This window comes from Pteronotus mesoamericanus, unplaced genomic scaffold (assembly GCF_021234165.1).
Source record: "Pteronotus mesoamericanus isolate MK-2021 breed Mesoamerican mustached bat unplaced genomic scaffold, CSHL_Meso_final scaffold_137, whole genome shotgun sequence".
Classification (NCBI taxonomy): Eukaryota; Metazoa; Chordata; class Mammalia; order Chiroptera; family Mormoopidae; genus Pteronotus; species Pteronotus mesoamericanus.
The window spans coordinates 202,697-274,460 of record NW_026555306.1 but is presented as its reverse complement, the minus strand read 5'-3'; the positions used below and the strand labels follow the sequence as shown (position 1 = coordinate 274,460).

Genomic DNA, 71,764 nt, shown 5'->3' with positions numbered 1-71,764 from the left:
CCAGCACCCATTGTTTGTTGATTTATTTATGATGGGCGTTCTGACTGCTGTGAAGTGATATCTCCTCATGGTTTTAATTTGCATTTCTCTGAAAGTATCATGAGCATCTTTTCATATATCTCTGGGCCCTGTCTATGTCCTCCTTGGAGAAGTGCCTGTTCAGGTCCTTTACCCATTTTTTAAATTAGATTGTTTGTCTTCCTGGAGTGGAGTCATGTGATATTTTGGAGATCAAACCACTGTCTGAGGTATCATTGACAAATATATTTTCCCATATTGTTGGTTCCATTTTCATTTTGCTGATGTGTTCTTTAGCTATGCAAAATGTTATTATTTTGATGAAGTCTCATTTGTTTATTCTTTCCTCTGTGTCCCTTGCTCTAGGGGACATATCGGTGAAAATATTGCTGCATGAGATATCTGAGAGTTTCCTGCGTATGTTCTCCTCCAGGACTTTTATTGTGTTGTGACTAATATTTAAGTCTTTTATCCTTCTTGAGTTTATTTTTGTGTATGGTGTAAGTTAATCAAATTTCAGTTTTTTTGCATGTAGCTGTCCAGCTCTCCCAATGCCATTTGCTGAAGAGGTTATTTTTACTCTATTTTATGGTTCTGCCCCCTTCGTCAAATATTAATTGACCATAGAGACATGGGTTTATTTCTGGGCTCTATATTCTGTTCCATTGATCTGTGTTTCTGTTCTTATGACAGTACCAGACTGTTATGATTGCAGTGGCCTTGTAATAAAGTTTGATGGTATTGTGGTCCCTCCTACTTTGTTCTTCTTTCTCAAAATTGCTGCAGCTACTTGGTTCCATATAAATTTTTTGGTTTCATATAAATTTTTTGAATGTTTGTTCTATGTCTGTGAAATACATCATTGGTATTTTAATAGGGATTTCATTGAATCTATAAATTGCTTTGGGTAGTATGGACATTTTGATTATGTTAATTGTTTCAATCCATGAATGCGGTATATGCTTCCATTTATTTGGGTCTCCCTCAGTGTCATTCTTCACTGTGGTGTAGTTTTCTGTGTAAAGGTCTTTTACCTCCTTGGTTAAGTTTATTCCTAGGTAATTTATTTTTCTTGTTGCTATAGCAAAGTGGTATTATTTTCCTGATTTCTGCTTTTGATATTTCATTGTTGGTGTACAAAAATGCCTTCGATTTCTGAATATTGACTTTGTATCCTGCTGTTTTCCCAAATTCATTTATTAGGTCAAGTAGTTTTTTTTGGTGTAATCTACAGAGTTTTCTATGTACACGATCATGTCATCTGCAAACAATGATAGTTTTACTTCCTCCTTTACAATTTGGATGCCTTTAATTCTTTTTCTTGTCTGATCACTGTGGCTAGGACTTCCAATACTATGTTGAATAGAACTGGTGAAAGAGGACATCCTTGTCTTGTTCCTGGTCTTAGTGGGAAAGCTTTTAGTTTTTGCCCATTGAGTATGAGGTTGGCTGGAGGTTTTTCATATATGGCCTTTATTATGTTGAGGAATGCCCCATTTATTCCCATTTTGTTGAGTGTTTTTATCATAAATGGGTGCTGTACTTTATCAAATGCTTTTTCTTCATCTATTGATATAATCATGTGATTTTTGTCTTTCCTTTTTTTATGTGATTTATTATGTTTATTGATATGCAAATATCAAGCCATTCCTGCATCTCTGGGATAAATCCCACTTGATCATGGTGGATAATCTTTTTAATGTATTTCTGGATGCTGTTTACCAATATTTTGTTGAGGATTTTAGCTTCTATGTTCATAACTGATATTGGCCTGTAGTTTTCTTTCATGGTTGAGTCTTTACCTGCTTTTGGGATTAGGATGATGCTGGCCTCATACAAAGAGTTTGGGAGTCTTCCCTCTTCTTGGATCTTTTGGAATAGTCTGAGAAGGACAGGGGGTCAGCTCTTCCTTAATGTTTTTTAAAATTCTCCTGTGAAATCATCTGGTTCAGGGCTTTTGTGTGCCAGGAATTTTTTAATTACTGCTTTAATTTCACTAGCTGTTATTGATCTGTTCAGGCATCTCCTACTTCTCGATTAAGTTTTGGAAGATTATATTTTTCTAGAAATTTGTCCATTTCACCCAGGTTTTCAAATTTCTTGGCATATAATTGTTCACAATCCCTTCTATTCTTGTGGTATCAGTTGTTATTTCTCCTCTTTCATTTCTGATATTATTTCTTTCTTTCCTCTCCATTTTTTTCTTGATAAGTTTGGTTAAAAGCTTACCAATTTTGTTTATCTTTTCAAAGAACCAGCTCCTGGGCTTATTAATCCTTTGAGCTGTTCTGTTTGACTCTATGTCATTCAATTCTTCTCTGATCTTGATTATTTCCTTTCTTCTCCTTGCTCTGGGCTTTGTTTGTTGTTATTTCTCCAGTTCTTGAAGCTGCAGTGTTAGGTCATTTATTTGAAATGTTTCTATTTTTTTGAGGTAGGCCTGTGTTGCTATGAACTTCCCTCTCAGGACTGCCTTTGCTGTGTCCCACAGGTTTTGGACTGTTTTGTGTTCGTTTTCATTTGTTTCCATAAAGTTTTTGATTTCTTCTTTGATCTCATTATTGAGCAATTCATTGTTTAATAGCATGCTAATCAGTCTTCATGTGTTTGACTGTTTTGAGTTATTTCCTTCATGTTGATTCCTAGTTTCAATCCCTTGTGGTCTGAGAAAATGCTTGATATGTTTTAAATTTTCTTGAATTTGTTGTATCTTGTTTTGTGGCCTATCTTTGAAAATGAATTTTCAAAATTCTTTTGTAAAGAATTTGTATTATGCATCTCTGGGATGAAAGGTTATATATATATAACTCAGTTCAGTCCATTTAATCTAATGTATCATTCAATTCCACAATACCCTTATAGATGTTTTATTTGAAAGATCTATCCATTGTTTAGAGTGTGCTGTTAAAATCCTCTACTGTAAGTATTTTGTTGTCTATATCTTTCTTGAAGTCCTTCATGACATTTTTATATATTTGAGTGCTCATATGTTGAGTGAATATATGTGTACCATATTTATGCCTTCTTGATGGATGTTCCCCTTGAGTATTATGAAGTATCCTTCTCTATTTCCTTTTAGGGCCTTTTTTTAGAAGTCTATTTTGTCTGACATAAGTATGACTACACCAGATTTTGTTTCCTGTCTGATTGCTTGGAATATTTTTTTTCCATTCTCTTACTTTCAGTCCCTGGAGGTTCTTTGTTCTGAGGTGGGTCTCTTGGAAGCAGCATATGTGCAGGTCATGTTTTCTTATCCATTCTGCTACCCTATGTCTTTTAACTGGAGCATTTAATCAATTTACATTTAAAGTCAAATAAATGTCATATACAAACCATACGCATGTAAATACACATGTATTTTAAAATGTTGCTCTGACATAAAAACATGTGAACTCTTTTCATTTGGGGCAAGATATTATAGATGGTCCTGGTGGGTATTATATTAAGAAAAGAAGTCTCACAAAGAGAATTGCTGTATTATATTATTGTATGTGGAAATTAAAAAGCTAGACAAATTAACAAGCAAAAATAAAATTAGAATCATAGATACAGAAAAAAAACTGGTAGTTTCCAGAAAGTTATGATGGAAGGGTGGTAAATATACATGAAAGTGATTAAAATGTGTAAACTTCCACTTATAAAATAAATGTCTTTGGAATGTAACAAACAGCATAGAAAATGTAGTCAATAATATTTTTGTAATTTTTTATGGTGACAGAGGCTACCTAAACCTGTCATGGAAATCACCTTGTCATTTACATAAATATGTGTCACTCTATTGTCCACCGGAAACTAATAAGACTATTTTATGTCAATTATACTTGAAGTAGAAAAAAAAACTTAAAACTACAGTAAGATTCCCTCTCACACCCACTAAAATAGCCGTTAAAAGGACCCCTAACATAATATCTCCTGTTGGTGGTGACATGGTGGGCAGGTCAGAGTGCTCACGCACTGCTGATGGGAGTGGCAAAATGATGCAGTACAATGACGGTTGCACAGCAATGTCAATGTCCTTAATACTACGGAACTATACTTTTAAATGGTCAAAATGTTACCGAACAAAAGGACTCGTTGCGGGGGGTGCCCAGATGCTATTACCGAAACAACGACACCCCGCTTCCCCAGGATCCCTCGGTTGCGGGTCCTTTGCCCATTGCCCTTGGAATTACGGCTCTGAATGGCAGAGTTTGGTGCAAAGGAAAAGGAACTATTTATTCAGAAGTTATACAGGTTTGATGAATGGCTAAATGTCACCCTTAAACCTCAAAATCCCTTCAAAACAACCACCAGCACACACACCGTCCTGCCTTCCCCGCTTTGCCCAGTCAGGCCAGTCAGGGTACTGTCCTTCAGAAGAAAAAAAGAACAGAAGTCCGGGGCTCGGCTAGGCAGGCCTCTCGCGGGTCTCAGCACCGTCCACTGCGTCGCCGCGATCTCCAGCTCTTCATCCATAACCATGTGGCACCTTCTCCTGGCCCACTAGCAAGGGTCCTTTCTCCCCTCTTTCTTCCCACGAGGTCTTCTCACTGTTCCCCAGAGTCTGGGTCCCTTTGTCTCTCCTGCAGACCCCTGTCTCTCTTCTTTCTCTCTCAGTTACATTCTGTATTAAGTCTTTTAAACCTTCCTGATTAGCTTTGGTGATATGCAAAATACCCCTCTTTGTAAATGAGGAACAAAGCTATCCTGTTATTGACATGCAAAAGGACTCTCAATGGCCCTGCTCAAGGCTCCAGCTCACCCTGGGGTGGGGAGAATATATTTTTCTTGGACACCCCAATCTCTGGACCCCATTACAAAATACCCTTGGGGGGGGGCCCTGGTTGTACCCCATTACAAAAATAGTAAATTTATGTTATGTGTATTTTACTATCATAATTTTTTTTTAAAATTATGTCTTGAAGGTTTTGCCTTATGTAAAAAAATTTACCAACAGAGTCATTTTGGGGACATGAAAGGATATTTAATAAACATCTCAGAACCAACTAAATACTAGTTGGAGAGAAACCCTAGAACCACGGAGAGATGAAAAAAATAACTTCAGCACAATGAGAAAGTAGGGAGTTAGGAGGAGGCCCAGGAGGCCTGGCCAGGCTCCCATAGGTAGCAGTTGAAGATCTGGGGTGATATTCAGAGGTCAGAGTTTCCCCTGAGAGTTTTTGGGTCTAAACCCCAAGCTGGGATATTCAGGCTACAGTACCTGAGTGGGAAAGAATCTCAGAAAATGAAAGAGTAGAAATAGATGTAAGTTTCTCTCTTCCAGGGTGAGAAGGCAGGAGATGCAGAGAGCCACTTAAAGGGACAACACACAAAATTTCACTTGAAGCCACTTACCTTGGGCCCCCACAGGAGGAGGGCAGAGTGGACTAGAAAGACTTGGAGAGTCCGGGGCTGGTGGCTCTGGGGAGAGAACTGAAGGAACAGCTACCAGGATCCCTGTGCTGAGTCGTTCCCCAGACTGCAGAAGCCATCTTCCTCAGGCAAAGCCCTCCTGTACGGTACAGGTGGCATCAGCTGGAGAGGAAGCATGAGCCCCACCCACAGGAACCACTCTGCTCCCCTCCCCCGCCTCACCTTGGTGCTTAAGCCTGGCTGCTGCTTACAGCTTGACTGGATTAACAACTGGCCAGTTTAAGGGCTGATTAGTTCAACACCTACAGCAAAAATACAAAGCAGTAGCCAAAATGGAAACACAAAGAAACAGACCCCAGATGAAAAAACAAGAGAATTCTTGAGAAGAACTAGCTGAAATGGAGGCAAGCAATTTTTCAGATAGTATGTTTAGAGTTATGATTATAAGGATACTCAACAGCATGAATAAAAGACACAGAAATCATAAATAAGGACCAGTCAGAATTAAGAATGTAATATCTGAGATAAATAATACACTGGAAGGAATAAACAGTAGGTTAGACGAAGCAGAGGATAGAATCACTGTTTCAGAAGACAAGGTAGAAAAAACACCCAGGCAGAGCAGCAAAAAGAAGAATTTTTTAAAAAGAAGAGTGCTTAAGAAACATTTTGGACAACATCTGCATCATGGGGCTACCAGAAGGAGAAGATAATAAACACAGTATTGACAGCATATTTGAAGAAGTAATAACCAAAAACGTCCCTTATCTAATGAAGGAAAAAGTCACACAAGTCCAGGAATCTCAGAAAGCCTCAAAGAAGTTGGACCCAAAAAGGGATGCACCAAGACACATCATAGTTAAAATGACAAGGCTGAAAGACAAGGAGGGGATCCTAAAAGGCACAAGAGAAAAGCTGGGAGTTACCTGCAGGGGAGCACCCATTAGCTGGCATCCGATTGCTCAGTGGAAACATTTCAGACCAGTAGGAAGTGGCATGAAGTATTAAAGGTGAGCAAAAGCAAGGACCTACCACCAAGGCTACTTTACCCAGTAAGGTGATCATTTAAAATCAAAGGAGAGCCCTGAGGAGAAATAAGAAGATTCCTAGATGAGTAAATGCTGAAGGAGTTTGTTAACGTCCAACCAGTACTACAACAAAAGTTAGGGGCCTTGCTTTGAGAAGAGGAAAATATGAAAGGAAACAAAACCAGAGGAAAAGGATCTGGCAATAAAATGACACTACATAGTATCCATCAATAAGCACCTGAATTGTGAATGGCTTAAATGTTCCAACCAAATGACATAAAGTAGCTGATTGGATAAGAAAACAAGGCCCCTATATACAATGCCTCCAAGATACTCATCTCATATCAAAAGGCGTACTCAGTCTAATACAAAGGGTTTTACATTACTAATTTAATGTACACGGTGTAAATAGAAATGCAAAATGTTGTTTCTTCAGTACCCCAAGACTTCTTATCCTGAGGCTACAAATGGCAGTCAGTATCCACAAAAGATGCACTGAGTGGAGGCGGAGGAGCAGCCTGGCGGTGGTTACTGCGGTACCTGTTGGAACAGGTTAGAAGCAGGATGTCTTTGGAACCTACTGTGTGGTTAGGCTATTGATAAATATTGTATCAAATATGTATATGATTGGAAGACTTTCCATCCAAAAACATAGATGTTTTTCCATTTACCTTTATTTTACTTTATTTTTTCCAGAAAATTTGGTGGTTTTTTAGTGTGTACATCTTTTGCATACTTGGTTAATTTTTATCCTAATTATTTTATTCTTTATGATGCTATTGTAAATGAAACTGATTAAATCCATTTTGGGTTTGTTCACTGTTGTTACTGAGTAGAAATGACTGTAGATAATGTCTTTTGCTACATGACTGAATTTATTAGTTCAAACAGTTTGTGTGTGTGTGTGTGGAGAGCAGAATTTCTAGTGTTTTTTACATATAAGATTAAGCTATCTGTTGGAGAGAATTTTTCTTCTTTTTTTCCAATTTGAATATTTAAGGAGGAGCTCTGTCCTAGGGAGTCCGCCAGCATCACAGATAAAATGAAAATGCCCAATGCAAGATCTGCTCGGGGAGGAAAGGCTGTCTAGTATCTCAGAGGAGAAGACCCGCAAGCACCTTTCTCCATGGGCTTCTATTGAGTTTAGCTCTCATAGGGATACGCAACAGGCAGGTAAAGCTCATCAATCAATGTTAATCAGTAATGATTAAGGAAGAAGATACGGTTCAAGGATAACTCTAAAAGGATTATAAGAGTCTTTGTGATCCAGAGTCTGGCAGACAAGAGTAACACCCATTCAGCCCTAAAACCTGGGAGAATAAACTCATCCTATGCTCAGACCCCAAACACCAGTACTCATTAACTTGAGGACATTCTTAGCAAAGCAAGTTGCATAGGATTTAATGCATTCTTTTTCCAGGCCTAATTGCCCCTGGTAACCTCCTGATCCAGTTTAGAGCTGTACCTGCCTCTAGCATTATTTCTAGCCTTAGTCAGATGGTGGAGGTGGGGGGAAGGTCAGAGCAGCCAAGAAACGAGATTTCTTTCACATAGAATGAGGACAGCGCCAAGGGGTGAGGGTCTTTTGCCCCTTCTCTGTGTCCCCCAAGTCCCTCCCTATGCCCCTATGTGATGGTGTCTGTGTTAAGTTGCCCCTGGCATCAATGGATCTTACCTGTCATTGACTAACCAGCCATCCTCCGAGGCCAAGCAGGGTGACATGAGGGAGGCATGGGCTGCACCCCTGCCAGGGGGACATGTTTTGTCTCCTCAGTGGCCCGTTTTCCCAAGGCCTCCTTGCTCAGCTGCAGTCTTGGTGCCCTCTCGCCTGTTGACAGGGCTACAGTATCTGGAACCAGGCAGGATGGTTTCCAACAGAATATCATTTATGTTATCTTCTTGCCTAATTGTTCCATCTAGGGCTTCCTGAACTATTTGAATCAGTGTGGAAAAATTACTTTCACCTTATTCACAATTTTATTAACATTACCTATGGATTTTCATGTATGGCCTTTGCTGGCTTGAGTGGTTTTCTTCTATTCATACAGTCCCTGTCTTTGGTGAACCATGAAAACTCTCTAGAGTTATTTCAGCATGTTATTCAACTTGCAGGCCAGAAAGTGAAGTCCTGTTCAAAAACATTAAAATGTTTAGATAAAATGTCTTCATATACAAGGTCATGAGGACTACGTTGGACTATTGTTATTGAATAAAAAAGTATTTACCACCATGTAAATGCCTCCCACTGACTGTAAAATTTGCTTGGCCCTGTAGTTGGACAGACGATAGAAGCCTGACTTCCCCAACATGCACAAACATTTACATGAGGAGTGGGGCCTGACTTTTTTGAAGTCAGATAAGTTCTAGGACAAGATCAAAGAAGGGTCATGAGAGAGGAACATTTCACCTGATGCTGAGGTTCTGGGACTCCTGGGCCGTGTGTGTCCTGCCTCTAGCCTCTTCCAACTGTGACTGTCCAACTTTCTAGCCTGCAAACCACACACACAGAGCATGAGGACACCATGGTGCTGGCTGCTATACAAGTGGTTTTACCAACACAAGAGCCTGTAGCTCCTTAAGAGGATGACACTGTCCAGTGGCTACAGAATTTTCAGCATAGACCTTGTCAGAAGAAAAGAAGTGGAAATTCTCAGTATGATGTCACCAACCCCATAGTTTCTTTGAAAGTGAGCCCCTCGGGATGGCAATGGAGCTTCCATAACTTTCCTGGGCACCCACTCTCAGACCTCTCTGATCCTTAGGTTTAGGTGATGGTTTGTTTATTTTTGGAGGGTGGCTGTTTCCTTATGTTGGTATGTTTGAGTAAATAATTGGTCATTTTTTATTATTTCTAGCTCCTCTCTCTTTCAAAGATTCTGGAGGATTGGAATATATGGATAAAAGAAGATACATACTAAACCTCATAACCTCAGCAGAGGCCTCATGGTGACCCTTATGAACCCAGAGACCTAAGGTAACCACACAGGATGGCATGAAATTAAAACTTAATAACAAAAAGTGAATCAGGACAAGTAGCCATGATTTACTTTGTGTTCTTTTATTACAAAATGTCAATCTACATTATGTCTGGTGTTTTGTGCATCTACGATAATATCACTTTAAGATGTCAGAATTATATCTTCCTTTCTGGAACCAGAGCAGAGACAAAAAAAGAAAATTCATTGCATTGTTATTGTTGTCATATTAGTTAACTGCTATTATCCTAGGCCCATCAATGTAAAAACTTAACTCCATTTGTTCTAATTTTATCCAATCCCAGATTTCACCTCTTTTGCTTTCTCCCAACTCTATAACACATCACCAATACATAGTTGTAACCCCTATGTTTTTCCCCTTTGATTGTGCAAGGTACAAAACTGCGATTTCCTGGAGCTTTTTTCCAATTTGTTGATATACCGTTTACAGTTTCAAATTAACTCCTAAAATGTCTCTACATGTTTAAGCGTATCCTACTTTGACATTACTTGGAGCAGTGTGGCAAGATTGCAGAGAAGCCCGTCCGGGTCCACTTCCCCGGGTACCAGCAGGGGCCCCTTGTTCCTCACCAACTCCTGGAAGTGTATCCGGTGAGCTTGTGTGAGTTTTCCTCAGAATTCTGAGCCTCCTTGGTTTAAGGTAAAAGGCTGGAATTTCTTGGGGCTATTTTTAAGTCCTCCATGTGAACCTAAATGTTAAGAGTTCAGGGAAACCAGGTTAGCAATGACTTGAACACTCCAACAAATACCAAAAACAATGGCCATTTTTTTTATTTAGTCTTTATTCTATTTTTCCATCACCAATTAGTCCCCTTATACTCCCCACCCCTCAGCAGTCACCACACTGTTGTCCAGGCCTGTGAGTCCTTCTCCCTTTTTGCTCAATCCCTCCACCCTCATCCCCCCACTCACTGTCATCTGTTTTCTACCTGTGAGTTTGTTTCTGTTTTGCTTGTTATTTCTGTTTGTTCTTTGGATTCCACATATAGGTGAGATCCTATGGTATCTGTCTTTCTCTTAAGGGACATTTTCTTATGAAACTTACTGTCCTTCTCCCCTGTGGAACTCCAGGTGATAATTAAAATTTACAGCCTGGTGTTCTTACAGTCTAGTCCCCAAATAAACCTTGAGGTTGCAGCTCCCAAGTGTACAACTAGCAAAACTCAAGCTAATATTAAATAATGAATAAGGAACAATAGGTGGGGCATAGTAAATAAGACCCTAACTCATGGTCAGATGATTAAAACTGGATTGGTGTAGAGTTTGACTTCAAACTGTATGTAAATGTAATACAAGATGCAAAATACAGAAATGTGAAAGAGCAAAACTTAGCCCATGATAGATGATAGGTTAGAAATGATCCAAAGTGGTTTCCTAATAATGGCCTGTGGGACCTGACTGCCTCACATCTACCTAATGTTATGAACCCAACATCATCCTAATTACATAGCCAGATTAAGACACTACAAAGAGAATTATAGGCCAATATCCATAATAAACACTGACTGGGTGTTCGCAGCAGGAGATGACCTGACTGCCCAGACACTGCTGGGGCCCCAGGTTGCGTCAAAGCAGCCCTGGCTCAGAATCCATGAGGACGTGCCAGCAAGAAAGGGCGCATTCCCACAGAGCCCCGACCATCGACAGCGTAGTCATTCCACACCATTCGCACTGCACCTTCAGGAAACAGATCACAGAGATTATAAAAAATATTCTATCGTAAAACTCAGCTACCTGGTAAACATGCAGGTCTCTGTTACGTCAGCCACCCACAGGCCTGCACGGGATGAGCCTCTTTCAAGCCCACTTTTAACCTGTACCCCAAGGCGGATGTCACTGACCTCATTCTTTGTCTTATTTGTTCTTTCTACAAATTCCACATGCTTGTCCTTAAAGAGCCTGCATCCAGATCCTGGGAAATGGAAAATAAATCTCTTCTCTGGTTCTAGTTCCTTTCCTGCTCCCCGTGGCCTCCGGTGTACTAGACTGAGGCCCTTGGGGGCCTGGCCAGAGGTGGATTGTGTGTAAGCAGAGGTGAGCACAGAGCGAAGTCATGGAGGAATGGAGTCTGCTCAGGGTCAGATGAGAAACTGTGAAGCCTGGGCTGTGTGAGGGTGTTAAGCGTTGTATATTTCAAGGGGGCTTAGTTTATTTTGGAGGCTCAGAAGGAATCCAAATAATATGAGTACGGTCTGACCTAGTCCATGAGGGGTCACTGGAGCTTGTTGGGTGAAGTGGGGCTATCATTCTTCCACAGTAGGATGGGCATGATGGTAAGACACAGTATTGGAAAAAAGGATAATGTTTTGAAGATTCACATTAGTTTCCTGACATTGGAACAAGTAGTAGCACCAGATGTAGAAGCTGGCAGGGGTCATGAGACAGGATATATGGGACAGAAACATAGAAGAGGAGAAAACATATTTAAGATTGTTACTTTCCACAAGTTAGGGTATGGGGTAATGGGGAGCAATCTCTCAATGGCTACAATGTTTCATAAGAGTGAGTACAATATTTTAGTACCAGGTAGATGTGGTGGCTACACAATATTGTGATTACGCTATATGCCGCTGAATTGTTCCCTTTTTTATTATGTAAACCTAACCTCATAAAATAATTACGCTGAATTTAAACATGAGATTAAAAAGAGAACATGGTATGTGATTTAATTTATACAAAACTTCAGAAAATTCAAATAAGTCTACTGAGAAAAAATGAGTAATTGCCTGAAAACTCTGAAAGTTCAGTGGGGAGTAAAGGAAGGCGTCAAAGGCATGGGAAAAGTTTTGGGTGAAATGGATACACGTGGTATTTGCATGAATGCCAACACTCATCGGATTGTAAACTTTACACATATGTGGTTTATTGTCTGTCACTTATATATCAGCCAAGCTGTAATCTATGCTTAATGTCATGACCTGCTTGTGCGGCCAGGAGCAGAGTGTACTGTTATCTATTACTGCTGTTTCCAGGTGGGCAGACCTGGAAAGGGCACCCACAGGAGCGCAATGATGGGAATCCTGGCAAGTTTTTAGCGCTGACTGTGTGCTGTGTACTTGAGGCATATGAGCTCATGTAAACACCAAAGTGAGTCAGTAAAATTTTACTTCACTCAACGTTCCTACCTCTGCCCTTTGCACACGCCGTGTCCTCTGCCTAGACCTCCCGTTCCTGCCCCCGCATGAGCTCCCGGTTTCCTGGGCCCATTCCTTATTAGATGCTTCTCTTCAAAAAAGTTTTAACTGGTCCTACATCTAGGCCGCAATTCCAGTTATGTGAGGTCATAATCCTCCATAACGTACCCTTTAACTATTATCATATTTGTAATTTTTTACTCATTTACCAAAGAACACCAGTCTATCTCCCTCACACTCTCCTAATCACTGGAAATGAAACAGACATGAGCTGAGTCCTCACTGACCTGACATGCCAGTGGGAGAATCACACGATGATCCAAACATCAGGGACAACAATAATGTACGATATCATGTTAGAATAAAGTAAGGCCTACTTGGGGTGATTTTCTTTGTTCAATTCAAATATGTTGGCTCGGCACAGAGGATGTGAACGTGTTGGAGCAGAAAGGTGAGAAGATGACAGTAAATGAAGTCAGAAATCAAGAAGCCATTAGCCAGACCCTTGGCTTTACTCTGAGTGAAGTGAGGGGCCACTGGAGGGTTGAAAGAAAAAAAAAAAGAGATGTGAGTAATCTGGGTTTATTGAAGGAAACCAATTCTTTGCCACCCTAAAAATTTGGTTTTAGAATATTTGTTTTAAGCTATTTATTAGGAAATAAAATGCAGGAAAAAATTTGTGGCCCTCCCTACATTCCTACCAAGAGATTCAGACAGGAAATATGCTTCAGGAGAAATCACTTTAAGCTAATTTGATTAAATAAAAGCGCTTTTATTTAGTATATGTATCTTCCAACAGAAAGACACCTGTTGGGTAGATAACCACTGTTTCCCACTGATTCTGAGTTACACAGAAAAAATTCTCTTGTAGCATAGAATCTGCTCTTCTCAATTACCTGTAAGCACTCATTCTAACTTCTGAAGTATAAGATCCTATTTTCTCTTTTTTCCTAAAATTTTTATATACCAAATGTTTCCTTAGAGTCATAGCAATTTTTATGCTTATATGAATTATCTATGATCATATATTTAAAACTTTATTTCCTTCTGCTAATCTGCCCCTGTGTTTTCATGATTAGACAAGCCAAAAAATATTTAGGATGTGAGAGGGACAGCATTATTATATTTTAGTCTCTATATTAGCCAGGATTTGTGAGGCTGCTGGGTTACAAGCAGGGAGTTCAGTGAGAAGACAAGTACATCATCAAGGTGACGGGTGAGAATGGTTGGACCAGCATGGGAGAAAGTGTCACTTTATCGATTTGTTCTGAGCACCTAGAGTCAAAGAGTTTTTGAAGAATTTAATGTGGGGACGTAAGAAAAAGAGAGGAGTTGTGAAAATACGAAGGGATTCAGAAGAATCCTGGAGAATCACATTGAGGTCAACAAGTTGGCTGGGATTAAAAATCTAAAGGCTTCCTGAGGGCCTTTTAAATATTAGTTGTCAAGTAAATATTTGGATATCAGCAATCATGTCCAGTTCGTCTCTTTCATCCACTACTGTATACCCAGTACAACAGACAGTGTCTGGTAAGTTTACAGTATGAGTTCATTACACATTTACAGAAGCTACAAATGTACAAGTAAGGAGCAATCAAAATGCCTCCTGGACACCCATACACAACATTTCTTTGACTAAGAAAATGCAGCAACACCACAAAGTTACCATAACTGTACCACCCTCATAAACCCATTTGTTATGTAAGTCACAGCAGGACCTTTCTTGAGCATGCATGCTGTAGGGAATTTTGAAACTAAATTAAGTTAAACATAAAAGTACTTGAATGATATTGAAACTGAGCAGGCACCCCTCTGGGATAATTTCTGGTCCAAGTTTCTGAACAATAGAAGTGGGACTGGAGTCTTTCCGGTGGCAACAAGCTCAGGAAATACTAATTAAAATTAGGGGCATGTAAAAACACAACTGATATTATTAAGTATAAATACTGACAACATAAATGCTAAACTGAGACATAAGCCAGGGTCACAGGACTCCTAATTCTTCCTGAACAGCTGTGGATAATATCATAACACATGTGTTGAGTTATTTTCCATGAATTAAGATGCCCCCGATTGGGAATCTGTGAATGCTGAATCTCAGAACATTTTTATTAGCAGGTTCAAATGTATCTCTTAAATTTTGTGTAAGAAGTCAAAAGTTGATAAACTTAGGTTGACAATACAATACCAGTATTTTATCTTGTTTGGTAATAGTTTAGGTACATAATGACTTTAGTTAATGCCTAGATGTTGTAGGATTGAGCTTTCAGTTAGATTTGTCAAGGCAGCTGGAGGTTAGTGGCTGGGCTGTGAATGGAAGCAGAGTTGCCACCCCAGAGTTGCCTTTTAGGATATTGATTCTGGTCTTGGTATAGGGAACCAGAAGGCTCAAAAGACCCTTAGAACTTCCCTCTTAACTGCTTAGAATGTATTTAGTCATAGGACCAGCCCAAGGAGGGACATTCACATGGAAATGCCAAGCAAACATTTATTTACCATTCATTTGCTATGGAATCTTCCAAGCTATGGCGTGTGTGTGTGTGTGTGTGTGTGTGTGTGTGTGTTCTGAAACCTCAAACCACAATGATTTTTGTTCCTTATCTTCAGGATAGCATGTAAGTCTTAACTGCCCAATACTTCTTTGGGTCTCTATGTTTTTCACTTCAGAATATTCATGAGTATAATAGACTCTGTACATTGTCTCCTGTTATTCTGCCTCTGTTAATTGGACTAATAGCTTAGCTAGAGGAATTGAAAAGATGAGAGAAAAATACCTATCTTTTGCTCCCACAGCTGACTGTCATGATTTCTAGTTGAAGAATGAATGGAAACCTGACTGGTGTGGCTCAGTTGGTTGACATTGTCACACAGAACAAAAACTGTCCCTGGTTTGATCAGAGGTCATGGCTCATGCCTGTGTTGCAGCTTTAGTCCCCTGTCAGGGTCCATTTCTCTAGCTATTCAATGGTTTTACAAGCACAGATTCTTTGTATTAAAGACACATCTGTACAAATGGTCATGGCAGGTTTACTTGTAACAGCCCAAAATTGGAAACAACACAAATGTCCATAAAGGGTAAATAGATAATCAAAATTAATGCATCCCTGGAATAATGAGATATAACTAGAGTATTAAAAGAAAGAACTATATCAAAATAATCATGTTGAGTCCAGAAACCAACCTTGGCCTGAAATTACATACTTTATGATTTAAAAAATTTGGAAAAGCCTGAAAATGTATATGAATTTATAATAAAGAAAAACTGATAAGAGTTTCCTTAACACTAAAAAAGGAGACAGAGAGAAAAGAATAAAGAGATCACAAGAGGGCATGAAAAGACTTTAACAGTAAGGGACATGATCTTTAATTTCTTTGTAACAAATTCTCTGGTGCATACATCTGGAAAAAAATTCATAAATTGTATGCTTTCAATATGTTAAGCTTATTATATTAAACTATAGTTCACTAAATATATTTAAATTGTTTATGTATATGAAATGTTGCCTAAAATATGGTTGAATAGAAAGTATAAAATTTTTAAAAACCTAACTGTAACATGACATTTTCTAGCCCATTTTCTGCTTGTCCACCAGGGATGGCAGAATTACTCTGCAGGCTGGGGCCTTTCCGGGCACAATTATCCCCACCTGAGCAGCATCCGCGGCCCAGCAGGGCCCAACCTCACCACTATCATTACACAGTCTTGCTAACTCTTCAAGCCCCCCACAGTGGACTCTGTCTACTCCTTCAACCAGCCAAGCGTCAGCACCCCAAAGGCCAGTCCTCTGTAGGCAGCTTTTTCTTTAACACTCTCTGTTCCTCAAGGGGAAAAGGGCCACCAGCTCTTCAGGTCTCAGCCAAGAGTCCTTTGTCAGAAGTGCTCTCTGTGATCTTGACACCAGCTGAGACTCACTCAAGTATGTGCTGTGTATGCACCAGAAGTTCTACTTCATGGGCGTTGGCTGGATTATAATGAACTCCTTAGAGCCGTGATTTACCTGAAAAGGGTCTCTCTTACAAGGCAAACTGAATAAGCACAAGGCCTACACATGTCTTACTCTTCTTGGAGTTTCCAGGGCTCAGCCAAGAGCCTGACACATCACAGATGGTCTGTGAACGATTATTAAATTGTTAGGGGAAACCACATCATGGAAGCCTGTCACTCTGTGTGACACCTGCAGTCAAATTATATTCCTTATAGACACAAAGTCATTGGTGATAGGAGGCCTTTACCTGCTTGGGGACATCCTAGGGTCAAGTTTTTACTTCTCACACAGTTGAAAGGAAAGGAAGAATCCTCCTTAACAGTGTGGGTTGGACCACAACTTATTTCTCCCAAAATCACAGCCCTCCAGAGACCTTTCCTGTGAGTTATGTCTCACCTGCCCCAGGCCTGTGTTCTTCTTATTCTCACAGGTGCCTGACCTGATAAAATCTCTGGATCTTCAACCCCTAGTAACACTGCTACCAGGGAAGTGAAAAGAACAACCTGACCTTATAGGAATGAGGGATGACGTTTCATTCTCAGAATTCCTGGTCTTTTGGACATCTGCCTTTTGTTTCTAAGCACATTTGTCTATGTCATGATGTCCTGGGGAACAAAGGAAATTTCTTGAGCAGAATGGGAGAGGAGGACCCGGAATCTCTGGTGGCTTCCATCTCAGAGGGGCTCAGGGTTCTATGACAACCTCTCTTCCGCTAACAAAAGAATACACAGGGCTACTGGTTGAGTATTCATGAGTATTCATGGTGCAGCTGCTTTACCTCCTGGGCCCTGGGCACAGACAAGGACACAAAAATGACTTACATGCAACACCCCAATGTAGTGATGGAGGACACACAGGACATTTTGGGTTCAACCCTCCAGGCCAGCAACCTCTCCCAAAAACCTCAGGAAAACTTCACCAGGCCATTCCTTTAGACACTTGAAAGCAGAGAGCTCTGTCTGAGACAGTATATCCACCAACTGGGACAGTTCTCCTGATGCTTGATTCATAGTACTCTGAACAATGCCTGCCTTTTCACTGGGCTCGTCCTGCACTGTTTAGCATCCCTGTGCAGCACCTGACATTGGCTGCAGATCCGACTGTGTCTTCTAGAGGGCAACATGGAAACTCACAGGAAATAGACACATGAACCTGGCTTTGGCTAAGGAGATGGAGAAGGACCATGGAGACATGGGTTTATTTCTGGGCTCTCTATTCTGTTCCATTGATCTATGTGTCTGTTCTTATGCTAGTACTAGACTGTTTTGATTACAGTGTCCTTGTAATACAATTTGACATCAGGTATTGTGATACCTCCTACTTTGTTATTCTTTCTCAAAATTGCTGCAGCTATTTGGGGTTATTTGTGGTTCCATATAAATTTTTGAAGTGTTCTATATCTGTGAAATATGTCATTAATATTTTAAAGGGATTGCATTGAATCAATAAATTGCTTTGGGTAGTACAGACATTTTGATGATGTATATTCTTCCAATCTATGAACATGGAATATGCTTCCATTTATTTATGTCTTCCTTAATTTCTTTCTTCAGTGTTGCATAGTTTTCTAAGTACTGGTGCTTATCTTCTTGGTTAAAATTATTCTTAGGAAAATAAGACCAGCAACACTGCAAGGAAAAGAAATCAACAGAGACTAGAGGAAAGGAGGGGGCAGGGACAAGGAAGGGAAGGGGAAAGTCAAGGAACATGTAGCAAGGACTCATGGACAAAACCAAAGGGGAAGAGCTGAGGGCAGAAAGGAGGGAGGGGGCAGGGGAAAGTGGTGGGGGGTTGGCAGAGACAAATGTATTTGAAAAAATAAATTAAAATAAAATTTAAAAAAATTATTCCTAGGTACTTTATTTTTCTTGTTGCTATAATTCCATACTGTTTTCCACAGTTGGTTGCACCAGTCTACATTCCCACCAAAAATGTACTAGGATTCCCTTTACACCACAACCTTTCCAGCACTTGTCGTTCATTGATATGGTTATGAGGACCATTCTGACTGGTGTGAAGTGGTATCTCATTATGGTTTTAATTTGCATTTTTCTGATGGCTAGTGATACTAAGCATCCTTTCCTATGTCTTTGTGCCTTCTGTATGTCCTCCTTGGAGAAGTGTCTGTTCAGATCCTTTGACCATTTTTTAATTGAATTAATTGTCTTCCTGGCATGGAGTTGTTTCCTCAAAAAGTTAAAGTTGGAACTTATTTTTGACCTATCAATACCGCTGCTGGGATTATACCCAAAGAATCCTGAAACACCAGTTCAAAAGAGCCTCTGCACCCCAATGTTCACAGCGGCACAGTTTACAATAGACTGGTGCTGGAACCAACGTAAGTGCCCACCAGTAAATGAGTAGAGCAAAAAACTGTGGTGCATTTATACAATGGACTACTACACAGCAAAAAGAAGGAGCTCCTACCCTTCATGACAGCATGGATGGAACTGGAGAGTGTTGTGTTAAGTGAAATAAGCCCAGCGGTGAAAGAAAAATACATATGACCTCACCTATAAGTGGAACCTAATCAACAGAACAAACAAGCAAGCAAAATATAACCAGAGACATTGAAATAAAGAACAAAATGACAGTAACCAGAGGGGAGGGGTGAGAGGATATTGGGGGAAGAGGGGAAGGGTGATCAAGGAACATGTATAAAGGACCCATGGACTAAGCCAAAGGGATGTTGGATCGATGGTGGGAAGTGGGAGTAGGTGGGGCTGGGGAAATTAGTAGCGGGAAAATGGAGACAACTGTACTTGAACAACAATTAAAAGGAAGAAGAAGAAGAAGATGGATAAGGAGCCTGACTTTCATCCCCTATTTCAACAGGTCTTTCTTGGGGCCCTGCCTCATGACTGCTTGTCCAACCTGCTACTTTAGAGACTCTAAGCAAAAACAGATTGTGCAATAACCTAACAAGCTCAGTGGGCCACAGGGCAGGACTGAAAGCCCCACAGGACACTCTGAGGAGAAATTTCTAACTGGGCAAGTGATAGCAGGTTGTCACATCCCAGGCCTCTATTTTCCTTAGCAAGGGTCGGTCTTTAACTTTAGTAAGCCCTGATCTTTTTCTTTTTTTTTTTCCCATCTTGGCTAGCATTACTTTGACATATCAGAGTGATTTTCTTTGCAGGACCATTCAGAAGCAGAGTCTGGGACTAGTGTATGAGACCACAGAACACTTTATATTATCTGGTCCCCTACATAGCTTCTCTGTGTCCATAAATGTTAATTATACTGTACCCACCAATGTAAAAAATATGTGTCTCCATTTTGCATTTTTTTCTAATTCTAGATATTTCCCTGGTATATTTTCTCCCATCTCCTAAATGATTTTATGCAACTTATTTCAACTTCTGATTTGATTATAATGTATAAAATATGCTGCAAAACTACCTTTCTTCACAGAATTCGAGGAGGAAGGTCATTATGGTCATTGTGGCTCAGATAATCTCATTAAATTGCTCTCCAGGTGTGGACTTTTTCTACTCTGACAGGGTCTAGCAGAACCTCCTCCCTCAGGGTTTTCTTTACCCCTCTGTGCCCCATGCTTGGCCTCATCCATGGGCAAGGCAAGGTACCCACAAGAAAGCCACCCAGACAGAACTCAGATGTTGTCCCAACAGCCAGAGAGCACAAGGACATGTCTAACAAATGGACATGGAGAGGAATGATCTGCCTTAAACTGTCCCCTGAGAATCAGGAAGCCCCCAGGTACCTCACCTTTCACCGCAGTCCTTTCTTCCTGGACATGCAGGACACCTCCCATTTCATACCCAAAATCTATACCTCCTATTGTGGCTCCTTGTTTTCAGTCTTTGCCCCTGTAAGTAAAATCCTGTCTGGTGACAGCCTGCGATAGAAGAAGGGTCCCCACTGCAGTTTTCACAAGGCTTTATCTTTTTCACGGCCATAGTCGTGGCTGTGACCTTCCTGCTGGGAGCAAATAGACCCTTCTCAGAGCATTTGACAACATGGAGAGGACCCAGTGCCAAGCTCAGTTTCTGTGTCATAAACAGAAATATTCCAGATATTTTTAGGATGCCCAAGGCTCCCTGTGCGGTGCTGACAGAGTGAGGATGAAGACGCAGCAGAGGCCAACGCTGGCGCGAGGGGGCCATCCTCTCAACGACACAGGCGCCCCCCTCAGCCGTGCGATTGCACGTGAGCTCCCCAGGCCAGTGGGACCAGCCTCTCCTGAGAGCTTGTCAGATGCAGAGTCTGTGACCCACTGCACCCCAGTCGGAATCCGCAGTTTAAAGGGATCTGAAGGCTCCCCCCGTGCAGGAGAGCTGGAGAAGTGGTTCTACCCTCACATGAGGGGATCTCATTTTGAATGGGTGCCCACATTAGCTGGACAGCTGCTGAGGCTGCATTTTTAAGTTGTCACCTGGGTATTACAATGTTTACAATGTTTCGCAGATAATCAGATGCACAGCAGAGGTGATATATCCTTGTGACAGGTTTCTCTGAGTGAGCTCAAGAACTCCTGCTCGGAAGGGGGAGAAGTCAAACGGGAAAGAGAGAGGCTGTGGGAAAGGCTACAGGGCATCTGACAGGAAGCTGTGGGGAAATCCAGAAGCCCCAGGCTTGTACGTTCGCTAACACAGCATGAGAGTTTATATGCTTGTGTGCTTCTGCACGGCGTTGTGGTTTTGAGACACCTCAGGAGTTCTCAAGGAAGCAGAATGCAGGGAGCAGCACTGGTTAGAAGGGCCTATGTCATGTGTCCTGGGGAACAAAGGGAAAAAAATGAGGGCAGGGAGTGGCAGGGTCCTGTGTGCAAACCCTGCCCCCAGCTCACGTGACAAGAATCGTAATCTTGCTCCAGAATAAAGCTCAGCGCACAGGTAGGACACACAGCAGGTTGCACCAGTCTGGACGCAGGTGCCTGAGAGCCTCACAGATCCTCAAGCTTTTCTCAGAGAGGGAGCCACAGGGCAGGCAGCAGCCACCATGGGATCCCTTTCAGTCTCTCCCCGCAGAGGACTTGCTCACTGGCAAGGGCTCCTGCTGGTTGGTAAGTAGGAGACAATTCCTTGGGATAGACTAAGGATCTGCCACAGAGATCAGCTGGGATCTGCTGAGGAGATCAGTGCTCTAGAAAAGAGGAAAGGATTCTGTTTGTACTTGAGGGTGAAGGACAACAGAGCAGAGTAGGAGGGGAAGGGAGTTCAGCAAGAGGAAAATCTCATAATCCAGAAAAAGTGGGAGGCAGAAAACTCTAAGTTGTGGTTCATTTCCTGCTATTCATGATTGAGTACTGAATTATGAAAACTGATAATAATATTGATTTATATCAGGAAATACCAGAAAATCTTTAACCAGTGGAGCTAGACATTGTCTTCACCACAAGCCTAAGAGATGGGCAAATACACCCCATGATTTACCAGACCTTTGGAAAACTCATTCATTCAGCCCCATGTATTTTCAGGCTGCTGCCCTCACTGGAGGTACAAGGTCAGACAAGCCCTGCTCTCATCCACCCCGTGTTCTATGGAGGAGAGAGAGACAAGGAAAGGTCTAGATGTGATGTCAGGTGCCCACAAGTGACATGAAAAAAAAAACAAAAAAAAACAGAGGAGGAGCAGATCAGAAAGTGAAGTCACAGGATTGTTAGAGAAGGTGGTCAGCAAAGTTGTCTTTCAATAGAGCTCCTGAGTGTCAGAAGGGGTCTGAACACAGTGAGGGGGTAAGACAAACATGTGGAGAAGAGCATTTGAAACAGAAAAAGTAACAGCTTCAGAGGTGCTGAAGCAAATGTGGCCATGCTGTCGATGTTGACCTTGGGAGACACACACTCTCAGGCAGACGAAGGCTGAGTGGAGGCCTGCTTAGGATTCATGGCCTCATGTTTCCAACCCGATGCATAGACACTAATATTGATCAATTTCTTTTTCTTATTTCCTAGGCTCACTCTTAAACTTCTGGTGCCTGCCCACCACAGTCCAACCAGCTATTTGGACAAAAAATGCTGTGGAAGGGGAGGATGTGCATCTACGTATCCGTAATATGCCTCCCGAGGCTAAACGCGTCATGTGGTACAGAGGGGAAGGTGTGAACAAAGATCGTATAATTGCATTTCTTGTAACAACTTCAAAATACCATTTGAGAGGTCCTGCATACGGACCAGTGACAATTAACTATGATGGATCCCTGCTGTTGAAGAATGTCACCATAAAAGACACAGGAATGTACTCCGTAACAGTCCAGCAAGATTCCAAAACACTAACAGGATTTGCACAGCTTAATGTATTCCGTGAGTGATTGTTCCCTGACCTCTGGGTGTTGGGTGACAGGAATTCTACTTTGCACACAGAACTGATTAACCTCAACTCTGCCTCCATTTCTATCTGCAATTTATTTCAGGCTGGATTTTGGCATTCAATGCAGGATACACAGACTGTAGACAAACTTCCTAAGATCTCAGTTCCCTTCCCGAATTCCGGCCCTGCAGACAGTAACTGCAGACAGAAAGGTTATTCTGATGCGGGTAACTCAGCAGAGGGAGATGAGTCTCAGGCCAGTTCCCTGAGCACCTTCTTATGAACTCAGTCCGAGCATGGTCTGAAGGCCCCCTTAAATTCCTACAGAGCTCAGCTCAGAAATCCCTCCCAAAAACCCTGTGCCAGGGATCATGACTCCAGGGACCCTCATGAGGCTGTGCCCAGTTGGGTGTTGCTTCCTCAGAAAGGCTGAGTGTGTAATGGTTTAACGGATGCCCAAGTCACAAGGCTCCCGGATCAGTCACCAGTCAGGGCTCAGGCCCAAGAATCACTTCCTGGCAGAACAGATTTCGGTATCACCTGAGTCTGACTTTAGAGAGCACAAATGGACAATGTCCTTCGATATAGCCAACTGTCCTGGGGGACTTAGGTTCAAAAAAAAGTCCACATCCCCAGAAAGAAACAGAAAACAATGATGACTTGTTTTCTCTGCAGGTCCTCATTCACCAAGAATGAGCATATGGGATTCTCTCTTGGACTTGATCAGTAAGGGATGCCTCTTATTTGAGCAGCTCTTCTTTCCCAAGATTTAGGTCAGATACTGTATGTATTTTACAGTTGCTACACTGACAAACTGGCAGCCAAATATGCATTGAGAAGAAACTTAGAAGCAGGAAGATACTGTCACTAAATTAGTCACACAGTCCATGAGCAGATGATCAGAGTCACTTGAGTTCTGTCTGTAGCCATAGACTTAAATTCTCTACCTTCGGGGCCCTATGAGGGGGTCTTTGGATTCCTCAACCAACAAGTTGGTTCAGATCCTTAGATGTCCTCAGCTCATAGGACTACATTTTGTTCTCTGGAGTGAACAAAATGGAGAAATAATCTATGTTACTCTAGAACCAAATTACCTGCAGTAGTAATCAGAGTCACTGCATAGAACGCCCAGACATCTCCCTCAGGTGGCCTTTCCACTCCTCCCTGCACTGGCCTTCACATCACTTATTTATTCGTTTCCTATTATGGTGCAGTCACACCCAGCAGATATAGAGGAAAGGACTTTGCCTTCTCACTCCCCACTCTACCCCTGAAATCAGCTCAGGAATCAACATGTAACAAACACTCAGTTCCTTTTGATGAATTAGGAAGAAATAAATGGTAGTTGAATGAATGAATGATCCAAAATTCATTTCAAAATTCAGAGTCCTTTGAATTCTTGCCATGAGGGACAGGTTTTCTGTGCCCCCAGGAACAAAGACCATCATCTCAGATCCTTTTCTTTTCTCTAATAAAATAATCTTTCTTGCAATTGGTCTTAGGCTCTGGGTGTTAATAACAATTTTCACATACAGGAGAATTTTAAGTTTTTCCAAATTTCTATCTCTTCACCACCTTACACTAATTGCCCACAAGAGCCAGAATTTCAGCAAGACCATGCTCCTGATGTGCTATAAGACCCTCTTTTTGCAATTGCACACATCCTCACCTGCTCTCAGTGGAGATAGAATGACTAATGATCAAGGGCAGAGCACAGGATTCTGCTGCCATAATCAGCTTCTGCCTGTCCTTTTTCCTCTTTCCTACATCATTTCTTGAACTATGGTCTATCATTTATTGGCTCATTGGCTCATTTCAGTCACATTCACCTGGAAAGACCTGACCCAACTCTTGGCCCAGAGACCTGAATAGGCAACTTACTGCTGGCTTGCTTCTGGTCCTCAAACCCCAGTCTCCACAATGTCCTAGGAAATAGTGCCTCGTAGAAACCCAACTCAGCAGGTAAATAGAATTCTACATAGCTGGAAAGGAAAGCTCCTGGTCAGCCAGGCAATCAGGTGGTCAGTGAAGAACTAGGAGAAGTACAGTGGTGTCTCTGACTCACAGTCTTATGTCTCCCCATAACCAAACATTGATACTTAATTGACACCAGAGAAAGTCTGTTACCCCCCCCTAGACATTTAGCTGGAGGCTATGCATTTTCTAAGAGTTCAGACTACCAAATATTTTCTGGGATAACTTCCAGTACTTTGTTGAATATGTGGAAAAACAGTATCCATTTCTTGTTCATGATATTAGTAAAAACTTTTAGTATCTCCATGGAATATTGCATTAGCTCTGGGCTTTTATGTATGGCCTTTATTACAGTGTATAGTTTTTTTCTATCCCTACAACCAATATCTTGTGTTAAAACCATAACCACTTCCTTCCAGATATTAATTTCAACATGATATTGAATCATTAGACAAAGAAATAAAATCTTGTTCAGACTTAGAAGTGTTTTAGACAGAAATCCTCCAAGTCTGCAGTCATGAAGATTTCATTGAGTCATCTTTACTGTATAATAAATTATTTAACAAAATCTAAATGCTTTTCTACATACTGTAAACTCCCTTGGCTCTAGAGATGGACAAAGGTAGTAAGCCTACCTTTCCTAACATATATAAAAGTTTACATAAGTAGTGGGATGTTTTCTGAAGTCAAAAAAGTTCTAGAAAAAGATCAATAAAAGCTCATGCTAGAAAAAGTCGACCTGATGATGAGGTTATAGGACACATGGGCTGGGAAGGGGGTTTGTGTGCTGCACCTTACTCTGATGACCTTTACATAGGTCACTGAGAGCTGTGAGAGGCTGAGGTCCCTGGGTAAGCAGCATGGCTCCTTGTCTCAAGTTCATTCTCAATGAATCCCATTCTCTGTTTCTCCACAGGTCATGTGAAAGTGCCTGCCCTCCGAGCTACTAACACCACAGTCACAGAGAATAAGGATGCTGTGGTCTTTACCTGCTACTCAAATGCTATGTACATCCAGTGGTTGTTCAATGGCAAACAATTGCAGTTCACAGAGAGAATGAAGCTGACCCTGGACCATCGAAGACTCAAAATAGACCCCGTCAAGAGGGAAGATGCTGGGATTTACCAGTGTAAGGCCTCCAATCCCATCAGTGCTACTGAAAGTACTTACGTAAAGCTGGATGTGAAAACTGAGTAACTCTCCTTTCCCCATCTATGTTGTTAAACTCTAAATAAAGGATGATTTTTTGCATCATTATAGCTTTGTTCAGAAGATGAATAGCTTTTAAGACTTGCATTGAGTCAATAAATAGTCAAAAATCTGAGCTGACTTGTCATTATTCTTGACTTAAAGTCACATTTCAGACCAACCTCCACCTCAGGTTGGTCTCATGTGTACCATGGCCACAGTGTCGCTGACATTGTGTCTCTCTGAGGATGAGCAGTGGTCATATGATAACCAATGGGATCAGGTAGGGATCTTAGGGAGTCTAAGCTCTGTCCTTTCTCCATGCAAACATATGGAGGCACCTGGACACTGTTGTAGACAATGAGAGTGGACAAGAGGGCACCCGTGTGAGCAGCAACATTGATTTTTATCTTTCTCTTTGATGTCTTTCAAAAGATTTCTAAAGGTTCTGGAGCATTCTTGCTTATACATTAATAAAATTATTTATATCAGTTTAGTACATTTCTGTTCTTTTTCTTAAAAAGATATAATTGGAAGCTTTGGCAATAATACCAAGACTTTAGCACAAATGTTCTAGTTCAGAACCTTGCACATGGAGTTAGAAAAGACCTCACACTTTATAGAGCTAAGTTTGATCTCTTTGGTCTTTTGGTACCTCTCGGAGAAGAGGATACCACCCAAATCTAGATAAATGGAGGTAAGTGTGAGGATGAGGCTTCCTAACCTCAAGTGGCTGTTAAAATTTCTATCATATGTTTCATAGAAAAACCTTCATCAAAGCAAACTGGTGAATGTCAGCTCCTCTGCAATTAGGTAACTAATCAGGCTAAATCTGGTGACACCGGCCATGCTGTAGGATCAAGAACACACTTCTTTTTCCTAGTGATTATTTTTGATGAAAGAGAAGTTGATTGTAGAGAAAAACATCATATCTGAAAGGAAAACTCCAGAAGCACCATCTTCTGGGAGATCAGATCCTGGTTCTGTGCAGGGAGTTTCATTTATTTTTCACCTCTATAAATTGCAGGAACTTACGTAGATGCAAAATGGGTCTTGGCTGAAAGAGATTCAGTTGTGTTTCCCTCCACTATGCACAAATCAGGTTTGTTATGACCTAAAGGTCTTAATGTTCCCTCAGAATCACTAACCTTTAGACAGGTTCTTCCTGATGGCAGACCTTTGATCTCCATATTTTAGGGCATTTTCTTTAGAAATGCAATTGCAATTTGTAATGGCAGATTCTTTTTTTATTTTTTCCCCTTTTGAAATACACGAATATCCTTAAAATTCTCTTGCCAGTGTTATGATTCAGAGAGTATCTGTCTCAAGGGCCTGTGCCCATCCCTTAAAATTTAATCCTCCTGGATCTCTGTGTCTCAGTCTCTGTGGGAGGAAGAAGCTGAACTTGGGTGAGGACCTTTAAAACCCTGAGGTCAAAAGACTTCCTGGGAAGATTTTATAAAAAGTTTTACTTTCCTTCTCTGTAAAGGCAATTTGCAAACAGAGATGTCTTTGATTCTTTCTCCTGCTCTTAAAAGTTTCCACAGCCTTCTGTTTCAGAGGCATTGGGTTCTGGCTCATTATGCTAATGCATGGTTTTTAATAAAGTGTTTCTTGCCTCTTAAATTTGTTTCATGCATGTTTCACTCTGATATCACCTGCTTATTATCACCTAATCCTGTCTTCTTGCTCACAGCATCCATCCTTACCATATTGTAAAATCTTCCAAATATTTTTAATCCAGGCTGAAATTTTTCAAGTACACATTTGCAGTTGTCCTGCCTCCATCCTGAATTGGTGTCCACAGCATAACATGACCTCACTTCCCAGACTGTTCTTGGAACAAGGTTGATTCAAAATGGCCTTTGTCTTAGAATCTAAGAAAAAGCTCTGGTATAAAAATCTGCACCTCTACAGCAGCCTAACCATCAACAGTGTTCTCATTCTACGTTCATTTTCACTGACCTTCAAGGAACAAGTTTACAGAGATTGTAAAAGTATTCTGTCATGAAACTCTGAAACTCTGTAAACATGCAGGCCTCTGTCACATCAGCCCCCCAGAGGCTTGGACTGGAAGACTCTGTTTTGTGCCTCCTGTGACATGGAACTCAGGGAGCTCTCAGTGTCCTGGAAACCAGATGTACTAGGAAAGAAAAGTTATGAAACATGACTTACAGGATAAGAATCAAGGGAAAGAAGGAGATGAGTATCCTTTTGTGGTCTAGTAATCTGAAGAGCAATGAAGGTTTGTAAGATTGGGGACACCATGAATAAACACAATTTAGTCAGGAAGGGAGTTCAAGCGCAGGGCAGTCAGACTAACAAAGGGGTTGGGATGGAGCTTGGGAAAGGTGGGTGATGCAGGGCCGGCTTGAGGGTGAGGACCAGACTGAACACCAGAGGTGTCCAGTCTCTCTTCTGACACAGTGGAAACATGTGCAGCAGACTCTCAAACTGTGGTCTGAGGGCCACAGTTTCCACATAGCCTGGAGAGCTGTGAATACTTAAAACTCACCCCATACCATATGACGTGCCTCAGCTGAGTCAACAAGTTAGTGATATTTTAGTGGATTTATGTGACAGTAAGGCTGACTAGGAGCCTGGCGTGTGACAAAAACTGTCCAGTGGTTGGGAGGGATAACTGAGGGCCAGAATGAACTTGGAGTGGAGATTTTACTCCTTTGTTGACTAGTAACAGTGAATTTCTGTGATTCCATGGCAAACACTATGGGACAGCTCACAGTGCTGAAGCAGTAGGTACCAAAGGACAGGACCACATGTTCCTGTCAAATCCAGATCTATCACTTCCATCTGCGATGAATGCTGCTTTACCCACGTGACCTTATGTTGGTAAGTGCAATAAAACCCAAATCATAATGAAGAGTTCTGACTACCTTGTCCCATTACAGCCCGTATTGAGACAATTTTACTCCTCTGGGAATTTAAAGCCAGGTAGGAGCTATTGCAATATTACTATAGAACGCATGGCCTTGCCCCAAAGCCTACAGGTCTGCATGCGATTCTCTTCATAGTTCTCACCAGAACTTCACAAAGCACCTTTTATTCTTCTAACATTGATTAGATGAAGGTACAAACGCAACAACTTGTCCTTTACTCTGAAGGGTACATCTAGCATGTCCCAGACTATTGGAGGCATAAAAGGCTTTTAGATGTGGCAGATTCCTGAGTGGTCACAAATGCAGATGTTCCTACAGCTGATGATTTACTTAAACTTCTCATGATTACAGCTGACCTTTCCTGGGTGTCACCAGTATCACTAATATCATTGTCTTAAAGTATCAACATTAGCAGGCACCCATTTCCACCCCTCAAAGCACATGTGTCTTACTAAGACATTTAGAAAACTTGTCTATTTGGTCATTTTTGGTGAGAAAGCCTACAGTTCAAACCATTATGGATGACATTAGTAGTAAGTCTGTAGGGTTTTTATGACTTGAGTTTGGCATGAAATTGACTTGGAGGATGAACACATTCATTTGCCCTGCTGGGGAGAGTCAGCTTCATGGGTTCACGATCTGTACAGTCACTAAGAAGAGCCAGTGGTAGGTTTAGTACCCTGCCTTCCCCACCCTGAAACGCTTAATGACTTATCAATAAAAATCCCTGCATTCACCTGGCACTTTTTCTGGTTTGGCTCTTAGGAGTGAGTGACCTCGGGTTGGAAAACATAGTTTGACCTTATTGGGAGTTGCCATGTGTAATGTGATCACCAGAGGGCAGCACCAATGCAAAGTAACCAGGAGGGGCAATGAAGAGATTGGGGAAGTTTTGGGCTTTATGCTATTTGTGTTATTACAAGTGACAAATGAGCAGACCTTCCTCACCCTCACCTCTACAACTCACAGGAGGAAGGTTCTGCATCACTGATGTACTTCAGAGATTCAAATTTAAAGAAAACTCTGTTAGTTGGCTCAAATGTGAATAGAATTAAACGGGCACAATAAAGTCTACACTAAATATGTTTCTTTAGAAAAATACTGGAAAGACAAGATGGGCAGTGTGGGTATGTGCATATCTGTGTATGCAAGTGGGTGGTAGAATAAAAAGCAGCTGAATCCTCATCTTTCAAAAAGAAAGGCTTTATATTGTCTAATGCATAATAGTGAGAATTTAATAAGTAGCCTCAAAGAGTGTAATTTAGAGACGACTTCAGTTCTATACAGGAAGCTGTCAATGTTTGAGAAAGACGCTTTCTGCTTGGCCCAAAAAAGCCATAGCCTCCCGTGATCACTCTGAACAGCACACACAGATACAGGGGTTATCGTTGTAAGATCCAGTGTTGTCACAAAGACAAGGAAGAACATTTAACACGAGGAGTTGGGAACTGGCTTTGATCACAGTGTGAATATCGAACACAAAATAATAATTTAATGATTCACGTTAAGTGGGAGCAAAAATCTACTAAAGTTTGGAGATGTTCACATAAAAAAAAAATGCCCTGTCTGGGTCATACACACTAATTAAGATTGGTTTGAGAAAAACCAAAACTTCTAGGATCTTGGACTGAATAACATATAATGGGCATTGACATGTTCTATTTGTTTTGTGTGTGTTTGTTTATTTGTTTTTTATATCAGGATCACACAATTATTACAGTTGCAATTATTCTCATTAGAAACACAAAAATACTTCAATCATGTATGTACACATCAATTTTGTGCATGTCAATTCATCCTTTAGATATGTTGTTAATACTTCTGACAAAAACAACATCATTTTACTTTTTTTATTTGAAATTTCTTTTTTTTAATTATTTATTTTTTCAAATACATTTCTCTCCGCCTACTGCCCACCACTTTCCCTTGTCCCCTTCCTCTTCTCCCTCCTTCAATCCTTCCCCACTTTGGCTTTGTCCATGAGTCCTTGCTATATGTTCCTGGACTTGACCCTTCCCTTCCTTTTCCCTCAGCCACCTCTCCCTCCTTCCTTCTTGTCTCTGTTGGTTTCTTTTTTCTTTCAATGTTGCTGGTCATATTTTCCTTGCTTGCTTATTTTGTTGATTAGGTTCCACTTATAGGTGAGATCACATGGTATTTGTCTTTTACCCCCTGGCTTATTTTGCTTAGCATAATGCTCTCTAGTTCCATCCATGCTGTCACTAAGAGTAGTAGTTCTTTTTTTCTTTCTGCTGCATACTATTCCATTGTGTAAATGTACCATAATTTTTTGATCTAATCATCTACTGATGGGCATTTAGGTTGCCTCCAACACTTGGCTATTGTAAATTGTGCTGCTATGAACATTGGGGTGCATAGGTTCTTTTGAAGTGGTGTTTTGGGATTCTTAGGGTATAGTCCCAGCAGGGGAATCACTGGATCAAGAGGCAGTTCTAATTTCATCTTTTTGAGGAAATTCTACACTGCTTTCCACAATGGCTGCGCCAGTCTGCATTCCCACCAACAGTGTACTAGTGTTCCCTTTTCTCCACAGCCTTGCCAGCACCTGTTGTTTGTTGATCTGTTTATGATGGCCATTCTGACCGGTGTGATGTGGTACCTCATGGTGGTTTTGATCTGCATTTCTCTGATGGCTAGTGATGCTGAGCATCCTTTCAAATGCCTCTGGGCCCTCTGTATCTCTTCCTTAGAAAAGTGTCTGCCCAGGTCCTTTGCCCATTTTTTGATTGGGTCATTTGTCCTCTTGGAGTGGAGTCCTGTGAGATCTTTATATATTTTGGAGATTAAACCTTTATCTGATGTATCATTAGCAAATATATTTTCCCATATGGTTGGATTGTTGTCAATTAAAGCACTAGAAATTAGGTTAGTTTTGTTATTGTTCTTATTTTATGTAAGCCAATTAAGCAGAGGAATTTTTATAAACCAATTCTAATTATTTCCAGAAGAGATGGAAATGCAGACACATGTACAGGAAGACATAACCAGAACCTGATAGTTTCATTTTAAAAATATTTCACATTCTAAGAATATGGGGAAGGTCTCAGAAATTTAAAACATTACTTAGGAAAAAATTCAAGAGAAAATGAAAATATAGAGAAAGGAAAGCTCATGAATAGTGAGCAAATTGTTAAAGTCACAGAGGAATCAATTCATGAATATGCTACTCCGCTTGGAAATGATATTTGGATCATATACAAACAGGTGATGATTGCAGCCCTAAACTATGCTCAGGATGACTTGACATTGTTTTCTCTGCAGGAGTTGAGAATAGAGTTCTCTGGCAGTCACAGAGTCAAGTGACCAAACTGGCATGAATTTGAAGTCATGGAAAGAAAGGATGATGCTGTACAGCTGTATGATCAAATTGCATATGAAGGCCCAATTAACACTACTGAAAGGAAGCTTAACACTGCTATTTGAAAAGCCCAGGGGAAAAGTGTGGAGACCATTCAGGAAGTGAATACATGTCTGGAACAATTTGTTGGAGACCAAGAAGCCTGGCATGAGCTTGCAGCGCTTTATACCAATAAACGTGACTATGCTGAAGCAGCCTGTTGTTTGAGGAGCTTAGGATGACTTATGAACACAACCTCCTCTAATGTCAGCACTGTAATGAGGTTAAATATACCCGAGGTAACCCAAAAACCTTGAACTTTTAAGAAAGTGTTTGGTACAAATATTAAATCTGAACATAAGAAATATGAGAGCTTTGTTTGGACTTTATATGTGGGCAAGTCATATTGTTTCTAACTCAAAAGCAAGTGCAAAACCAAAAAAGTCCAACATACAATATGTTAACTGGGCAGCTAGTCAAATAAACAGAGCTTACCATTTTGCAGGGAAGAAGGAAACTAAATACTTTCTTAAAGAAATTGAAGTCATATTGGAAAAACAGCAGTTACTCATTTTAAGGTTTCAAAACCTCTTTCACATTACAATTCACAACGGTGCAATTAAACTAATTGGCTTGTGACTTACTGCTTAATGCCTAGCGCTATTTATATACTAATTTTTTCCTTTTTTCTTTTATTTTTAAGCCATGTTTATTCTATTACAGTTGTCTTAATTTTTCCCCCTTTACCCCCGTCTACCCATCCCACCCCCACCCCCTGCTCCCACAGTCAATTCCCACTCTGTTGTCCATGTCCAAGGGTCATTCATACATGTTCTTTGCTTATGTTTAGTCCCTTCTCCTTTCCACCATTGTCCTCTTTCCCCATCCCCTCCGGTCGCTTTCACTCTGTTCCATGTTTCCATGCCTGTGATTTATTTTGTTCATTAGCTTGTTTTGTTAACTAGATTTCACTTATAGGTGAGATCATATGGTATTTGTCTTTCACCAGCTGGCTTATTTCACCAAGTATAATATTCTTCAGTTCCATCCATGATGTTGCAAAAGGTAGGAGTTCCTTCTTTTTCTTTTTTCCTTTTTTTTCTTTTTTTTTCAGAGCTTAAAAATTCTAATTTATTTCTAACAAACACCACTCAATGCTTGACCCACAAGCTTTATTTACATTTGTCTACAGCATCATTTCCTTATGAAATGGACTAGTACAGCTTAGTTAAACCAAATGAAATCATAATCATCTGAATTGTCTGCAAACTACTATTCGCTAAATTTATAACCTTGCATTTGCTCAGTACAGCCAAAGTTTTAATACAGAAAGCTCAAGAATAAACCAACAGTAACATGTAGAATCTAGAAGATCATCTGGGCAATTTAGACTGTGGACTTTCAAGAAGTCTGAGGCACAATTACAAGAGAGAGAAGTTCTTGTGCAAACTACAGTAAACGTAGCAAAGAAAAGATGTAAAAAAACAAGGGGCAAGTTCATTTTAAAAATATTATCAAAATATTTCCACATAAGATATTTTGCTTTCATCTTTAGATCAGGTGAGAGAAAAAAATCATTCATTTTAAAATAAAAAAACAAATATAATTATGTTTGGTCTGTCTACAAAATACCTTATAATGTTTAAATTTTTAATTGCAGAAGACATTTAAAAAAAAGAACAGAACAATAATAATGGGTGTTAATCCCCATGACAAAAAGTCCCCAAGCACAATTGTTGATTTTCCTTAATATACTTACCTTGCATTGTCACTGAAGATACTGTTAAGAGAAACTCTTTTGTTTTTAAACCAGAAGACATATAAAGCTCAAGTGACCAGATTTTGAGAAATAAAACAAACTCTGAAAGTATTTTAAGCCATAGGTAAGTTGTAGTGAATAATTATTTATGTCATGCAGAAATAATCCTTCATTACTCAAAAAAAATTTGCAGTGTGTTTAAACATCTCATGACAAATATTTGCTTAATTAACAATGTCTCTGTTGGTCTTTCACCCAAAGAAAAATATACTTCAAAAGCTTTCTTCAATTTGTTCTTCACTAACTGTAAATTTAGCTTTGTCTACCCTATCACATGTGAAAACTGGATTTTTAAAGGATATCACACAAAGCTTCTTAAAAATATTAAGATATTTTGAAATAAGATGTTTTTCTCATGAGACAACCGTATCAAGAAAAAAAAATTAGCTGTTAGATATTCTTGCTCAAAATTATATGTTGGAAAGGGAGAAATTAATCTTCTCTTAGAAATTTGTAAGATTTTTCTGCACTAATGTGTTGCAAAAAGTAAAACCATAAAAAGCAATGATTCTAAGGCACCCTAAGCATAGGGAATTTCAAAATGAAGTTTCCAGTTGGCTGTTTTATAACTAGTTTAACTTTTTCTGGTCAGAATCACTTTGACAAAGGTTAACATGAACAGGGTGGCTACTTCACCAGTCTTGCCACCATGCCCGAAGTTCAGGCAAGCCTCAGGTAATCTGAAGTCAATAAACAGTTCATATTTGGAAATGAGAAAAACCAGAGTTCAAATTAGGAAACAAAGTAAAAAAAGAAGAAGAAGAAGAAGAAGAAGAAGAAGAAGAAGAAGAAGAAGAAGAAGAAGAAGAAGAAGGAGAAGGAGAAGGAGAAGAAGAAGGAAAGAAGAAGAAGAAGAAGAAGAAGAAGAAGAAGAAGAAGAAGAAGAAGAAGAAGAAGAAGGAGAAGGAGAAGGAGAAGGAGAAGGAGAAGGAGAAGAAGAAGAAGAAGAAGAAGAAGAAGAAGAAGAAGAAGAAGAAGAAGAAGAAGAAGAAGAAGAAGAAGAAGAAGAAGAAGAAGAAGAAGGAGAAGAAGGAGAAGAAGAAAATACTTTTGTTATAGCCGAGATGGTTTTAAATAAAAAACAGTTGTAAACACAGAATGATAAATACAGCCTCTCTTTGGGGACATTATGGCTTAAAATACTATTTACTTTTAATTTCACAAATAAACACAGCTCTATTGTTCTGAAAAGCAATGAAAGGCATGCACTTCTACTAGCACTTCTGACCAAGTAAGACACGAACTTCTTAAAAAATATGCTTCATGCACTGTACTGAAATTTTTTTAAAGATATAAATTTTAATACATTATTTCTTTTTTGAACTTGAACGGGAACCAGAATGGGATGATGCAGAAGATGACCTGTGGTGCCTGGGTAAAGTAGTGGAGTTCCGAGGGGTTGGCCCTGGGTTCAGGGTTGTTTAGTGTTTTCACCAATCACCTGGCTTTCTGGTGACCGTGATCTTGTTCGTCTTTTTTTGCGATCACCAGATGAAGATCTAGAACGACTTCTCTTTCTCTTCCTCTTAGGAGATGACGATGAACTTGAATAAGATCTTTTTCTTAGGGAAGAAGAGCCCCTGTGCGATCTGGAGCTGGATCTTGATTTCGACCCACGAGATCTCGAACGTTCTCTGGAACTGGAACGAGACCTTGACTGGGAACTGGAAGAACTTCTTGAACGGGACCTGGACCTAGACCTTGAACTTGAGGGGGAGGATGAGCGTGAAGATCGTGAATATGAAGATCGAGATTTTGATCGACTTCGTCTATTAGATTTCTTTTTATTACTATCTTCTTCTTCACTGGCATCAAGATTGTATTTTGAGAGATCAGCATCATCTTCATCCTCATCCTCATCTAATTTATATTTAGAAAGATCTTCATCTTCATCCTCTTCTTCTCCCTCAGATTCTTTATCTTCAACTTCCTTTAGAATAGATGCTGGGCCAACGGCTTTCCCTCTGTATTTTTTCTTTTTACGTCCAAACTCATCATATTCACCATCAGATTCTTCTCTTTCTATATATTCAACATTTTCCCTTTCATTAAAACCACCACCATACCCTGTTCTTTCTTCTAATTTGGCATACTTTGGGGTATTACACATGTTACACTCTGATCTTCTGGCCCAATTCACATTACTGCAAGTTTCACACTGCCAGTCATTAGCACTAAATAGACCTCGGCTCTTCTCTGCAAGTGTTTTTCCTATTTCAGTTCCCCCTGCTTTCATCATCTTAGCTTCAGTTGTTTTCTCCCAGCCACATCTATTACAGCAGGTTCTTCTGGCAAAGTTCACATTTCCACACTTTTTGTCAGGGCAAATCCAGTCACCGTCACTGACTCGGAAATTCTTGGTCGACATCTTGAACGCCACCACCGCAGCCACCAGCAGCTACGTCTTCACAAGAAGAAAGAGGGCCGGGGACTTTTCGTGCTCAGGGTCTTTCCTTTTTTCTTTTTTTCTTAAATGCAGACTGATTTTATTTATTTTTTTTAAATGTCAAAATCCATTATAAAAAATTTAAAAATTTAAATCCATTATAAAGTCTCAGCAATTAAAACAACATGACAACAGCACAGAAATAATGAAGTAGGTCAATGAAATAAAATGAGCATTCTAGAAACAAATGTATATATCTGTCTAACAATGTAATATATGATTAAATCGATATTTCAGATCAATGGGGAAAATAAAGCTTATTCAACAAATAAGGTGCATGGACCATTATTACTTGAAATAAAACAGATATAGAGCCCTGTTTCACACATTATACAAGAAATATTCAGGTGAGTTAAAAATCAATATGTAGAATCTAAAGAGTTTTAGAAGAAAATAAAACTAATATTTTTCATGACCTGAAGTAAAATATTCAAACCCAGAAGTTATAAATATTGATAATATGACTATATTAAATATTTAACTATATAGTAATATACATATAAAAAATTTAAAGGACAAGAAATAGAATAGAAAAGTATTTGCAACACATCTAAAACATGGTTAATAGGTTTTTCTAATTTTAGGGAAAAAGAACTCTACAAACCTTTAATCAATAAATGGATAAAGAAAACCAAAAAGTCATTTAAAGCTTTTTTTTAAATAATAGAAATAGGCAAGAAATATACTAAAACAGGTTTAGGTTCAACAAATAGTAAAGGAACAATTAAAATAACATCATTGTCACAATCAGATTAATGAGTATTACAAATATTGGTAATATCAAGTATTGGCAACTCTGAAGGGAACTGGGTATTCATTGAAACTTTTTCTTCATCTAAAGCAGTCCTTTTAGCATATTTTGCAGTGCTGGGTTGGTGGAGGTGTAGTCTTTTAACCTTCTTTTGTCTGGGAAATTCCTTATTTTGCCTTCCATTTTAACTGAGAGCCTGGCTGGGTAGAGCAGTCTTGGTTGCAGGCCTTTCTTTTTCATGACTTGAAATATTTTTTGCCAGTCCCTTCTGGCTTGCAGGGTTTCTGTTGAGAACTCAGCTGCTAGCCGTATTGGGGCTCCCTAATATATTACAACCTCTTTCTCCCTTGCTTGCTTTAGGATTCTCTGTTTGTCTTTGATATTTGCCATTTTAATGATGATGTGTCTTGGAGTGGGCCTCATTGGGTTCCTCTTGAATGGAACCCTCTGTGCTTCCTGGATTTGTGTGACTTTTTCTCTCCTCCAATTAGGGAAGTTTTCCATCATGACTTTTTCAAACAGGTTCTCTATCCCCTCCTCATCCTAGGAATTAAGGAATTAAGGTCCCTATGTTAGGGAATCTGTGAACACCAAAGCAGAGATTTTTTTTTGGGGGGGGGGGGTAGATTCCAGTACATCTTTTTCTTTTATTTTCTTTTTTAGAGAGGAGTAGGGAGGGAGAAAGAAGGAGAGAAACATCAATGTGTGGTTGCATCTCATGCCCCCCCTGCTGGGGACCTGGCCTGCAACCCAGACATGTGCCCTACACTGGAAATTGAACAGGCAACCCTTAGCTTCGAAGGCCAGCACTCAGTCCACTGAGCCACACCAGCGAGGGCTCCAGTATATCTTTTAAATTGTCTGTAATTAGAAGTCAAAAGTTGATAGACTTAAAATGACAGTGCTATGTTTCAGTATTTTATCTTGTTTGGTAATAATTTAGGTACCCAATTACTTTAATTAAGTGCCTAGGTGTATTAGAACTGAGCTTTCAGATAGACATGTTAAAGCAGCTTAAGCACCATAGCTGTGTTGTGAATGGAAGCATAGTTGTTTCCCCAGATGTGCCTTTTAAGATATTGATTCTGATGTTTTTATTGGAAAGAGAAGGCTGGGCTGGGGGGGTACCTCTGAACCCTCTTAAATGCCTAGAAAGTGTTTAGATGGAGGACGAGCTGAAGGAGGAACATTCACATGGAAATGCCAAGCAAGTGTTTATTTGCCATTCATTTGCTTTGGAATCTCCACTCAATGGCTCTTTTTTTTCTTTTTAATTTTGAAGTCTCAATTCACAATGCTTTTTGTTCTCTATCTTCAGAATAGTATATAAGTCCTAACTACTCAATACTTCTTTGGGTCCCTATATTTTACACTTCAGAATATTCATTTATATAATACACTTCATATATTGTCTTCTGTTAATCTGTCTTTGTTAATTTGATTAATACGCAAGCTAAAGAAATTGAAAAAAAGAGAGAAAATATATATCTTGCTCCCACAGCTGGCTGTCATGATTTCTAGCTGACTGGTGTGGCTCAGTTGGTAGGACATTGTCCCACAGAACAGAACAGTGTTGGTTTGATTAGAGGTCAGGGCTCATGCCTGTGTTGCAGGCTTGGTCCCCTCTCAGGGTCCACACAAGATGCAACCCATTGATGTTTCTTTTTCAAGTCAATGTTCTCTCCCTCTCTCCATGCCTTCCCCTTTCTATATTCCCAGTCAGGGCACATGTCTGTTGCAGGCCAGGTTCCTGGTACGGGGCACCTGAGAGGGCACCACACACTGATGTTTGTTTCTCTCTTTCCTTCTCCCTTCCCCTCTTTCTAAAAATAAATAAATAAAATCTTAAAAAAAAAAAAGTATGTAGTTGGTCCTACTAAGTTGGTTGTTTCTGAATGAGTGAAAAGAAATGAGGATCAAGGAAAGTTGTAGATGGTTACTGGAATAAAAATATTGAGAAAAGAATTTTGTGAATAAATACTAGAACCTAATCATGTGAATGCCGTCATACCCTAACTCAATAGGGACCACTAACTATATTAATTAAAATGGAAGCTGAAGTGGCTATAAAACATGGACCCCTATACCTGCTGCTGAGGCAGAGGAAATTTACTTACAAAACTCTTACTGTCCTCCTCACCCATGGAACTTTTAGATGGTAATTGTCATTTACAGCGTTTTGTGTTTACAGCCTGGTTTCCAAATAAACCTTGAGGTTGTCACTTCCAAGTGTACAACTAGCAGAAATCAGATTAATAATGAATAACGAACATAGAATAATAGGTGGGCCATAGTAAATAAGACCCCATCTCATGGCCAAGTGATTAAAACTGGATTGGTGTACAGTGTACCCTTAAACTATAAGTAAATATAATACAAGATGCAGAATACAGAGAAATGAGACAGCAAAACTCAGTTCGTGAGGGCTTATAGGTGGGGAATGATCCAGATAGTTTTTCTAATAAAGGCCTGTGGGACCTGACTGCCTCCCATTTGCATCCTTTTCACTTTTGAGACCATGTGGCTTTGACTTCCACCCCAGGTTAAGGTCTTCCTGCTTCACCAATGGTTTATTGTTCAGCAAGATAAACGCTTCCACTAAAACTTCATAAAAACCCCTTCCTAGCACTGTGAGACAATATCATCTAACTAAAAGACTGGTCACCGATGCCTTCTTTAGAATGATTGATGACTAAAAGGGGCCACATACTAGACCTGAAAAGCTCAGGGGAGGTCTGCATGGTGGGACTTTCAAACTCAGAGACCTAAAGTAACCACATAGGGTGGTCTGATATTAAAATTTTAACCAAAAGTGAGTGATGGCGGTAGCCATGTCCTAGCCTATATCTTTCCTGACAAAAGTCAGTCTTTACCTTAACTTAGGGTGTTTTCTTTTTCCTCTACCATAACATGCCTTTAGAATGTCAGGGTAATTTTCTTTTTTTCCAGACCCCTCACTGCACCACAGCAGAGACCACAGACCTTCTCATTACTATTCTTATTGTGTTAGTTGTTAGCTGCTACCTTTCCTGCACCAACAAACACAACAGCTGCATGTGTCTGTTTTACTTTCTACCCAACCTCAGAGATTTCTGTACTTTGCATTCTCCAACTCCTTAATGTATTGCCAATGGATTTCATGTAACCCCTTAGGCCTCCAGCTTTCCCTGCACTGTATAAAATAAGGAACAACGTTGCCGTCCCTCCAAATATCTTCCCAATCCATTGTGATTTTGCTTTCCAGGAATTACCGTCATGTTTGGCCCAAGAAGACTCATAAAAATTCTTGTCAGGTTAAACATTTCTTACGTTGACAGCTGGAAATTCCAAGCTTCTAATCAAAACTTGGCCTTTTGGTGACCTGCTCTCCTTCTACAAATAGCCAGAGACCTGCCCAGAGTTGCCTCACCACAACAAAAGACATTCTTATCACCCTTATGACTTAGAAAATTCCAACAAGTTTAGCTGCTCTTTTCTAAAATCCAAGAAAGAATACCAAACATGTTTTTATGGCATCACATGAAAAACCTGAGACTTCTTGCAGTGGGGTCACTCACCTAGAGTGACACAGCCTGTAAGTGACTCAGATATGCCATGTGTTGTCTATTGGCACTTGGCATCTACGCTCCTTTTTTTTTGTAGGTTTCCCTTGTATCAGAGGGATTGAAAGGTTAAAAAGTACCTTTCCCCAGTCCTAGTGACTGAGAATCCAGATGTGAATTAAAAGCAGTTTCTGAGGTGCACTGGTTCTTAATTTAGAAGCTGGAAAGGACATGGGCCTTTATTTTTGCTACTGTTTTAATAGATGCGTGGCCTTGGCAGACACAGCTTTATGCGAAGCAGCGCATGTTTCTTTCCCTCTGGGTGGCGCTGTGGCTGTGCGACCTTGAGACCAGCCTCCCAGGGGTGACTCCCGGCCTTCCATTTCCCTAGCTATTCAGTGGTTTCACAAGCACTGGTTATTTGTGTTAAAGGTTTTTCTGCATAATTGTTCATGGCAGGTTTATTTGTAATAGCCCCAAATTGGAAACAGCACAAATGTCCATAAAAGAGTGAATAGATAAACAAAATTAATGTATCCCTGGAATGAGACAGACCTAGAGAATAAAAAAAAAAAGAGAGAGAACTATGTCAAAATATTGTATTGAGCTGAGAAATCAACCTAGGCCTAAAATTACATACTTTATGATAAAATTTTTCAAAATTCCAGAAAATGCAAATACATTTAAAATGAAAAAAAGCCAATGAGAGTTTACTTAAACTAAACAGGAGGTGAAGAGGAGATGAATAAAGAGGTTACAAGAGGGCATGAGAAGAGTTTAACAGTAAGGGACATGATATTTATGTTCATTGTAACAACTCTGGTGCATGCATCTGTAAAAATTTCACAAATTGTATACTTTCAATATATAAAGCTTATTATGTTAAAGGATAGTTCTATAAATATAATAAATTATATATGCATATATTAAATATTGCCTAAAGAATAAGTTGAAAAGAATGTATAAAGCAAAAAATAAAAATCTCTGTACCATGACATTTTCTCACCCTCCGCTTGTCCACCAGGGGGCGGCAGAATTACTCTACAGGCTGTAGCCTCTCTGGGGCCCCACTGGCCCCACTTCAGCAGCACCCACAGCCCAGCAGGGCCCGACCTCACCAGCATCAATCATTACACAGTCTTTCTAACTCTTCAGTCTCTCCATACTGGACTCTGTCTGCTCCACCATCCAGCCCACCAAAGGTCAGTCTAATGCAGGCAGCCTTTCTTTTTAACAGCTTCTGTTCTTTTTTTTTTATCCTTTTTTTAATTTCTTTTTTTTTTCAATTTTTCAAACACATTTGTCCCCTTTTACCCGCCACCACTTTCCCCTGCCCCTCCCACCCCCACCACCCCCACTCAATCCCCCACCCTGGCTTCGTCAGTGTGTCCTTCACACCTGTTCCTGGATCTGACCCTTCCCCTTCCCCTCCCTGTCACGCTCCTCGCTCCTTCCCTCCCGTCCCCATCAGTTTCTTCTTTCTTTCAGTGTTGCTGGTCACACTTTCCTTGCCTGCTTCCTTTGCTGATTAGGTTCCACTTATAGGTGAGATCATATGGTATTTGTCTTTCACCCCCTGGCTTATTTCACTTACCGTAATGTCCTCCAGTTCCATCCATGCTGTCATGAAGGGTGGCAGCTCTTATTTTCTTTCTGCTGTGTAGTATTCCATTGTAACACCCTCTGTTCTCAAGGGGTAAGCGGTCACTAACTCTTCAGGTCTCAAGTACATGCTGTGTGTGCACCAGAAGTATTCTTTAATGGCCCTTCACTGAATAATAATTAATCCCCTAGAACCATGATTATCTGAGGGTCTGTCTCTCTTACAGGGTAAACTCAATCAGCACAGGGCTCACACATGTCTTATTCTTTTTGGACTTTCTGGGGCCCAGCCAGGAGCCTGACACATGACAGATGCTCAGTAACCACTAGAGATACCTTTCCATTCCCAGAGTTCCTGGTCTCTGGGACACCTGTCTGTTGTTTCTGAAGGTACCTGTCTCGTTCATGCTGCACTGGCAAGAAAGGGAAACTTCCTGTGCATGACGGGACAGGAGACCCCAGAATCTGTGGTCGCTTCCATCATAGAGGAGCTGAAGGTCCCATGAGAACCTTTCTGCCCTGAGTATATTCATGTGGAGCTGCTCCAGCTCCTGGGCCCTGTGGGCAGACAGGGACACAAAACTGACTTATATGCAGCACCCCATTGTAGGGATGGAGGGCACACAGGGCATTTTGGGGATCAAACCTCCCGGCCAGCACCCTCTCCCAAAAGCCTCAGGAGAACCTTCACCAGGCCCTTCCTTTGAACACTTGAAAGCAGAGCTCTGTCTGAAACAGCTCTTGCCCCTGGTGAGACAGCTCGCCTGCCACTGGACTCACAGTGCTCTGGGCAGCGCCTGTCCTCTCACTGGGCTCCCCCTGCACGGGGCAGCCTCCCCCTGCCGCACCTGACGTTGGCTGCAGGTCTACTCCGCCCTCTGTGTGGCAACACATAGAGACACACAGGACTAGACACAGGAAATGGGTTTTGGTTAAGAATATGGAGAAAGAGCTTGATTTTCATCCCCTGCTTCATCAGTCATTTCTCAGGCCCTCCCTCATGACTGGTCCATCCCACCTGCTACTTCTAGAGGCTGTTAACAGAGAGGGGCTGTGCAGTGACCCTGACAAGCTCAGGGGGCCCCGTGGCAGACCTGACAAGCCTCACAGGACATTCTGGTCAGAAAGCTCTAACTAGGCAGCTGGTAGCAGGTTGTCATGTCCCACACCTATATTTTCCTTAGCAAAGGTCAATGTTTACTTTAAGTGAGCCCTGATCCACTTTAGTACAACTTGGATAGCATAACTTTGACACATCAGAATGATTTTCTTTGCTGGACCATTCAAGTCACGGAGTCTGGGACAGGTGTATGAGACCACAGAATCTTTTATGTTATCTGTTCCCTGCACACCCCCTCTGTGTCTTCTAAACACTAATTATCCTGTACCCACCAATGTACAAAAAACATGTTTCTCCATTTGCCTCTTTTACCAATTCCAGAGATATTCCTGCTATGTTTTCTCTCACAAATACTGCATATTGATTTTATGCAATATTTTTCATGTTCTACTTTGATTGTAATGCATAAAATAAGCTACATAACTGCCTTTCTTCATAAGATTTGAGATGTTGCTCCCAGGCATATAAGGTCACTTTGGCTCAGGTAAACTCATTAAATTGCTGTACAGATTTGGACTTTTTCTTACTTTGGCAGGGCCTGGGAGCCCCTCCTCCCTCAGGGGTGTCTGTGCTGCTCTCTGCCCCAGGCCCGGCACCACCCGTGGGCAAGCTGAGGTGAGCACAAGAAATGTGCCCAGGCACAAATCAGAGTTTGTCCCAACAGTCAGAGATCACAGGGACAAATCTAAGAAACAGACATAGAGGGGAATAGTCTCCCTGAAACCATCCCTTGAAAACTAGGAAGCCCAAAAGCACTTGAATTTTCACCACAGCCCTTTTTTTCCTAGGACACGCAGGACACCTCCACCTTCACACCCCAAAACTGCAGGTCCTATTGAGATTTCTGGTTTTTCAGTTTTTGTCCCTGGAAGCGAAATCCAGTCTGGTGACACCCTGAGCCAGAAGAAGGGAACCCTCTGCCGTTGTCACCCAGCTTGACCCCTTCTGACCCCCAGAGTTATGTCTGTTACCTTCCTGTGGGAGGACATAGAACCTCAGAGCTTTTGAGAACATGGGGAAGACCTGGTGCCAGCGGGGTTTCTGTGTCACAAACAGAAATAACCGCCACTTTGAGGACACCGGGGGCTCCCCGTGTGGTGCTGACAGACCCAAGACCAAGACCCAGCAGAGGCCATGCTGTCGTCGGTGCATGTCATCTCAGGGGCACATGTGCACCCATTGCAGCTGCCCTCCAGAGGCCCGTAAGATCAGCGTCTCCTGAGGGCTCCTCAGGCGCAGAGTCCCTGACCCACCGCACCCCTGTCAGACTCCGCCGTTCGACAGGACCTGGAGACTCCCCCGTGCCCAGGACAGCAGGGGACATGGTTCTATCTTCACATCAAGGGATCTCATCTTGAATGGGCACCCACAGTAGCTGGAGAGCTGCTGAGGCTGCATTTCTAAAGTGTCACCTGGGCATTGTGATGTTTACAATGTTTCACGAGTGATCTGATGCACAGCAGGAGTGACGTCCCTGTGACAGGTTTCTCTGTGCTAGCTCCAGATCTCATGCTCTGGAGGGAAAAGTCAAATGTGTAAGGAGGAGGCTGTGAGAAATGCTACTGGGCACCTGAGAGGAAGCTGTGGGGAGATCGCAAAACCCAGACACCCCAGGCTTATGCTTTTCCAAATACAACATGAGAGGGGTTGTTTGCGTGTGTTTTGTGTGCATGTGTTCATGTGTTTGCGCGCGCGCGCGCATGTGTGTGTGTGTGTGGTGTTGAGAGGCCTCAGGAGTTCCCAGGGAAGCAAAATACAGGAAAGCAGCACTGGTGCACAGGGACAAGGGTGGCAAAAATGAGGGCAGGAAGTGGGAGGGTCCTGTGCCCAGACCTGCCCCCAACTCACATGACAAGAATGGTAATCTTGCCCTAGAATAAAGCTCAGCACACAACTAGGACACACAGCAGATTGCACCAGTCTGGACACAGGTGCTTGTGAGCCTTACGGGACCTCAAACTGTTCTCAAAGAGGGAGCCAGAGAGCAGGCAACATATACCATGGGATCTCTACCCACAGTCTCTGCCCACAGAGGACTTGTCCCCTGGCAAGGGCTCCTGCTGGCTGGTAAGTAGGAGACAATTGCTTGGGGGAGACGAAGGATCTGACACACAGAAACTGCCTGAGATCTGCTGAAGAGACCAGTGCGCTGAGAAAACAGCAGACCTGTTTGGACCTGAGGGTAAAGGACAAAGGAGCAGAGTAGGGTAGGGAAGGGGACTCAGCAAGAGGATAATCTTGTAATCTGGAAGTGGTGAGAAACATGAAAACCTGGGCTGCTGTTTGTTTCCTATTATTCATCAATGAGTATTGGATTATGAAAATTTATAATAACATTGATTTATGTCAGGAAACACCAGAAAGAAATTAACCAGGGGTGCTAGACATTTTCTTTACCACAAACCTCAGAAATGGGCAAATAAACCCCAGGAGGTAGAGAACTCACTCATTCAACCCCATGAATTTTCAAGATGTTGCAGTCACAGGAGATACAAGATCAGACAAGCCCTGCTCACATGAAGTCCATGTTCTACGAAAGAGAGAGGGACAAGGCAAGATCTAGATGTGTTGTCAGGTACACACAAGTGCCATGAAAAAAATCAGAGCAGGCAAAGTCAGAAAGTGAAGGCAGAGAAGCTTTAGAGATGGTGGTCAGCAAAGGTGTCTTTCAAAAATGCCCCAGAGTTTCAGAAGGGTTCTGAGCACAGGGAGAGTGTAACTGAGGCAAACACCTGGAGAATATTTGAAACAGAAAAAATAACAGCTTCAGAGGTGATGAAGTAAGGGGACCATGCTGTTGACCTTTACCATGGGAGACATGCAGGCCAGGCTGAAAGAAAAAGGGACCTGCTCAGAATTCAGGGCTTCATCTTTCCAACCCAATACTTAGGTACAAATATTGATCAATTATCTTTCTTATCTCCTAGTCTCACTCTTAAACTTCTGGAACCCACCCACCACAGCCCAGCTTGCTATTGTGTCCACCAACGCTGCCGAAGGGGAGGAGGTGCTTCTACATATCCGCAATAAGCCTCCCGATGTTATAGCCTTCGTGTGGTACAGGGGGGAAGGAGCAAACAAAAATCGTGTAATTGCATTACTTGCAATAAAATTAAATTTACATTTAAGAGGTCCAGCACACAGTGGCCAAGAGAGAATAAACAATGATGGATCCTTGCTGTTAAAGGAGGTCACCAAGAGAGACACAGGAATGTACACCATAGTCGTCTACCTTGAAGATTCAAAGAAAGAAATAGGATTTGGAAGGCTTAATGTATATGGTGAGTGATTGCTCTCTGACCTCTGGGAGTCGGGGCGGGGTGGGGGGTGAATTCTACTTCACACACAGGATTGATCATTCTGAACTCTGCCACCATTTCCCTCTGCATTTTGTTTCAGGTTGAGTTTTGACATTAAAAGCAGGATACAGAGAGTGTAAACAAACTTCCTAAGACCTCCATTCTCTTTCCAAATTCCAACCCTGCAGGCAGTCACTGCAGACAGAAGGATCAGTCTGATGGGACTAACTCAGCAGAGGAAGACCAGTCTCAGTTAAACTCCCTGAGCACCAGCCTGTGACCTTGACCTGAGAATGACCCTGCTGTACTAGATCAGGGCACAGTCTAAGAGGCCTTCTGAAATTCTTACAGAGCTCAACTCAGAAACCCACTGCAAGAACCTTGTCCCCGGGTTCTTGACTCCAGGGACCCTGGTGATCCTGTGCCAGGTTGGGTTTGGCCTCCTAAGAAGGGCTGAGTGTGTACCAGTTGAATGGGTGCCCAAGTCACAAGGCTCCTGAACCAGTCACCAGCCAGGGCTCAGACTCAAGAATCACTTATTGGCAGAAATGCAGTTTGGTCTATCACCTGAATCTGTGTGTAGAGAGAACAGTTAAACAATGTCCTTGAATATAACTGACTGTCCTGGGGGACTTACAAAGGATCAGATAAAGGCCAGCATCCCCAGGAAGACTGAGAACAAGAAGATGCTCCTGGCAACTTTTTATTCAGGAGGGATCAGCCCAGAGGATTCTCTCTTAGAGTTGATCAATAACAGATGCCTTTTATTTGAGCAGCTCGCCTTTCCCAAGATTAAGGTCAGATACTGTAAATATTTTACAGTTAATACACTGACAACCAGGCAGCCAAATATTCATTGAGAATAAGCTGAGAAACGGAGACACAGTCACTAAAGCAGAGTCACACAGACCATGAGCAGTTAATCAGAGTCACTTGAGTTTTGTCTGTAGCCATAGACTTAATTTCTCTACCTCGGGGGCCACATGAGGGGGTCTTTGTATTCCTAAACCAACAAAATGGCTCAGAAAATTTTTTTATTAAGCGTTGTCAGCTATAGGAATACAATTTGGTCTGTGGAGTGAAAAACTAGAGACATAATCTATTTTTACTCTAGAACCAAAGTAGCTGCACTAACAGTCACTGCATAGAATACCCAGACCTCCCCCTCAGGTGGCCTTGCGACTCCTCCCTGCACTGGACTTGACATCACTTATTTGTTTCCTGTTGTGGTGCAGTCACACCCAGAGGATATAAAGGAAAGGACTTTGCCTTCTCACTCCCCACTCTACCCCTGAAGGCAGCTCAGGACAAACATGTAACAAACACTCAGTTGATTTTGATGAATTAGAAAGAAATAAGTGGTTATGGAAGGAAGAAAGGAAGGAAAGAAGGAAGGGAGGGAGGGAGGGAGGGAGGGAGGGAGGGAGGGAGGGAGGGAGGGAGGATCTTAAAATCTCTTCAGATTTGGGAACCTGGATGCAGAGTCCTTGGAATCCTTACCACAGGGAACAGGCTTATGTGCCTCCAGAAACTAAGACCATCATCTGAGATCCTTTTTCCTCTTCTTTAAGCAAAGTCCTTCTTGCAATTGGCCTTAGACCCTGGGGTGTTAATAATAATGTTTACATACAGAAAAATTTTAGTTTTTCCAAGTTTCTGTCTCATAGCCACCTAACACAAATTGCCCTCAAGCACCAGAATTTCAGCAAGCCCATGGTGTCCACTTACTGTAACACTCATTTTGTATTTGCACACATCCTCACCTGCCCTCAGTGGAGAGAAAAATGCTTTTAGTGATCAAGGTAGAGCATATGATTCTGCTGCTATAATAAGCTTCTGGCTGTCCTTTTTCCTCTTTGCTAAATCATTGCTTGGACTTTTATCTATCATTAATTTCCTCACTGGTTCATTTTAGTCACATTCACCTGGCAAGACCTGACCCATAATTTTGCCCAGCGGCCTAAGTAGTCAACTTACCACTGGCTTGCTTCTGCTCTTTATGTGTTAGTTCTGCTCAAACCCCAGCGTAAGACGCCATGGGACATGGTGTCTCATAGAAACACACCTCAGCTGGGCAATAGAAGTCTGTGCAGCTGGAAGGAAAGGCTTCTGGTCAACCAGGAAGTCAGGTGGTCAGTGGAATATTGTGTTAGCTCTGGGCTTTTATGTATGGCCTTTATTATAATGAATAGTTTTCTTCTATTCCCACAGTCAATATTTTATGTTAAAACCATAACTACTTCCCTCTACCATGGATTAATTATATCATGATAATTGAATCAGCCAGCAAGGAAATAAAGTCTCGTTCAGAGTGAGAAGCGTTTTAGATGAAATCCTCAAGGCCTACAGCCACGAACATTGTATTGGGCCATCTTTACTGACTAGTAAATTATTTAACAAAAGTTAAATGCTTTTACACTTACTATAAACTTCCTTTGACCCTGTAGATGGAAAAAGGTGGTAAGCTTACTTTCCTCAACATATATAAATATTTACATAGGGAGTGGGATCTGATGTTTTGCAAAGTCAAAAAAAAGTTCTAGTAAAAAAATCAATAAAGCTCATGAGAGAAAAATTATACCTGATGATGAGGTTATGAGTCATAAGCACTGGGAAGGGGTTTTGTGTGCTGCTACTACAGAGATGTCTGAGGGAACAGATATAGAATCACCCTGAGGTTGTATAGGGTCAGGAGGAGGTGCAGCTTGTCGGCGGGAGTGCTGCGGTGGAGCACAGAGATCCTGGATCTGAGGGCTACTGTCCGGAGCCAGCTGAGGTGGGAGCAGGGCTCTGAGTTCCACAGAGCCCGTCCTGGGGTTGTCACGGAGAAGGGGGAATAAACACGAGTCGTCGCAAACACTTCTCTGTTTGCCAGGAGAGAGGACGTGGCTCTTCCCTCTAGTGAAGAAGGCCCCGAGCCCCCGCATCCAAAAGCTTTTATTGAGAACCGTGTGCACGAGGGTATGGATGCAAAGCTCATCAATCTATGTCAAAAGGTTATGTTTACAGAAAACAAATAGAGATCCTAGATAACATCTGAAGGAACCCAAGAGATCTGCCTCAGGTCAGGGTCTATGAATAATGTAAATCTCCTTCTCAGTGTGAACCAGTTATCATAGCTTTTGAGGGAAGAACAAAGCGTGCTTCAAGGAACTTACTCCTAGGCCTGCTTGTCCCTGGGAACTGCCTGATCCAGTTTAGGGCTGTACCTGCCTTTAGTATTGTTTCAAGGCTGAGCCAGGCAGGTGGGGCAGAGCCACCAAGAGATAAGGAGACTTCTTTCAGATAGAATGAGGACTCTAGCCATATCAAAGCTGGGGGGTGAGGGTCATTTGCCCTTTCTCTGTGTCCCCCAAGTCCTTGTCTGCTGCCCATACCAGCCGTGTCTGTCTTATGTCGTCCCTCCTCTTGAAGAATCATACCGATCATTGACTACCAACCATCACAGGGCCAAGCAGGGTGATGTGAGGGAGGCAGGGGCTGCACCCCTGCCAGGGGCACAGGTTTTTTCTCCTCAGTGGCCTGTTTTCCCAAGGCCTCCTTGATTATTTCCAGCCTTGGGGCCCTCTCACCTGTCAGCGAGGATAGAGTCCCTGAAACCAGATGGGGCATTTCCCAACAGCAGCTCTCTCTTTACATATTGTCACCTGAATTTAGATCATTGTTCCTTTCTGCAAATGACAGGACCATACTTTGGTGACCTTTATATAGCTCACTATGGACCGTGAGTGGTGGACATCTCTGAGTAAGCAGTGTGGCTTCATGTCTCAAACCCATTCTCTGTCAGTCCCATTCTCTGTTTCTCCACAGAGCCTGTGAGAGTGCCTGCCCTCCTAGCCAACAACACCACAGTCACAGAGAATAAGGATGCCGTGGTCTTGACCTGTTACACAAATGCAATCTCCACCCATTGGTTGTTCAATGGCATGAATCTGCAGTTCACGGACAGAATGAAGCTGTCCCAGGACCACAGAAGTCTCACCATAGACCCCTTCAAGAGGGAAGATGCTGGGTATTACCAGTGTGAAGTCTCCAACCCTATCAGTTTTGTTAAAAGTGCTCCCCTTGAGCTGGATGTGAAATCTGAGTGACCTCCTTTTCTTCCTCTATGTTATTAAACTCTAAATAAAGGGTTGTTGGTTTTGTTTTGTTTGTTTGTTTTTGTATCATGTCCATAGTAGAGGTAACATTGTATCCCTCAGAGAATAAGCAGTGGTCGTATGATAACCAATAGGAGCAGGTGATGATCTCACAGAATTTTAGGTTTGTCCTTTCTTCATGCAAAGATATGGAGGCACCTGGACACAGTTGTAGACAATGGGGATGTACAAGAGGGCACCCGTGTGAGTAGGAACACTGATCTTTGTCTTTCTCTTAAATGTCTTTCAAAAGATTTATAATGTCTCAAATATTCTTATCTATATGTCAATAAAATTATTTGCATGAGTTCAGTACATTTCTGTTCTTTTTGTTAACAAGATATCATAGATAACCTTGGAAATAAAACCGGGACTTTAGCTTAGATGTCCTAGTTAAGACAAATGCCCAAGGAATTAGAAATGAACTCACACTTTATGAAGCTAAGTTTGTTCTCTTTTGTCTTTTGGTAGCTCTTGGAGAAGAGGACACCACTCAAAGCTAGAAAGACTGCAGGTGAAGCGTGAGAGTGAGCTTCTTAACTTCAAGTGGAAAAATTCCCATCATATGTTTTATAGCAAAACCTTCATCAGAGCAAATTATGTAGTGAAAAATTAGTTCCTCTGCACCTAGGTAACTAATTAGGACAAATCAGGTGACACCAGCCATGTTGTAGGATCAAGTATACACTTCTTTTTTAGGGATTACATTTGATGAAAGGGAAAGTGACTGCGGGGAAAAATATAATGTCTGAATGGAAATCTCCAGAGGCGCAGCCTTCTTGGAGATCAGATCCTGGCTTTGTTCAGGAGTCTCAGGTATTTTTGTACTGATTTATAAATTGCAGGGACTGCTGAGATGCAACCTGGGTCTTGGTTGAAAGAGATGTAGTTGTGTTTCCCTCCACTGTACAGAAAACAGTTTTGTTATGACCTAGAAGCCTTAATGTTTCTCTGAGTCACTAACCTTTAGACACAGTCTTTCTGACTGCAGGCCCCTGACCTGCATATTTTTAGAGCATTTTCTTCAGAAATGTAATTGTAATTTGTAATTGCAGATTCTTTTCTTGCCCGTTTGAAATACATGTGGGTCTCCTTAAAATCTTCTCACCCATGTTATGATTCAGAGAGTATCTGTCACAAGGGCCTGTGCCCATCCCTTAAAATTTAATCCCCCTGGGTCTCTGTGTCTCAGTCTCTGTGGGAGGAAGAAGCCTATCTTGGGTGAGAACCTTTAACACCATGAGGTAAAAAGACATCCTGGGAAGATTTTATGAAAAATTTTACTTCTCTGTAAAGCCAAATAGCAAACAAAGATGTCTTTGATTCTTTTTCCTGTTCTTAAAAATTTCCACAGCCTTCTGTTTCTGAGGTGTTGAGTTCTGGCTCACTATGCTAATGCATGGTCTTCAATAAAGTCTTTCTTGCCTCTTTAAGTTTGTTTGATGCATATTTCACCCTGACATAACCTACTTGTAATTAGCAGATCTTTTCATCTCACTCACGTTTTCCAACCTTACCTTATTTTCAAATCTTCCAATTTTTTTTAAATCTGGCTTAAATTTTCCAAGTAAATGTTTCCAGTTTTCCTGCTTTCCTTCTGAATTGGCATCCATAGGAAAAGGTGACCCAACTACCCAATTTTTCTAGGGACCAGTGGCCTTTGTCTTAGAATCTGAGAAAAAGTACAGGTGTGAAACTACACACCTCTATAATGGCCTAACCATCAACAGTGTTCTCATTATACATGAACTTTTCACTCACCTTCAAGGAAAAGATTACAGAGGCTTGAAAAATATTCTGTCATGAACCCCAGAATCTCTAGTAAACATGCAGGTCCCTGTCACATCAGTCCTCACTGGCCTTCACTGGAAGACCCTTTTTTGTGCCCCCTGTGACCTGGAACTCAGATCATATAACAGTGCCCTTATACTTTGATTTCTCTGTTGTGTTTACAAAGTCCATGAACCTATCTTTAGAGAGTCTACACTCAGAATTTGGGAAATAGAAAATAAGTATCTTTTCTGGTCTACTTTTTAATCCTACTTGGGTCCTTTGAGGTATTTGACTGAAATCCTTGAAGATTTGGTTGGAGGTGAATTGTTGATAAGCAGAGGTATGCATACAGAGGGGTCAAAAAGAGATGGGGCCTGCTCAGAGTCCTGATGAGAAATTATACAGCATGTGGGTTTGGGGTATGAGGCACTGTAGGGGTTAAAGACAACATAAGAAGACCATGCAGGAAGGTTTTGTTAAGGGAGCTCAGGATGGGACTGAGACATATGAGTAAGGGGTTGCCCTCAGTGATGAGGGAGGAACTACTGGAGCTGGTACAGTTAAGAGAGGAGAGCCATTCTCCCAGACTAAGATGGGCATGTAGGGAGAGACACAGGATTGGTGGAAAGAATAAGGTCTTGAAGATTCATATGAGTGTTCTATGATTGGTATAAGAGGGAAAATCAGATGTGCTAGGCAACAAAATTTATGAAACATGAGACATGGGATAAGAATCAAGGGAAAGATGAGATGAGCATCCCCTAAGGGGCTAGGTATCTGAAGAGTGATGAAGGTTTGTAAGTGTGGGGAACTTATGAGTGATGAATACAGAAATTTTAGTCAGGAAGGGAGCTGGAGTGGTGGTAGTCAGGCTAGCAAAAGGGTTGTGATGGAACCTCGCAAAGGTGGGAAATTCAGGGGAGGTTGGAGGGCGTGAGCCAGATTGAAGGCCAATGGTGTCCAATTTCTATTCTGATCCAATGGGAACGTGTGCAGCAGGCTCTCAAAGTGTGGTCTGAGCACTTAGTTTCCACATGGCACGGGAAGAGCTGTGAATAGCTAAAACTCAATCCCATAACATGAGATGTGCCTCAGCTGAGTCAATAAGTGAGCCATGTTTTAAGAGATCAGTGTGTCAGCAAGTTGACTAGGTGCCTGGGGAAGGGCAAAAAACTGGCTGACGGTATGTGTGGTTGGGAGGGGGAATTGAGGGCCAGAATGAACTTGGAGTGGAGACTTTGACTTCTTTGTTGAAAGTCACAGTGAACTTTTTGTGATTCCATGGTGAAAGCTATGTGACAGGTCACATATTGAAGCAGTAGGTGCCAATGGTCTGGGCCACTTGTCCTTGTCTAATCCAGATCTATTATTTCTGTTTGTGATGGGTGCCACTCTTCCCACTTGACCTTGATGTTCATGGGTACAATAGAACCCAAATCATAATGAGGAGCTCTGGATACCTTGTCCCATTACAGGTCACATTTAGACAATTTGACTCCTCTAAGGATTAAAAGCTGGTCAGGAACTATTATAATATTGCTGTATAAGGCATGCCCTTGCCCTGAAGCCCAGAATTCTGCATGTAATTCTTTTATTAGGCCAAACCAAAGGCTTCACAAAGCAGCTTTTATTCTCCTAACATTGATTAAATAGAAATAGAAACACAACATGTCCTTTGCTCTAGAGGGTACATCCAGCATAACCCAGATTATTGAAGCCATAAAAGCCGCATAGATGTGGCAGATCCATGGATGAACACAGATGTGCACATGCCTACAGCTAATGCTTTACTTGAAATGCCCATCATTACAGCTGATTTTTTTGCTGGTGTCACCAGTATCACTAATATCATTGTCTTAAAGTATCAACATTAGCAGGCACCCACTTCCACCCCTCAAAGCACGTATGTCTTACAAAGACATTTAGAAAACTTGCCCATTTGGTCATTTTTAGTGAGAAAGCCTACAGTTCAAACCATTAAGGATGACATTAGTAGTAGGTCTGTAGGGTTTTTATGACTTGAGTTTGGCTTGAAATTGACTTGGAGGATGAACACATTCATTTGCCTTGCTGGGGAGGGTCAGCTTCATGGGTTCACAATCTGTACAGTCACTAAGACACAGTGGTAGGTTTAATACCCTGCCTTTGACACCCTGAAATGCTTAATGACTTATCAATAAAAAGCCCTACATTCACTTGGCACTTTTTCTGGTTTGGCTCCTAAGAGTGACCTCAGGTTGGAAAACATGGTTTGACCTTATTGGGAGGTGCCATGTGTAATGTGATCACCAGAGGGCAGCACCAATGCAAAGTAACCAGGAGGGGCAGAGAAGGGATTGGGGGGAGTTTTGGGCTTTATCTACCCTATTTGTGTCATTAAAAGTGTCTAATGAGCAGACCTTCCTCACCCTCACCTCTTCAGCTCACAGGAGGATGGTTCTGCATCTCTGATGTATTTTAAAGATTCAAATTTAAAGAAAACTCTGTTAGTTGTCTCAAATGTGAATAGAATTAAACGGGCACAATAAAGTCCACACTAAGTATTGTTCTTTAGAAAAATACTGGAAAGACAGGATGGGAAGTTTGTGTATGTGCATGTATGTGTGTTAGTGATGGAAAAAAACGTAGCTGAGTCCTCATCTTTCAAGAAGAAAGACCTTGTATTACATAATATATAAAAGTGAAAAATTATTAAGTACCCTCAAAGAATGTAATGTAGAGAAGACTTCAGTTCTCCCCAGGGAGCTGTCATAGTTTGGGGAAGAAGTTTTCGATGTGGCCCAGAGAAGCCAGACCCTCCTGTGATCACTCTGAACAGCACACACTGAGATGCAGGAATTACCACAGCAGTGTCCAGTGTCGTCGCAAGCACAATAAAGGACATTTAACATGAGATAGTTGGGAACTGGCTTTCCTTACAAGGTGAATATCAAACATAAAATAATAATTGAATGTTTCAAATTAAATGGGAGTCAAGGCTACTTAAGGTTTTAGGTGTTCACTCAAAATATATGATGGGTACTGATATGTTCTCTTATAGTGTTGTTTTGTTTGATTGTTTTTGATATCAGGATCATAGAATTAAAAAATTATAATCCCTGATATATGAACCAGCTCATAAATGGTCTGCCTTCTTTTTGTAGAAGAATAGTACTTATCTAAATTAACTTTTTATGTATCTGGAAGCAAACTCAAGATGCAGCTACTAGAATAGTCACCAAGGGCAGGAGGGTAGAAGTGCCTCATTAAAAAAGCTGCTGCTACTTCTTGAATGAAAAAACTGGGAAATGGGCATGCTCACTGGTCTCAAGCCACAGCCCCTCTGCAGCTTCTGCAGCAACGGCCTAGGACCCACCAGCTCCGCTGCCCTGAGTGCCAGGAGAGGCACAACCCACATCTCACAAAACCGCTTCTGTCTTTCAGAACTCACACATTGAAAGTTTTGTCAGAGTTTCAGGGAATTGCTGCATTCTGCTTGTCAGTTTGTTTGGGTTATTTTTTATGTGTTTCTAAGGGGATTGAAAGAGAATGAGTCAAGCCAATCTGGGGTATCTATCCTAGACATCATTGGGGCACCTATAATAAAACACAAGCACAACCAAAAATTGTGTTGTCTTCACCTCCCAACCTGATTTTTGAGAGTCTTCTCCTTCTCAGTCAAGGTCAATTCCATCTTTCCAGGTTCTCAGGTTGGAAATATTGGCATTTTTCTTGATGCTTATCTTGCTCTCAGAGTAATCTCTAATCCATCAGCATACCTGTAGTTGATATAAAGAATATAGTTAGAATCCAAACACTCATGTCTAATATCAATTTCCCCAGAAAAAGATCTGCAAATTTTTAGAAAAAATCTTTTAAAAAAACAGTCAGGTCATCTTTTTTGTTCTTAAAGCCTTTCTGTCACTCACATCTCATTCATACCTAAATCTAAAGTCTTCACCATAGTTCACAAGGTTTCACATTAGTGCTGTTCAAAGTGCTGGTGTGCACGAGGCAGGAAGTTTCTACCAGAAGGTCAAGCAACTCAGTGCTGTGGGTGAAGAAGTCCTCCAGTGAAGAACATGTCAGCTGAAAAAAAGCAGGACCCTTAGTGATGTGATTGGGGTACTTTCTACATCAGGTTATTTAGCTCCTTAAGATCACCCTTTGGTAGCACTGTCCTTCAAAACCTGGTTTCTGTGTATGCTTCTCATGTCCTTCTTCTCATCCCATCTATGCTGGTCACACTGGCTGTTTGAAAACATACAACACTTTTCAAGGCACAATGTCCTTACAATTAATAAGAAGGCATGATCATAATGCTGCTATGAAGATTGAGGTGCATAGGTTTTGAATTGGTGCTTCAGGATTCTTAGGGTATAGCCCCAGCAGTGGGATCGTTAGATCAAAATGTGGTTCCATCTTTAGTGTTTAGAGGAAATCCCATACTGTTCTCCACAGTGGCTGCACCAGTCTGCATTCCCACCAACAGTGTTTGTACCAGGGTTCTCTTTTGTCCACAATCTTGCCAGCACTTGTTGTTTGTTGGTTTATTAATGATGGCCATTCTGAACAGCGTGAAGTGGTGTCTCACTGTAATTTTAATTTGTATCTCTCTAATGGCTAGTGATGTTGAGCATTTTTTCATCTGTTTATGGGCCATCTGTATGTCTTCCTTGGAGAAGTGCCTGTTAGGTCCTTTGCCCATTTTTTTTTTATTGTTGTTCAAGTACAGTTGTCTCCATTTTCCACCCACCACACTCCCCTCCCACCTGCCACCTTCAATCCTACCCCCTTTGGCTTTGTCCATGGGTCCTTTATACATTTTCCTTGATGAACCTTTCCCTTCTTTCCTCCATTTTCTCCCTCCCCCTTCCCCTCTGGTTACTGTAAGTTTGTTCTTTTTTTCAATGTCTCTGCTTATATTTTTGCCCACTTTTTAATTGGATTGTTTGTCTTCCTGGTGTGGAGTTGTGTAAGTTCTTTATATATTTTGGAGATCAAACCCTTGTCCGAGGTATCATTGGCAAATATGTTTTCCCACATGGTTTCCTCCTTTTCCATTCTGTTGGTGTTTTCTTTAGCCGTACAGAAGCTTTTTATTTTGATGTAGTCCCATTTGTTTATTTTTGCATGTATATCCCTTGCTCTAGGGGATGTATCAGTGAAAATACAGCTGCATGGGCTCTCTGAAATTTTTCTGCCTGTGTCTTTCTCTAGGACTTTCATGGTATCATGACTTATATTTAAGTCTTTTATCCACCTTGAGTTTATTTTTGTGTATGTCATAAGTTGGTGGTCTAGTTTCATTTTTTTGCATGTATTTGTCCAGATCCCCCAACACCATTTACTGAAGATGTTATTTTTACTCCATTTTATGTTCCTGCTCCCTTTGTCAAATATTAACTGACTGTATTGACATGGGTTTATTTCTGAGCTCTCTATTCTATCCCATTGGCCTATGTATTTGTTCTTATGCCAGCACCAGCCTGTTTTGATTACAGTGGCCTTAGAATATAATTTGATATCAGGTGTCATGATCCCTCCTACTTTGTTCTTCTTTCTCACAATTGATGAGGGAAAGCCCAAGTGCCCATCAGTAAATGAGTGGATCAAAAACTGTGGTACATTTACACAATGGAATACTATGCAGAGTAGAAAGAAAGAAAGATCTATTACCCTTCATGACAGTATGGATGGAACTGGAGAGCATTATGCTAAGTGAAATAAACCAGGTGGTGAAAGACAAATACCATATAATCTCACCTATAAGCGGAACCTACTCAACAAAACAAGCAAATAAGCAAAATAGAGGCAGAAACTTGGAAATAAAGAACGAACTGACAGTGACGAGGGAGGGGAGGAGGAGAATAATGGGGGAAAGGAGGGGAAGGGGCAAACAAAGGAACATGAATAGAAGACTCATGGGCATGGACAATGTGGGGCATAGGCTGTGGGAGTGGAGAGGCGGGGTAGGGGAGAGCAATGGGGGGAAAGGCAGGAACACCGTAACTGAACAACAATAAAAAAATAGAAAACACTGAAAAATAAGATTTAAAAGTTAATCAAATAGAAACTGTAAAAAATAAACATATGAGGGGAACTTCCCCCAAAAAATTGGAAAAAAATAGATTGTCTACATCATACAAAAAGTGTATGTCAAGATATACTTGTGCTAGTCCTGGCTGGTGTGGCTCAGTGGATTGAGTGCTGGCCTGCAAACCAAAGGGTCACCGATTCGATTCCCAGTGTAGGGCACATGCTTGGGCTGCGGGCCAAGTCCCCAGTAGGGGACCCGCGTGAGGCAACCACACAGAGATGTTTCTCTCCCTCTCTTTCTTCCTCCCTCCCCCTTTGTCTATAAATAAATAAATATATAAATAAATATATAAATGAGACTTGTGCTGTTGTACATGTGTACAAAAAGAAATAGAAAGTTACACATTTATTATCTTTTTTTAATTAACAATAAACTTTAATGCGAACATTTCAAAATATAACACATGATCAGTTTGTTTTCTATTAGCATAAGGTCAATAATCTTAAAAAACTGGGTATTGCTTTTTTAATTAGATATGATTATTTTATTTGAAAACACCCGATCTTATTTTCTTTATTACTTTTAAATATTTTATTGTTATTCCTTTATAGTTGTCCCCATTTTTCCCCCTTTGCCCTCCTCCACCCAGCCCACCCCCTGCTCCCACAGTCAGTCCCCACCCTGCTGTCCATGTCCATGGATCATTCATACCTGTTTCTTGACTAGTCCCTTCCCCTTCTTTCCACCCTCATTCCCTCCTCCCTCCCATCCAGTCACTGTCAGTCTCTTCCTTGTTTCCATGCCTCTGGTTCTATTTTGCTCATTTGTTTGTTTTGTTCATTAGGTTCCTTTTATAGGTGAGATCATATGGTATTTGTTTTTCACTGCCTGGCTTGGTTTATTTCATTTAGTATAATCTTCTCCAGTTCCATCCATGCCGTTGCAAAGGGTAGGAGTTCTTTCTTCCTGCTTGGAGTATTGACACAGATAGATCTGATTAAAGTAACTCAGCTCACTGGAGAGAAGTAGGGGGGCCCACAGGAGGAGTTGGCTGAAGCAATTGAGGGTAGTCTAGGGTGGGATTGGCCGAGAAGCTGAATGCCTCCAGAGCCAATGGAAATAAAAGAGGGCTGGCTCTCTGGCTCAGGGAGAGCTCTCTGGCCCCTGAGCCGGCTGTCTGTTCCTGACTCTGGCTCAGCATTCAGGCTTGCTCTCAAGCTAGTCCTCATGCTCTTCTTCCTCGAGGATGCCTGGGTGACTGTGGTGCATCTGCCTGCATTTCCCAGTGGATGGTATTGTGTATGGGAAGGGACCCTGGGCACAGCCTAGCATCAGGCTGGCCTGGCAGAGGGCCTATTCTTAGGTGTTCTATAGGGAACAGGTTCTGAGGCAGAAACCCACCATTCTTCCAAAATTGTGTAGTTTTTGTGTATTGTGTTGATTTTAGTTTGTAAACTAACCCTATAGAAACAAGGTAACTGAAAACTAAAATGGAAAAGATAACAGAGCCAAGCTGTTAAGAGTTTAGCCTTAATTGATAGGCTTAAGTGACTAAAGCTGTAACGAAAGAGCTAAAGAGTTTAGCCTTAATTGTTAGTGCTAAGTGAATAATTCATGTGGAAAGCTGTTATTCCAAAATTGTGAAGCTTTTGAATAAAAACTCCTTTCCTTTATCACCAAAGCTTTGCTGCTGGAATTTTGGAGGCAGGCAGCAGGACCCCACTTACTGTTCAGTAGCAGCATTCCACTGTGTGAATGTACCAGTTTTTTGTTCCACTCATTTACTGGTGGGCACTTAAGCTGTTTCCAGCACTTGGCTGTTGTAAATAATGCTGCTATGAACATTAGGGTGCGTAAGTTCTTTTGAATTGGTGCTTCAGGTATAATCCCTGCAGGGGAGTGTCTGGGTCAAAAGGCAGTTCCAATTTTAATTTTTTGAGGAAACTCCATACTGATTTCCACAGTGGCTGCACCAGTCTGCATTCCCACCAACAGTGTACTTTTCAGGGTTGCCTTTTTCCACATCCTTGCCAGCATTTGTTTGTTGACTGCTGTGGAGTGATATCTCATCAGAGCTTTAAGTTGCATCTATCTCTCTGATGTCTAGTGATGTTGAAAATTCTTTCATATATCTATGGGCCATCTGTATGTTGTACTTAGAGATGCGTCTATTCAGGTCCTTTGCTCATTTTTTAATTGGATTTTTTTTTCTCCCTGGTGTGAAGTCGTGTGTGTCCTTTATGCATTGTGGAGATCAACATTAATATTTTAAATATTTTATTGTTATTCCTTTATCGTTGTCCCCATTATTCCCGCTTTGCCCCCCTCCACCCAGCCCACCCCCTGCTCCCACAGTCAGTCCCCACCCGGTTGTCCATGTCCACATGTCCACATGTCCACATGTCCATGTCCATGTATCATTGGCAATGTATCATTGGCAAATGTTTTGCCATACAGTGGGATCCGTTTTCATTTTGATGATGGTTTCTGTAGCCTTGCAAAGGTTTTTAATTTGATGTAGTCCCATTTGTTTATTTTTTCCTTTATTTCCCTTGCCCTAGGAAATATACCGGCAAAAATATTGCTGTGTGCAGTATCTGAAATTTTACTGTCTATGGGTAAACACATATAATATTATTTTAATATTTTAATAAGGCTTTATTAATTGTAAAGAGCAAAGGTGTCATTTATCAAAAATAGGTCAGTATATTTTTGTTAAAAGATTGTCCACATTAAATATAAGGCAATTATGTTTAAAACCATGATTATGAAACAAAACCATAACTTTCCATTAATAAGCTAGTTTATTTAGAAGGCATGAGAAAGTTAATACTATGCACACGTAAATTAGCAAAACACGATGAAGCCAACAACTGGGTAACCACCCAAGCCAGGGAACAGTTCATTGCCAGCTTCCAGAAGCCCCTCTACAGCCAGGGCCGCAGACTCCTCCTCTGAACCCAGAAGTGACAATTTCCTGAGTGTGTGGTCATTTCCATTATTTATTGACTTCAGTTTTCCCAATAACACTAAATCTATCAACAGAGAGTAGCGCTCAGACATTGCTCAGCCTCCCAATAATGCATATCATACTCCAAGTGCCAACTCATCTTGAATCTTTCACTCCATATTTAGTTGTGAATGTCAAGAATCATTACAGAAAAGTGGGGGTAGTTCTTTTTAATTTCTTACCTTTATTTATATTGTGGTAAAATGTACAAAAAAATAAAATTTGCCATTGTAACCATTTTTAAGTACACAATTTGTTAGCATTTAGTTTAGTTATAATGTTGTATATCCATTAGCACCATTTATTTTCAGTGTGATTTTATCTTTTATACATTTCAGGACAATCTGGTTGTTTAGATATCATGCTCTGTTTGTAAGCAGTAATGAAACTACAATCATTGCTAATGTTTTGCAACGCATCATATAAAAATAATAACTTTTACTTTATTTTTATGTTTGATACTATTCCAGATGTTCTTATTTTCCACTTTTACGCCCACTGCCGCTTAGCCCCACGCCCCTTTCCTCTGGCCATCACCACACTGTTGTCTGTGTCTATGGGTCATGCATACATGTTCTTTGGCTAATTCCTTTAATGTCTTTTACCCACTTCCTTCTCATCCCTCCCCTCTGTCAGTCTGCTCCAGGACCTATGTTCTGTTTCCATTTGGTTTGTCAGTTTATTTTGTTCTTTATAATTCACTTTCTTTTCAGATTTTTAGCATAGTTTGAGAAGAACAGGTGTCAGTTCTTCTAGCAATGTTTGATAAAAATTTACCTGTGAAGCCATCCAGTCCAAGACTTTTATTTGTTGAAGGCTGTTTGGCCCTGGCCTATGTGGCTCAGTTGGTTGTGTGCCATCCTGCAAACTGAAAGGTTGAAGGTTTGAGTTCCATCAAGACACATGCTTGTGTCAAAGTTTCTGTCCCCAGTTGGGGCACATGCAAGGGGCAACTGATCAATGTTTCACTCATGCATTGATGAGATTCTCCTTCAACCTCTTCCTCCCTTCCTCTCTCCCAGAATCAATACGAAGAAAAAAATGTTAAAAAAAAACTTGGATTACTGCTTCAATTACTCTAGTTGTAGGTTTTCTATTCAGATTCTCCAATTCTTCCTGGTTCAGTTTTATAAAATTGTATGCTTCTAAAAATTTATCCATAAATACCAGGGTGTCCAATTTTTTAACATATACGTGTGCACTATATATTTTACAATTTTTTACATTTCTTCAATGTCAGCTATTAATTTTTTTCAAATTTTATTTAAATAAGTTCTCTCTCTATTTTTGATGAGTCTGTTTAAAGATCTGCCAATCTAGTTTATCTTCTCAAAGAACCAGCTGTTGGTTTCATCAATCTTTTGTATTATTTTTTAGACTCTAATTTGTTTATCTATGCCCTGATCTTTTTTTTTTTCTTTCTTTCTTCTCAGTTTGGGCTTTGTGTGTTGATTTTTTTTTCCAGTTGCTTTAGGTGTAAAGTTAGAGTGTTTAAGTTACTTTTTTTATTATTCCCTGATGCTATTTACTGTACGCCTGCGATGCTATAAATTTTTCTCTTAAACCTGCGTTTGCCATGTCTTACAGATTTTGAGTTGTGTTCTCATTTTCATTTTCTTCAAAGTAACTTTTGATTTCTTCCTAAATCTCATTTTTAACCCATTTATTGTTTAATAACGTGTTAGGTTCTATGAATTTGTCTTGTTTATTGTTTTTTCTTTTATTCTTTTGGCTGATTTCTAGTTTCATACAATTATGGTCAGAGAAGATGCTTGATATGATTTAAGTCTTCTTAAATGTATTAAGTCTTGTTTTGTGTCCTAACATGTGGCTTATCTTTTAAAAAAATTGTCCAGGTGCACTTAAAAATAATGTATATTTGGCCCCTTTGGGATGAAATGATCTGAAGGTATCAGTTAAAATTATCTGACCTAGTGTGTTATCTAAAGGCATCCTCTCCTTGTTGATTTTTTCTGTCCGGAATATCTAAATTTTGATGTTAGTTGGGTGTCAAAATCTATCACAATGACTGTATTGCTGTGACTATCTCTCTTTATATCCGTCCAAATTTGTTTTACATGTTTAGGTGCTTATATTTTGGATGTATAAATGTTTACCAGAGTTATATCCCTTTGTTGAATTGACACTTTTATCATCATCATTATGTAGTATCCTTTAACTCTTAGTACAGTTTTTGTTTAAAGTTTGTCAGATATTAAAATTGTTACCCCAGGTTTTAAACAAAATATTTGTATAAATTTTTTTCCATTTACATTTATTCTGTGTATCTTATGTTCTGAGGTGTGTCTTTTGTAGACTGCATACATATAGGTCTTGAATTCTTATCTATTTAGCAATTCTATGTGTTTCAATTGGAGTATTTAAGCCATATACATTTATAGTGATTATTAAATGGTATGCATTTATTGTCAGTTTATTCTTTCAATAATTATTCTTCTTCCTCTCCGTCTCCTCTTCCTCCTCCTCCTTTAACATTTCTCGTAATAACAGTTTAGTAGTAACAAACTCCTTTAGTTATTTCTGGTCTGGGAACATCTCCATTCCTTCTACCATTTTAAATGAGAGCCTTGCTGAGTAATGTAGCCTTGGCTGGGGGTTTTAGCTTAGCAATACTTATTTGTTCCCCCACAGAGAAACTAGGACATAAACATATAATAGAAATCCTAAATTGTTTTCCACAATTAATATAGGACAAATACAAAAAGCATTACAGGAGTATAGAAACAAACCTAAGGCTACCAACACAAACAAGCCAAGCCAGAGGATATAGTCTGCTTAAAATTGTAAAAGGATGGTTCCCATATTTCTCAACTACAATCTTGTAGAAAGGACCCCTCCCTGTTCTTATGTTTTCTCCAACTACCATCAAAGTTCCTGGCATCTCCAGTTGGATACACTATTGTCTAGTCAAACTGTAGAAGGAGTTGACTAAACCCTCAGGACTTCCAGAACAGCAGATCGAAGTTACATACTCCTCTGAGCTGGTGGAGGACCTCAGGCTCCTTTTCCAATGGACATTGTTGAGTCTGATAAGTAGCTTCCTATTTTACCCCTCACACCCTTTCACTTGTGCTAAATCTTCACCTAAAACTGCCTATGAATTAGTCAGTCACACGGCCCAATCTTTAAATTCTTCCTGTTGGCTTTGTCTTGCCACCCGTAGCTGGGGCCATGTTCAGCCATTGGCAGCAGAAGGATGGGGAAACGTCTCTGTTACTGAGATGAAAAGACGGTACATTCCAGCCCATGGGGCATCATAGCCACTCAAAACCTCATTAAACTCTCACCCAGGACTTTCTCCACTAGCAGTCAATGCTCCCCTACAGGGCCCCTGTTTTCTCACTTAACAAACCATCTGCTGGTCAGGTACCCCTTCTGCTTTGTCAATAATGCTCCAGGAAGCACGCCTGTGGGAAGGCTTGCTGACAGCCAAGGCCGACAGAATTTTCTAACCCCAGATCCCCGGCTCACAAACACTACCCGTGGAATTTTCCTCACTGCAATGCCCTGTATCTCTGGGGGAATTCCTAACCCGGGGGACGAAACAAACTTCATACACACCTGCTTTCACAAGCCGACTGTCCCTAACCTGCCTTTAAACAAAAACTTACCAAAAACAGTTTACTGCCAAGGCAAGCCGTCCTACCCAGTTAATGAATTCCTCCCACAAGAGAGGACTGTATCACTCTGTACCACAGCTCTTGAGTCACCATACATTTTGGACTGAAGAGGGGCTCTATCTTTACTGAATTCATACATAGCACAAGTTCCTGCAATCTCATAATAGACTCCCTGGCTGCAGCCTTGCTGGCAGCACAAGGATTGCAATGGGGGCTGGGGGAGGGGGCACACTAAATACCCAGGACCAAACAGATAGTCAGTGGCAGATATGTTGCTATAGAAACCCAGCCAGTCAAGCTGGCAGAAGTTGCTCTGAAGGCAGAAATACCACCTTCACAGGAGTCTATTGGACCTGTGGGTCCCAGGCACACCAGACCCTCTCTCCACAGTGGAGGGGACTCTTCCCCCTCAGGTATATTCTCCCTGATGTTTCCATAGCATAGAAAAATGCCTCCCTCCCATTCCCATTATGAGGGCAAGGACATATTTTCAAAAGGGCTGGCCCCCTGATTCCTATAATATCACTTATTGGGATTCTCTCTGCCATGGAAACAGCAGTAGGGGGTGCTTCATTAGGGATGAAGCCTCCCTACACCTCCTATCACAGGAAATGGCTGAATCATTAACTAAAACAGAGAAAATACTCCAAGAGCAACTGTACCCATTAGCTGGAGTTGCCCTCCAAAAACAAGGGCATTAGACCTCCTCACAGCCTCAGCAGGAGGAACATGCTTGCACCTCAGGGAAGAGTGTTGTTTTATGTTAACAAATCAGGACAGGTCCAGCAAAACATCCAAAACATCCTTGAATCTGCATCAAGGATCAAAACGTCAATGTCTTTTTGGGACTCAATTCATGGCTTATGTTTTTGCTTCTTCCCTTTGCAGCACCATTATTAATTATGCGACTAATATTACTATTTAGGCTCCATGATAATCAACTTACTAACAAAGTTCATCTCTTCTAGAATAGAGGCTATAAGGCTACAGATGATCCTCACAAACAACTGTCAACCTCTGGGACTGGAGACTCCAGGCATTTTTTACGGGTGATAAAGGGACACTTCCCTCCACCTCCTGTGACTGACAGCAAGCAGACAGAACCCAAAGGAGGCTCAATATCCCTTTTATAGTAGGAAGCAGCCAGAATGGTGTCAATGCAAAACCCCCAAAGACTGGGGTTCCTAATGCTTGAGGAGGAATATTAGGTAAGATAGACAGCAAACCAAGGCAGAGAGGGGGAGGAGGGAGACACGTTTCACCTGTTGACCCATCAGCCCTGAGTCCGAAGTCCCCAAAGATTTGGGTTCCTATTACTTGAGAGGGGAGTATTATTTAGCAGCTAGGAATGAGCATCCAGAGGGAAATAAAGCCAGGGTTCTCACCATTACAATCTAACAAAAAACTTAGTTCATGAGGCTAAAAGCAAAGACATGTCTCACCATTAACAGAGTGGTCCTGAGCCTGGTTCAATAAGACAGCCAGGCATTCCTAACAACACAAGCAAGGCTATGATAGCTCAGGAGTGGCAGAGCCCTTGAAAGTCTGTGTATATCATCTCCACTAGCTGGGAAAAGGAAAATCTATCCATCCTAAGACCTGGAATGGGAAAGAGGTGGGGGGCCACAGTGCCCAAAGAAAAAGCCCACAAAACAGCTTTGGTTAACTGCCTGCTTCCTGACACATATGCAAAATGAACAAATGGAGTGTGGAGCGAGATAAGGATTTGGGCTAACAGAGCCCACACATACCTACGTTTGGATAATCACATCAACCAGGGAAACCTGGCACTACCTTTACCCGTCAACCTGTATGTAACTCTCTCACTGCCATTTTGCCAACTACATGAATCCTCAGAACAAAAGACTGTCCTGACCCTTTAGCCATACCACATGGGCCCCTGGTCAGGCAACCTCTTGCCAGGGTACCTCTGGCCACCTGGGTGCATCCACCTGGCCTCTGGCCACCCGACTCTTGCCACCCTTGCTTTTGCTCTACCATTAGAACTTAACACTAGTAAACTTTGCTTGCATGCGAATCGGCTTGCTGATCTGTAAAGATTTACCAATTCAACAAGAAGAACCAAGCTTTCTCCCATAACGGGAGGTTAAGAAAATTGAAAGGTGCAAACTTCCAGTTATAATATATATGTCACTGAAATGTACCAAACAGCATAGAGAATGTAGCCAATGACATTGTAATAACTTTGTATAGTGACAGAGTAACTAGAACTGTCATGTGATCACCTTGTCACGTATATAAATATTGAGTCACCATGTTGTCCACCTGAAACCAATAGAATATTGTAAGTCAATAATACTTCAATTAAAAAAAAAAAAGACTTAAAAATACAGTGAGATTCAGCCCTGGCTGGTGTGGCTCAGTGAATTGAGTCCGGCCTGTGAACCAAAGCATCTCTGGTTCGATTCCCAGTGTCGGGCACGTGCCTGGGTTGCAGGCCAGGTCCCCAGCAGAGGGGCACGTAAAATGCAACCACACATTGATGTGTCTCTCCCTCTCTTTCTCCCTCTCTTCCCCTCTCTAAAAATAAAATAAATAAAATCTAAAAAAAAAAAAATGCAGTGCGATTCAATCTCACACCCACTAGCATGGCTACTACCAAAAAAACAGAAAATAACGAGTGTTAGTGACATTATGGAGAGAATGGCCCTGCTGTGCGGATGGGAATGCAAATTATGTTAAAGTACAACGATGATTGCACAACAGTGTATGAACGCATTAAAAGTAGTAAATTTATGGTATGTGTATTTTGCTACCATAATTTTTTTTTTAAATGTCGTATCACTGAATGTGAATGCCAATGGTACATTTGAAGACAGAATGAAGACAGTCTTAAGTTCAGCATCTGGCTCTCTTGGTGGTAAGGGTGGCTGATTTTCAAAAAAGCAGTTGCCTGGTTTTACTTCTGTGACTTCACAACTCTCAGATATGCTGAGAGGTTTCATTGCTGCCTAACCTGAAGCTTATTCCTTAGAGGAAGTTAATCATGTCAGACTGGTTTTGTGCCTTTTAAAATTGTTCCCTTAAAAAAAAAATTAAGGCCATGGCTAACTCTCCTCCTCTCTCATCTTCTCCCATAGACTACATGCTTCCATATTAGAACACTAAGTCAGTTTAATAACTTAAGAAAAGACAAAAGTTGTTTTAAACAGAAAAAGAACTTTAATGACCCCACAGGTCAACTGATTTGGAAAGACCCAAACACTGCTCATTTGGATGTCTCCCTCCTCATCATCCTTTTTTCATTGGTCCTTTATTTTATACCTTAGACTCTTCAGTCCTCCTGAATATTTACTCTTTTCTACCATCCAGACTCGATCGCCTTGACCAGTTTCTCTGCCCCCGCTGAGCGGTTTTCCTCCTACCTGGGTCCCTCATCTACTGAGCGTCATTGGACCTTTGTGCCTCCCCCTTCAGCATGGGCTCTCTAGGGTCTCAGAGACCCCCAGGCACAGAGCCTGAGCCTTAAAAAGTTGGCTGGAAACAGAAAATTAACCCACAAGAAACTTACACTTTATATATATCATGCCCAGAATTTGCAGTCTTCAGGCTGAATGTTCTCCAAAGCTTTAATGTTCTTAATCTCAGATTAATGTATTAAAAAACACATAACATTTAGTTTACCTTCCTGAACCAATAGCCCATTTAGTTTAGTAGTGATTATATATATATATGTAAAATATATATAATATATATAAAAATATATATATCCATTATTATAAAACAGATCTCTAGCAGTTTTTAAACAGTAAAACTGAAAGCCTATACTTAATAGAAAAATAACATCCCATTTCCATCTCCCCCAAGTACCCAGAGCATTTGAGAACAGGGGGTGCCCAGTTGGGTGTCCATGTAACAAACAGAAGCAATCTTAAGGTTTGGGGACCTGCAGGGTTCTCTATGTGGTTCTGACAGACCCAGGACCAAAGACCCAGCAGAGGGTAATACTGGGGTGAGCGGGTCATCTGCTCAGAAGGACACATGTCTCCGTCAGCCCTGTTATTGCAAATGGGCTCCACAGGCCAGCACAATCAACCTTCCCTGAGAGCTCCTGAGATGCAGAGTCTCTGCCCTCAACACACCTGCCAGATCAGCACCTGCATGTCTAACAGGATCCGGAGACCTTCCCTGGGCACAGCAGAGCAGGAGGGGCAGTTCTACATCCGCATCACAAGGTCTCATTCTGGCTGAGCATACGTGTTGTTGGCTGGGCAGCTTCAGAAGCAGCAGTTCTAAGGTGTCACCTGTGCATCATAGTCTTTACAAAGTTTCACAGGTGGTCTGAGGGACAGCAGGGGTGACACTTCTATGACAAGTTTTCCTGAGTTAGTCCCAGAGTGATTGCCTTGAAGGGAAAAGTCAAATGTGAAAGAGAGAAAGAGCTGTGAGAGGGGCTGCTGGGCACCTGGCAGGAAGCTGTGGGAGATGCTCAGAACCTGGACACCCCCGGCTTGTGTTCCTCTGAACGGGGAACGTGCGCACACACAGAGGCCTCAGCATTTCCCAGAGAACCTAAATATAAAATACAGTAACTGGAAGAAGAAGACGGAAGTAGCAAAAATGAGGGGAGGGAGAGGGAGAGCCCAAGGCACAGTCACCTCCCCCCGCCCAGGTGACCAGGGAGGTGATCTTGCCATAAGAGGAGGCTCAACGCACAGGGAGGAGGGACAGCAGATTCCACCACTCCAGACAGAAGAGCCTGTGAGCCTTACTGCTCCTCAAGCTCTTCTCGTAGAGGAAGGGACAGAGCAGGCAGCAGACATATGGAGTCCCCCTCAGGTCCTACCCACAGAGGACTTGTCTGCTGGCAGGGGCTCCTGTTGTCCAGTGAGGAGCAAACAATCCCTGAGCATAGAAGGGAGGATGGGGGACAAAGACTGGCTGGGATGCGCTGGAAAACACAGCGCTCTGAGAGGGGACAGAGGGCTCTGTTTGGACCTGAGGGGAGAGGGCAGGGGAGACACTTAGGATGGGGGAGGGGACTCAGCAACAGGGAAATCTCATGATCTGGAAGTGGTAAGGAGCAGGAAAACATTGATTGCTGTTCATTTCTAAAGTTATTCATCACTGAGTATTAAATTTTGAAAACTGATGAAAATAATAACAGTGTATGTCAGGGAACAACAGAAAAAATTTAGCCAGGAACCTAAACATTGTCGTTATTACCAACCTAAAATGTGGACAAACACAACTGACTAGGTGGAGAAACCTAGGCTCATTCATTCGCTCACGGGTACCTGCAGCCTATTGCAGGCACTGGGGTACAACATCAGACAAGCCCCTGTCCACAGGCAGCTCACATTTTATGTGGAGGAGACAGACAAGGAAATATCTACATGTGATGTCATGTACCCACAAGTGCCATGAAAGGCACAGAGCAGAGGACAGTCAGAAAGTGAAGACACAGGATCTTTAGAGGAGTTGGTCAGCGAAAGTGTCTCTCGAAGACACCTTGGACTGTCAGCAAGTGTCTGAGGAATGTAAGGGTGAGAGCCAGGCAGACACCTGGAGAAGAGAATTTTAAACAGAAAAAAAATAACAAGGTCAGAGGTAATGAAGTAAGTGTGGTCACGCTGCTGACTTTGACCACAGGAAACACACACACTCACACACACAGACCAAGGCTGAGAGATGAGGACAACTTCTCAGGATCCTGGATGACATCTCTTCATCTCAATACACAGATCCAAATATCAATCAGTTCCTCTTTTCCATCCTAGTCTCAGTCTTGACCTTCTGGAACTGGCCCACCTGTGCCCAACTTGCTTTTATGTCAACCTCTGCTGCCAAAGAAAAAGATCTGCTTTTGTGTATCCACAATAAGCGTCCCATTGCTATAGGTTTTATGTGGTATGGAGCATAAGGGACAAACTCCAATTATATGTCACCTCTATTGCAGTAGACTTAAGAGTGTATATGGAACAGGGCCTGCATACAGTGGTCTAGAGAAAATAAACTAGGATTCATTCTTGTAGTTAAAAATGGTCTCCTCAGAGGAGGCTGGATACTACACTACAGTAGCCTACCTTCAAGACTGAAAAAAATAAAAAAGATTTGGGTGACTCCATATATACACTATGATGGATCCCTCTCTGACCTCTGGGTTTCGGGTGGGTGAATTCTGCCTCACACACAGGGCTGACAGCCCTGGACTCTGCCTCCGCCCCCCCCCCCCAACCCCGCATCATGTCCCAGGCTGGGGTTGGGCATTTAGTGCAGGACACACAGAGAGAAGACACACTCCCTAAGATCAGAGTCCCCTTCCCAAATTCCCACCCTGCAAACATTCACTGCAAACAGAAGGTTTGATGGAAAAACTCAGCAGAGGGAGACCAGTCTCAGCCCAGCCTTCTGAGACCCTCACCATGACCGTGACTTT

At 41.4% G+C, this 71,764-nt stretch overlaps 3 protein-coding genes and 1 pseudogene across 3 annotated transcripts; 3 read left to right on the top strand and 1 right to left on the bottom strand.

Annotated features, from left to right (window-relative positions):
- Nucleotides 1–20,599: 20,599 nt before the first annotated feature.
- On the top strand, nt 20,600–25,957 carry LOC129082644 (carcinoembryonic antigen-related cell adhesion molecule 21-like). The gene is made up of 3 exons (XM_054588372.1): nt 20,600–20,684; nt 22,432–22,779; nt 25,677–25,957. Exons 1-3 carry the CDS (start codon nt 20,600–20,602, stop codon nt 25,955–25,957), a joined length of 714 nt encoding a protein of 237 aa, XP_054444347.1.
- Nucleotides 25,958–31,897: 5,940 nt separating this feature from the next.
- Nucleotides 31,898–32,842, top strand: LOC129082643 (ER membrane protein complex subunit 2-like; annotated as a pseudogene).
- Nucleotides 32,843–35,390: 2,548 nt separating this feature from the next.
- Nucleotides 35,391–36,424, bottom strand: LOC129082719 (zinc finger Ran-binding domain-containing protein 2-like). Its single transcript, XM_054588432.1, has one exon. The coding sequence runs from the start codon at nt 36,388–36,390 to the stop codon at nt 35,434–35,436; it is 957 nt and encodes a 318-aa protein (XP_054444407.1). The 5' UTR covers nt 36,391–36,424; the 3' UTR covers nt 35,391–35,433.
- Nucleotides 36,425–44,495: 8,071 nt separating this feature from the next.
- LOC129082642 (carcinoembryonic antigen-related cell adhesion molecule 21-like) lies at nt 44,496–50,873 on the top strand. Its single transcript, XM_054588371.1, has 3 exons — nt 44,496–44,685; nt 46,411–46,764; nt 50,593–50,873. Exons 1-3 carry the CDS (start codon nt 44,496–44,498, stop codon nt 50,871–50,873), a joined length of 825 nt encoding a protein of 274 aa, XP_054444346.1.
- Nucleotides 50,874–71,764: the final 20,891 nt, after the last annotated feature.

Bases quoted from the DNA above. Each gene is read 5' to 3' on its own strand.
- LOC129082719 (XM_054588432.1), bottom strand. From the start codon at position 36,390: ATGTCGACCAAGAATTTCCGAGTCAGTGACGGTGACTGGATTTGCCCT.
- LOC129082644 (XM_054588372.1), top strand. From the start codon at position 20,600: ATGAAGACGCAGCAGAGGCCAACGCTGGCGCGAGGGGGCCATCCTCTC. The intron at 20,685-22,431 runs GTGAGCTCCCCA...CTTATTTCCTAG, and splicing joins CCTCAGCCGTGCGATTGCAC to GCTCACTCTTAAACTTCTGG. The intron at 22,780-25,676 runs GTGAGTGATTGT...GTTTCTCCACAG, and splicing joins TGCACAGCTTAATGTATTCC to GTCATGTGAAAGTGCCTGCC.
- LOC129082642 (XM_054588371.1), top strand. From the start codon at position 44,496: ATGGGGAAGACCTGGTGCCAGCGGGGTTTCTGTGTCACAAACAGAAAT. The intron at 44,686-46,410 runs GTAAGATCAGCG...CTTATCTCCTAG, and splicing joins CAGCTGCCCTCCAGAGGCCC to TCTCACTCTTAAACTTCTGG. The intron at 46,765-50,592 runs GTGAGTGATTGC...GTTTCTCCACAG, and splicing joins TGGAAGGCTTAATGTATATG to AGCCTGTGAGAGTGCCTGCC.